The sequence below is a fragment of the Zalophus californianus genome, chromosome X (assembly GCF_009762305.2).
Source record: "Zalophus californianus isolate mZalCal1 chromosome X, mZalCal1.pri.v2, whole genome shotgun sequence".
In the NCBI taxonomy this organism is placed as follows: domain Eukaryota; kingdom Metazoa; phylum Chordata; class Mammalia; order Carnivora; family Otariidae; genus Zalophus; species Zalophus californianus.
In genome coordinates, this window is record NC_045612.1 from 85135627 (window position 1) to 85207715 (window position 72089).

Consider the following 72089-nt stretch of genomic DNA (forward strand, 5'->3'; position numbering starts at 1 on the left):
GTCCCAAAGCAGTTTGGAAATCCAGCTGGGAGAACAACAGCCAGAATTCTTTGATAAAGTTTCAAAGCCTAGAATAATCCTTGGTTTTTCAATTCCAGATCGGCACTAACACTCTGCTCAAGGCAATCTAGGTTTTTCCTATTATACTATCCAAATTCTGCTACCTCCAACTTCTCCCTTAGCCATATAGCCAAGTTTGTCATTTATATTTTCTTCTTTCCACGTAACCGCAGGCAACAATCTTGTTAAACTTTCTGCCACTACGTAGCAGGGATCCCCTTCCTCCAGTTTCCAATAACGTGTCCCTTGCTTCCTTCTGAACCCTCACCAGCATGTCCTTAAAGTTCAGATTTCTACTAACAGTCTGTCTGAGGCAATCAGGGCTTTCTCTCAGGCCACCTGGGCTTTCTTTAGCGTGCACATCAAAATTCCTCCAGCCCTCGCCCACTACCCAGTGCCAAAGCCAGGCCTACATCTTTAGCTGTTTGCAGTGGCGGCACCCCACATTCAGGTACCAAAATCTGTATTAGCTTCCTATTGGTGTGAATAAATGACCACACTCCTAACAGCCTAAAACAACCCCCATTTTATTAGCTCACAGTTGTGCAGGTCAGAAGTCTGTGCCCAGTGTGACTGGCTTCCCTGCTCCGGGTCTCACAGGGTGAGAGGGCAGTGGACTTGCTGCACCCCTTTCTGGAGGCTTTCGGGAATAGTCCCTTCCAAACACATCCGTGTTGTTGGCCGAATTCAGTTCCAGGCTGCTGGAGGACTGAGGCCCCTTTCTCTCGCTGGCTGTCAGCCAGGGACAGCACTCCTCTCCTAGAGGCTGCCTTCAGTTCCTCACCATGTGGCCCCTGAACATGCTCTCTCGTGCCTCAAATCTCTCTTTCGGAAGGGGGCCTAGGCCCTTGTGAGTGTTCCCCTGATTAGGTCTGGCCCACCCCCGAACAATCTCCCTAGCTTAAGGTCAGCTGATCTGTGGCCTTAATTACATCTGCAAAATCCTTTTTGCTATATAATTTCACATCATCATCAGAGTGCTATCTCCTCATGTCCACAGGTTCCATCCACACCCAATGGGTGGAGATTGTGCCAAGACAAGGGTCACTGGGCATCATCATGGAATTCTGGCTACCACACAATCCATGTACATAATCAAACAGAAGTGCAAACATGTTCTCCAAAACACATGAATAAAAACGTTCACGGCATCATTATCGGTGATAGTCAGGAACTGGAAACAATCCGAACATCTATCAACAGCTGAGTGAATACACACAGTGTGGTATACTCATAGTAGAGACTACCGTACAGACATGAAACAGGCAAATATATCCCTGCGTGCAACAACATGGGCAGATCTCAATATCAGAACATTGAGCAAAAGAAGGCAGGCATAAAAAGGCACATGATTGATAATTCTATTTGTAGAGAGTTTAAAAACAGCCCAAAAAAACCCTTACGGTGACATAGGTCAGAAGAGTGGTTAACTGTCAGGTGTAATCATTAGAGAAGGACACAGTTTAGGCTTCTGGGACACCAGTTATGTCGTATGTCTTGATCTCGGTGGTGGTTACATGCATGTGTTCACTTTGTGAAATGTCATCAAATTGCTGTCATTTATGACTAGTGCTCTCTCCTCTTTGTATGTTATACTCCAATAAAAAGAAAATCTACCAAAAATAGCGGGGAAAAACACATATAAAATGCAAAGTGGGGTGCCTGGGTGGCTCAGTCGTTAAGCGTCTGCCTTCGGCTCAGGTCATGATCCCGGGGTCCTGGGATCCAGTCCCACATCGGGTTCCCTGCTCCACGGGGAGGCTGCTTCTCCCTCTCCCACCCCCCCGCTTGTGTTCCTTCTCTCTCTCTCTCTTTCTCTCTCTCTCTGGCAAGTAAATAAATAAAATCCTTTTTTAAAAAAATGCAAAAAGAACTGACAGAAACACACTTCAGAATCTAAATCCCTTACTCTAAGTCTGAAATCTCAAAAGCTATGAAAACCAGCGTTATTTTTCCTGTCTCATATGTAAAACGTGACCCGAACTGACAGGAGGCTGTTTTTAAGTCTTTATTTATCCTTCTCAGCATGGATATTTGTGTTTCTCTATGGAAATATTGTCTTATTAGATTCAGCAGTGCTATTCCAGACCCTGCTTATGGCTCTTATGGAAAGTATGGTATATGAATCTGCAACATCTGGTCCCAAGGGTTTCAGATAAGGGATGGTGGATGGGTAGTAGTAAAGGGTTTTAATGCAATTTTTTCAGCTGAAGGCAAGAACTAAGAAGGACCACAGACTGTTTGTCAGAGATGGACTGAATTTCTTGAGTTTCTTCCCCAGCATTTCAAATGATATGTTTTTCTCCTCCTTGGCCCTATTGATAAAATGGATTATTAAAATACTAAAATATTTCTCAATATTACAATATCCTCTCAAGAAAAACTACCAGGATGTGGTAGATTTTCTATACATCGTTAAACACTACATACTCCAAATTGATGGATAAAACATTAAATCTACGCTCCTAAGTGAGATAGATCCATATTTCTGTGCGTGAGGGCACATGTGGGAGTGTGCACGTGGGCTTGTGCATTGTGCGTATATGTGGACCTGTGGGCTTGCGTCCACGTACCGTCTTTTCCGGGTCTGGGAATCAGGGTTTAGGCTATCTTTATTAAATAAACTTGGAAGATTTCTATCTTGGTTTCTAACTTCTAAATCAATTTAATAAGGCTTAGGAATCTGTGATTTCTGAAAAGAACTGGATGATGGTATTCATCTCTCCTTGTACTTGTCTCAGTAAGTTTGGTTCCCAAACCTAGTTGAAAAAAATAACACCATTTTCTGATAAAGCTGCGACTCTTCAAAAATGTACATTCCAGGATAGGCAGAGAACTATTCCACACAGGACATCGGTGCTGATATCAGATAGACTTGGGACACTGTCCAAGACCTTACTTGTGCATGACATTTCAGCAAGTTACTTAATCTCTTTTAGCCTTAGTTTCTTCACTCGTGAAATGAGATTCTAGTCCCCTCTCTTTCATTGCTTCCCCAAGACTTAGGACAGGGCAATTTTCACATTATTACCCTAGCCAATTAGTGTGCAAACCTGCCACGATCGTAAGTAGTACATGCATATTAGTGACAGCTGACATCCACAAACAAATAGTTAACAAACAGTGACGGCTGACATCCACAACCGAGAGAGACTGTTTCAGGAGTTGTATGTATTTGGGGTGTTTATTCAAGCTCCTTGAAATCATGCTTAGAATTGCTTTGTATTCTTCTACATAAAATCTCTGCAGACTATTTCTACATAAAATGCATCACCTATTTCCTAATTTTCTCAAAACACACACACACACACACACACACACACACACACACACACACGTGTGTGTGTGTGGGGGGGAGATTTTAAAGGTTAAATGATACTAGCATTGAATGAAAGTAGGAAACACTTGATTCTAAATCCAACCCCTCCACAACCCCCTCCACACACACACTCTTCCCACCACAAACACCACACACTTCCTACTGGCTCACTCAGACAAATACTTTCAACTTGCATCTGCTTCTCTTGGTACTTACCGTGATATTTGCAAATCATCGGTTTATAATGACTGTGCTGGGTTTCAAAAATGGTCACAAATGAGACTTCTGGTTTCAGCTCCAACATATAAAACAAGGTGGAAATCAGCAATCCCTCCTTAAAACAAGAAAACAGTGCAAACGCTGAAGCAACCTATTTTTTTTTTTTTTTGACTCATCAGAGTGCTGGGGTGGCAGGGCAAACCACCACATAAAATCTCGAGAGAGTGTTGAATTCAGGCCGTCGAAACTGAGATCTGCTTTCCTGCATCAGAATCCTCTGTAATCATAAACTGGTAAGAGCACTCAAATGGTAAATAAGTTGAATTGCTTGAAGCTGAGTCTGGACTGACAGGAGAGTGAGAATCTGCTTCCCCTACCACATCTCCACCCTGCCCCCCCTTCCATCCCCTGAGGTCTTAGGGGGCAGCCACATGTTCATGGTCTTTCACTCCAGGAAATGGATTTTCATGGTGAAGTTCTGAGAAAGGTGCCTTAGTTCTTCTGGCTGGGAGAGAGGAAGAGTAATCATTGTCAAAATAACCCCCAGAGCCTTCCCCATGACAGAGGCCTACTCTCCAGGGAAAACAATTGGCTAGAGCTTTACCCTAGGTGGAGGAAGGGTATTCCTCCCACACAGGCCCCCTCTAGACTTCCTGTCCCACCTGAGGGAATGGGGGTAGGCAATAGGGGTCAAGCCTTCCAGGAACTAATTTGAGAATACTGCAGCCAGGGAAAGGAGAGAGGGCATGGGAGAAGGCAACGCCACTAGAGATACACCTGTGAAGGCTGTAGCCCAGAGACCCGGCCCCCACTAAAAGACAAGAGATTTAACCATGAAGCTACAGAATTACCTCCCTCTCCCCACACCTTACCACATCAATGGGGTTCCAGAGAAATAACTGTGGATTATAGCTGAAAGCACTGCAAAACCGCAGATTCCCTGTGAACAGGAGTGATTTGGGAAGCTCAAATTCAAGAGAGGGGACCAAAATAAGGACACTCGAAGAACTGGAAGCTTCTGGCACTTATAGCTACAGCAAACATAACACACAGCCCAGATTCCAAGCCAGATTAATATAAATATTCACACTAAATGCCTAGTTACCTCAGGTCCTATTACCCAAACATGTCTGGCTTTCAACAAAAAAATTACAAAGCGGGACGAAAATTAAGAGAATGAAGAGACAAAGCAAGCATCAGAGCCAGCCTCTGATATGACACCCATTTTGGAATTGTCAAATAGGGGATTTAACATAACTATGATTAATTTGTTAAGGGCTCTAATGGAAGAATAGGCAACATGCAAAAGCTGATGGGTAATGTAAGCAGAGAGATGGAAATTCTGAGCGAGAATTAAAAGGAAATACTAGAAAACTAAAACACAGTAACAGAAAGGAGGGTTTGTCAGTAGACTCAGCACATGGAGGAAAGAATTGGTGAGCTTGAAGATAAGTCATAGGTCAATAAAACTTTCCAAACAGAAATGCTAAGAAATAGTAACAGAAAAAGAAAAAAAAAAAAAAAACCATAACTGGACTTCCTGTCATGTGAAATTGGAAAACGTTTCACGTATTAATCCAAATTCCAAAAAAGGAAAGAAGTAGAGATAACAGAGAAGAAGGAAAATTGGAAGCCATAAGGGCCAAGAACTGCCAAAATAAGTGACAGACACCAAATCATAGATTCAGGAATCTCAGTGAATACCAAGCAGCATATACACTAAGTACACACACACACACACACACACACACACACACACACACACACACCCCTAGAGTTGTTATATTCGAACTGTATAAAATTAAAAACAACGAGAAAATGTTGAAAGAACAAACTAGAAGAGAAAATCATCTTACCTATTGAGGAATGTGAATAAAAATTACAACTGACTTCTCATCACGACCCATGCAAAGAAGGAGTAGAGTGAAATGAAATATTTAAGGTGCTGACTGAAAAGGAAAACCATCTACCTAGAAATCTATTTCCAGTAAAATATGAACAAAAAGTAAAAATTCTCTCAAAGAAAAGTTGAGCAAATTCATCTCCAGGAAATCTGCCTCGCAGGAAATGTTAAGAGACGTCCTTCAGGCAGAAGGAAAATAATATGGGTTGGAAACATGGGTCTACCTAACGAAAGGAAGAGACTCGTGAAGTAAAATGGAGGTAAAAAAAAAAAAAAATCTTTCATGTTTCTTATTCCTGTGTCATCTGAAAGATGACTCTTCTCTAAAACAGGATAGCACAATGTACTGAGTCATCACAGCACACAGATAGATGAAAGGGAAGACAGAAGTATCCCAAGCAACGGGAGGGAGGAATTAGGAATACTCTGTGATGAGGCACCTGCAGCACTACACGTGAACCCATACAGTGTTTTTTGAAGGTGGACTCAGCTTAGTAAAAGTGTATATTGTAAACTCTAGGGCAACCACTGGAAACAGTTTGAGAAGCAGTATAAGCAATAAGCCAAAAGAGGGGAAAACAGGTGCAAATATCAATCCAATTATATCAATAATGACTTTAAATGAGAATGGCCTAGGTACACCCGCTAAAGAGAGATTTTCTGAGTGGACACAAGGAAGACCCAAGTGTACCAAGTATAAGTTGCCTACAAGAACCTCACGCTCAACACAAAGGCGCAGATAGCTTAAAAGTAAAGGGACAGGGAAAAGTTTACCATGCTAACACCGAGCCTAAGCAAGGTGCAGGAGCTCCATTAATTTCAGATAAAGCAGACATCGGAACAAGGAAAATTGCCAAGTATAAAGAGGGGCATCACATAATGATTAAGGAGTCGATTCTCCAAGAGGACATTAACAATCCTAATTGTATAAGCCCCTACTAACAATGTTAAACGGTGTCAAAATATATGAGGCAAAACCTGATAAAAGGTCAAGGAGAGATACATAAATCCCTGATGGTAGTGAGAGATTTCAACACCCCTCTGTCACTAATTGGTAAATCAAGCGGGCAGACAAGCAGATACCGAAAAGATACAGATAACCTGAACAGCAGTATCCATCAACTCAATCTACTTGACTTGTATAGAACACTCCACCACTCAACAAGAGCGGAATCCATAGCCTCTCAAGCTCACGGGGAACACTGACAAAGATAGACAATATGTGGGGACAGAAAACACACCTTTACACATATAAAGGAATAGGACTCATACAAAGTAGGTTCTCACACCACGGTGGAATCAAGCTAGAAATCAACAACAGAAAAGTAGATGGAGGGGCGCCTGGGTGGCTCAGTCGGTTAAGCATCTGCCTTCGGCTCAGGTCATGATCCCAGGGTCCTGGATCGAGTCCCGCATCGGGCTCCCTGCTCAGTCGGAAGCCTGCTTCTCCCTCTCCCTCTGCCTGCCGCTCTGCCTACTTGTGCTCTCTCTCTCTAGCTCTCTGTCAGATAAACAAATAAAATCTTTAAAAAAAGAAAAAAAGAAAAGTAGATGGATAAGCTGCCTATGTTTGGAAATGAAACAAAACATTTCTAATCGACACATGGACGAAAGAAGGAGGCTCCAGAAACACTTAAGGACATTTTGAACTAAATTAAAATGAAATAAAACTTATTAAAATTATTGTGAAACAGCAATACTTCAGAGGGAGATGAAATTTAGAGCATACATTCACATACTGGAGAAGAAGAACGATCTAAAATCAATAACCTTAAGAAAGTAGGAAAAGAGACCTATTTAAGCCTAAAGTAAACAGAAGGAAATCCATCATAAAAATCAGAGCAGAAAACCATGAAATCGAAAGCAGGAAAAATGTAGCAAAGATCAGTGACACCAAAAGCTGGTTCTTTGCAAAGGCCAATAAAAGAGGCAAACCTCTTTCTGGCCAAGAAAAAAAAGAGAAGACACAACTTACCAATATCTGAGTGGAAAGAATGGACATCACTACTGATCCCGTGGGCACTAAAGGGATAATAAAGAAATGCCGTCGGCAATCCTATGCCTGCAAATTTGATCCATTAGAGGAGATGGCCAGATTCCTTGAAAGACATTAACCACCAAATCTCACGCAGAAAAATAGATAACCTGAACAGTTATATATTTATGCCCTGGGCCCAGACTCTTTCCTTGGTGAATTCCAAACAAACATTTAAAGAAAGAAAAAAATGATTCCAATTTGCCACCATCTCTTCCAGAAAACAGAAGCCGGGGAACACTTCCTAACTCATTCTCTGAGGTCTGCATTTCCCCTAATAGCAAGACAGACAAAGACATTGCAAGAAAGGAAAACTACACACCATGATCTCTCATGAACACTGTCATAAAATTCCTCAACAACATATCAGCAAATTGAATCCAACAATGCATAAAAAGAACTGTATATCATGACCAAACGGGATATCTTTCAGGCACACAAGACCAGTTCAACATTTGAAAATCAACGGATATAGTTCACCTCATCAACAGGCTAAAGAACAAAAATCATACGGTCATATCTAGCGATGCAGACAGCAATTGATAATTCAACAGGCTTCATGTTAAAAACTCTCAGTAAACCAGGAATAGAGGGGAACATTCCCAAACTGATGAAAAAGATCTATGAAAAACCTACAGGTAACGTCATGCTGAAGGAAGACAGTCAGACGCTCCCCACCCCCCAGACATGTCCGCTGTCATCACTCCTATTCAACATGTAATGGAATCCCAGCTTGTTACATAAGAAAGGAAAGAGGAATTAAAAGGTGTACAGATTGGAAATGTTGAAATACAACAATTTTTATTTGCAGAGGACACGGTTATTTATGTAGAGAACACCAAAGCATCTACAAAACACTGCTGCATTAATAAGGGAGTTTAGTACAGCCTCCACAATAGAAGGTACAATATACACATGGCAATTGCTTACCTATCTATATATGAACACTGAACAATCAGAATTTGATATATTTTTTAAAATTACCTTTTTTAAAAAAGTGATTAACTCGCATCAGGTCTTCAACCATGTCCATTTCTGAGTCTTCTCTCACAGTTACTGTTTGTTTGTTTGTTTGTTTGTGTTTCTAGTTCCAGTGTAGTCAAAAAACAGTGTTATATTAGTTTCAGGTGTACAAGATAGTGATTCAACAATTCCATATATTACTCAGTGCTCATCAAAATAAGTGTACTCTTAATCCCTTTCACCTATTTCACCTGACCTCCCTTCTTCTGGTAACCATCTGCTTATTCTCTATAGTTAAGAGTCTGTTTCTTGGTTTGTCTCTTTTGTTTTCCGTTCACTTTTGTTTCTTAGATTCCACATATGAGTGAAATCATATGGTATTTGTCTCTCTCTGTCTTATTTTGCTTAGCCTTATACTCTCTAGATCCATCCATGTCGTCGCAAATGGCAAGATTTCATTCTTTTATATGGCTGAATAATATTCGTGTGTGTGTGTGCGTGTGTGTGTGTACCACATCTTTATCCATTCGTCTATTGAACATTTGGGCTCAATAATATTGCATTGTGTGTGTATACATATTTGTGTGTGTGTGTGTGCACGCGCGCGTGTGTGTGTATACAGGGATTCTACTTCTGGTGTTCTATATAAAACACACATACACATGCACAGACACACAGACACACACACACACACACACACACACACACACATCTTTATCCATTCATCTATCAGTGAACATTTGGGCTGCTTCCATAATTTAGCTATGGTAAATACTGCTGCAATAAACATAGGGGTACATATATCCCTTCGACCTAGTGTTTTTGTATTCTTTGGGTAAATACCCAGTAGTGCAATTACCGGATCATATGATAGTTCTATTTTTAATTTTTTTGAGGACCCTCCATACTGTCCTTCCTCAGTGGCTGCCCCAGTTTGCATGCCCACCAACAGTGCACGAGGGTTCTTTTTCCTCTACATCCTCACCAACACTTGTTGTTTATGTTTTGGGCTTTAGCCATTCTGACAGGTGATAGCTCATTTTGGTTTTGATTTGCATTTCCCTGATGATGAGTGATGTTGTGCATCTTTTCATGTGTCAGTTGGTCATCTGTATGTCTTCTTTGAAGAAATGTGGGTTCATGTCTACTGCACAGTTTTTAATTGGATAAAGGGTTAGTATCCAACTAACATCCCCCCACCCCCAAAACTACCTTTTACAATAGCAACCCTATATATGAAGTACTTAGTATAAATATAACAAATATATACAGGATCTGTTTGTGGAAAACCACAAACAATGATGTAGAAATCAAAGAAAATCTAGCTAAAAAGAGAGATATTTCATATACTGGACTGGAAAAACTCGCACTTGTTAAAATTTCAATTCTTCCAGACTTATCTATAGAAACAACCGAATACCCATCAAAATTGCAGCAAGCTCTGTGACGATACTGACATACTGATCTAAAACTTATATTGGAAACCAAAGGCTCTAGAATAGATAATTCTGAAAAACTCTGAAAAGAATTCACAACTCTGAAAAAGGAGAACAAAGGTCCAGGGCTCATTTATCTGATTTCAAGACTTATTATAAAGCTGTAATAATTAAGACAGTGTGGTATTGGCAAAGAACAGACACAGAGTTCAGTGCATCAGAACAGCAAACCTGTAACAGACCTGCACAAATACGACTCAGTTGAACGTGACAAAGATACAAGCACCATTTGATGGAGAAAGAATAGTCTTTTCAATAAATGGTGCTGGAAAAAATTGGAGTCCTAGGACAAGAAAGTTTAACCGAGCCCCAGACCTGACACTTTTACACAAATTAACTCAAAATGGACCAAGGGTCTATATTTAAAGTTCAAAATATAAAGCATCTGGGAGGAAACGTAGGAGAAAATCAACATGACTTTGTGTTTGCTGCTGAGCTTTTATACAGAACACCAGAAGTAGCATCCATGAAAAAGAAAAAAAGAAAGCTGAGTTGGACTTTATTAAAAAATAAAAAACTTGCACTCTGCAAGAGAGGCTGTTAAGAAATGAAAGGCAAATAGAGACTGGAAGAAAAATATTTGCTACAACTCATATCTGATATAGGGAATTGTATCCAACATCTCCAAAGTCTAGCGAAACAAAAGCAAAAAATGAACTTTTGGACTTCATCAAGATAAAAACCTTCTGCACAGCAAAGGAAACAGTCAACAAAACAAAGAGGCAACCCCCAGAATGGGAGAAGATATTTGCAAATGACACTACAGACAAGGGCTGATTTCCAAGATCTATAAAGAACTTCTCAAACTCGACACCCAAAAAACAAATAATCCAGTCAAAAAAATGGGGCAGAAGACACGAACAGACACTTCTCCAAAGAAGACATACAAATGGGCTACCAGACACATGAAAAAATGTTCATCGTCATTAGCCATCAGAGAAAATTCAAATCGAAACCCCACTAAGATACCACCTTCCACCAGTTAGAATGGCAAAAATTGACAAGGCAAGAAACAACAAATGTTAGAGAGGCCTGTGGAGAAAGGGGATCCCTCTTACACTGTTGGTGGGAATGCAAGTTGGTACAGCCACTTTGGAAAACATGTGGAGGTGTCTCAAAAATTTAAAAATAGAGCTACCCTATGACCCAGCAATTGCACTCCTGGGTATTGACCCCAAAGACACAGATGTAGTGAAAAGAAGGACCATATGCACCCAATGTTCAGAGCAGCAATGTCCACAATAGCCAAACTGTGGAAAGAGCTGAGATGCCCTTCAACAGATGAACGGATAAAGAAGATGTGGTCCATATAGACAATGGAATTTACTCAGCCATCAGAAAGGATGAATACCCAACTTGTGCATCAACATGGATGGGACTGGAGGAGATTATGCTAAGTGAAATAAGTCAAGCAGAGAAAGTCAATTATCACATGGTTTCACTTCTTTGTGGAACATAAGGAATAGCATGGAGGACATTAGGAGAAGGAAGGGGAAAATGAAGGCGGGGAAATCGGAAGGGGAGAGATGAACCATGAGAGACTATGGACTCTGAGAAACAAACTGAGGGTTCTAGAGGGGAGGGGGGTGGGGGTTGGGTTAGCCCAGGTGATGGGTAATAAGGAGGGCACGTACCGCATGGGGCACTGGGTGTTATGCACAAACAATGAATCGTGGATCGCTACATCAAAAACTAATGATGGATTGTATGGTGACTAACATAACAGAATAAAATAAAATAAAATCTTTTAAAAAAGAACTGATATAACTCAACTAATAAACAAATAACTCAATGACAAATGGGCAAAAGATCTGAACAGACACCTCACCAATAAAATATCCAAATGGCAAGTGAGCATATGAAAAGATGATCAGATCATTTGGGATGTGGGGAATGCAAATTACGTATAATGAGAGAACACTACACATTACTCAGACGGCTAATACCCGGAAAACTGACAAAACCAACTGCTGGTGAGCATGCAGAACAAGAGGAGCAGGTCGTTCATTTACGGTTGGAGCTCTAAATCGCACAGCAACTTAAGAAGACAGTTTGATAGGTTCTTACCAAAGTCAAAGAGAGTCTTACAGTAACAGGAGCCAATAATCAAACCCTTAAGTATTTGCCCAACTGATTTAAAAACTTATCTCCTGTCAAATAAAAATCAGCCTCCAGAACTAATCCAGAATTAATAAGGAGAACACTCTTCAAGGGATGGTGGTAAGGAAAAGAGATGGGGAGAGGCACTCTTATAACAGAGAGAATACTCTGACCATAAGATCAGCAAGCATCCCAAGAGTTAGCCGAAAGGCTCTTTCCTTTATAGAGAGGACACAGAGAACCCAGGGTGGAGGAATGGAATGAAAGGGTGGTGTGAACAGGCAGCGAATCAAGGAATGCTTCACCCTGAAGCCAGCCTACTCTCAGAAGGGCTGTGCGCTGGCTCCGACTGCTGGGGGGTCAAAGTTCAGGAACCCAGGGAAAGGACAGAACCTTAAGCAGAGTCTGATTAACAAGTATTTTGCTCCAGGTGTTCAGTAAACACAAGTAGCTCAGCTGATCATTTATGAGCTGAGGAATGGGAGTTCGGAGGGACCGTGTCTGGTTTTGTCACAGCAAACAAGGGGGCGCCTGTGAATCTCACCTGAGTCATATGCAAAGGAAGACTCCTTGCAGTAAGCACTTTCCTAGAACACAGACTGGGGAGATCTCTTAACCTTCATTGTTTTCCAGGATCACAGGGTGGCAGCAAAGCCCAACATTGTCAGTCCGCACACAATCCTACACACCAATGTCTATAGCACCTTTATTCATAATTGCGAAACAGGGAGCAACCAAGATGTGCATCAACAGATGGATGAATAAATGATCTTGTGCTGGGGTAGTCCGGTGAAGGGTATTAAGGAGGGTACGTGTTGTAATGAGCACTGGGTGTTATACACAAATAATGAATCATTGAACACTACATCAAAAAAATATGATCTTGGTGCATCCACACGATGGAATACTATTTGGCAAAAGGAAATGAATGATCTTTCAAGCCACTGACAGACATGGATGAATCCTAAATTCCTATTGATAACTGAAAGTAGCCAGTCTCAAATGGCTACGTGTGTGTGTGTGTGTGTGTGTGTGTGTGTGTGTGTGTGTATTCTCTGTGTGATCCAATTACAAGGAATTGTGAACAGGCAAAACTAGAGATAGTGAAGTGTCAGTGCTTGGCAAGAGTTGTGGGAGGGGAACTTGAACAGGTAAAGGGAGCTTTGAAAGTACTATAGAGGTGTGTTATGGACTGAACCTGTGTGACCCCAGCCTTCAGAAGTCATATGTGAATTCTAACCTCCAATGTGATGGTATTTGGACGTGGCCATTAACTAGGTTTGGATGTGAGTATGGCCATGATGATGAGAGTAGTACTGTCTTTGTAAGAAAAGGAAATGCCCAAAGCTCTCTCTCACTCTGTCAAGTGAGGACACAACTAGAAGGAGGCCATCTTCAAGCCAGAAAGACTGTACTCATGCAGAACACTCTGGTGTTCTGGTATCCTGATCTTTGCCTTCTAAGCCTCCAGAACTGTGAGAAATAATTATCTGTTGTTTGAGCCACCGAGTATATGGTATTTTGTTATAGGAACCTGAGCAGACAAAGACTGTGTGATGTTTGATTGGTGTTTACATAACACTATGCAGTTGGTCACAATCCATAGAGACTTAGAGCACACAGGAGTGAAATTTAATGTATCCAAAATTTAGAACATCATTAAAGAATTCAGGAATATCAGAAACGGAATGCAGAAAGTGACAAAAAGTTCTGACCGTATTTCAAATGCATGGAAAAAAAAAAAAAACTTCACTGAAGGTTGTGAGGGAAACAGTGTTAACCTAAGCAACTTTGGAAATGAAAGAACGTGCTAAAGATGAAATGACTACCTACATCCTTGGAGAAAATATTTTCAAACCACACATCTTAAAAGGATAGTACTGGGATTTACAAAAACTCTAAACTTGACAACAACAATAGCATCGAAAGAATAAAATACTTACCAATAAACTGAACCCACGAGGTGAAAGTTTTATACGCTGAAAACTACAAAAAACTGGGGGGCGCCTGCCTGGGTGCTCAGTCGGATAAGCGTCTGCCTTCGGCTCAGGTCATGGACCCGGGGGTCCCTGGGTCCTGTGTCGAGCCACCCGTCAGGCTCCTTGCTCAGCGGGCAGTTTGCTTCTCCCTCTGCCTCTCTCCCCGCCGCCCACGCCCCCCAACCAGCCCGTGCTCTCTCTCGCTCTCGTCGCTCGCCTCGCTCACTCTCTCTCAAATAAATAAAAATTAAAATCTTAAAAAAAGAAAACTACAAGAAAATGCTGAAAGGAATTTTAAAAGGACATCAATTAATGGAAAGACACACAATGTTCATTTATTGGAAGACTTGATGCTGTTAAGATGTCAATAGTACCCAAAGCATTCTATAGATTTAATGCAGTACCTGTCAGAATACCAATGACATTTTTTTGCAGATATAGAAAAATCCATCTTACAGTTCATATGGACTCTCAAGGGACCCCCAACAGTTTGGAAAGAATGAACAAAGGTGGAGGGATTCACACTTCCTAATATCCAAACTTACTGCAAAGGTACAGTAATCAAAAGAGGGTGGCTCTGGCATAAAGACAGACACACAGACCAATGAATAGAATAGTCAGAAGTAAACCTTTGTGCGTGGGGTCAGTTGATTTTGAGCAAGGGTGCCAAGGTCATTCGATGGGAAAAGGACAGTCTCCTCAACAAATGGTGTTGGAAAACCTGGAAGTCCACATGCAAAGAATAAAAGGTAGGCCATGAAGGTAGGGCCACGTGGTGTATACGTACAGTGATTACTTTTCAGCCTTAAAAATGAAAGCAACTTCTGCAACATGTGACAATATGCATGAACCCTGAGGATAGTATGCTAAGTGAAATAAGCCAGACCAAAAAAAAAGACAAGTACTGCGTGATCCCGCTTCTAAGAGGTAGCTAAGATAGTTAAATTCATAAAATCAAATTGGAATGGTAATTAACAGGGAAGGACTCAGGGTGAGGGGAAACTAGGCAGTTATTAATTATTAGGCAGTTATTAATCCACGGGGCGTAAAGTTTCAGTTAAGTAAAGTGAATAAACTGTAGAGATCTTCCATACAACATTGCACCTAAAGTCACCAATAACGTACAGTTAAAATTTGTTAAGAGGCTAGATCTCATGGTAAGTGTCCTTATGACAAGCAAAGCTTTTGTCTAAAACTTGCACTTCATCAAACAGTCTTACTTGCATTGGCAATAAATGCTGGATAAGCATTTATTCAGCACTACTGTGTTCCAGGCACTGTGGATTTCAAATCTGGTCCCCTCAAGGAGCTCAGACAGATGGAAGAGATAGCTGAGTAAACAGATTATTCCAAGAGAACATTGAGAGCATTAGGATGGCAATACAACACTTTGAGTACTAGGAAAGCACAGAGATGGAACATTTAACCCAGCCAGCTCATCAGGAGGCTTACAGAAGTCTTCTTGAGCAGATGGCTTCTGACCTGTATGGAAAGATAAACAGAAACTAGTACAGTGAAAATCATTTCAAGTATAGGGAAGAACATTTTTTTAAAGTGCCCAGTAAATGAGAGAAAGTATGACGCTTTCAGACAACTGGGATATTCCGTAGGATTCATGGATCATAGGGCGCAATGACTGGGAAGGGTAGGGGTTGAAGACAGATAAGGCTGAAATCGTAGGAAGGGAGTATATCCTAGAGGACTTTATATTCATGCTAAGAAGTCTGGCCATCTGACAGCAAGGGGAGTCATGGACTATTATAGAGCAAAGGAGTGCTTTTGTCCAGTTCTGTGATGATAAAAAATGATTTAATATTCATTTCTTCCATTTTTTAGATGTTCCCGTAATGTGAATTTTGTGGTTGTGGAATGAGAGAATTTGGGATATTCATATTTTGTTCTACTTGAACATCTACTATGTTGCCATGCGTTATAGAAGCAATTTTTCAGTACAGGACCTTATCTAATCTTCCCGATGTTGACAAGGTGTTGTTATTCCTGTTTGACAGATCAGGAAACTGATGTTCAGAGAGGTCAGCAGACGTATCCACAGTTTTAGAGGTGGAAAGTGAAAGGTACGCGATGGAGGCCATCATTCCAGGTAATGTGCTCAGTCTTTCCTTCAACCTTTGCCTCTGCTATCTCTAGTTCGCCACAACTCTTGTATTCACAAGAGGGGGCAATTTGGTGGGAAGCCATGGGAAATAAGGTTGAGGGATACTTTGGTATAAGATAATAGCACTGACACCAATTCAGAAAACAGTGGCTACAAAGAAATAAAAGGTATTCAAATTGGCAAAGAAGAAGTCGAACTCTCTCTTTTCACAGATGACATGATACTTTATGTGGAAAACCCAAAAGACTCTACCCCCAAATTACTAGAACTCATACAGCAATTCAGTAATGGGGCAGGATACAAAATCAATGCACAGAAATCAGTGGCTTTCTTATACACTAACAACGCAACTGTAGAAAGAGAAATTAGAGAAACGATTCCATTTACAATAGCACCAAAAACCATAAGATACATCAGAATAAACCTAACCAAAGAGGTAAGGATCTATACTCTAGGAACTACAGAACAGTCATGAAAGAAATTGAAGAAGACACACAAAGATGGAAAAATATTCCATGCTCATGGATCGGAAGAATAAACATTGTTAAAATGTCTATGCCACCCAGAGTAATCTATACCTTCAATGCCATCCCGATCAAAATTCCAATGACATTTTTCAAAGTGCTGGAACAAACAATCCTAAAATTTGTAGGGAATCATAAAAGACCCCGAATTGCCAAGGAAATACTGAAAAAGAAAAACAAAGCTGGGGTGCTTCACGTTGCCCGATTTCAAGCTATATTACAAAGCAGTGATCACCAAGACAGCAGGGTACTGGCACAAAAACAGACAGATAGACCAATGGAACAGAATAGAGAGCCCAGATATGGACCCTCAACTCTATGGTCAAATAATCTTCGGCAAAGCAGGAAAAAACATGCAATGGAAAAAGACAGTCTCTTCAATAAATGGTGCTGGGAAAATTGGACAGCCACATGCAGAAGAATGAAACTGGACCACTCTCCAACCCCATACACAAAGATAAACTCAAAATGGATGAAAGACCTCAATGTGAGACAGGAATCCATCAAAATCCTAGAGAAGAACATACGCAGTAACCTCTTTGATATCGGCCACAGCAACTTCTTTCAAGATACATCTCCAAAAGCTAGTGAATCAAAAGCAAAAATGAACTTTTGGGACTTCAAGATAAAAGCTTCTGCACAGCAAAGGAAACAGTCCAACAAAACAAAGAGGCAACCCACAGGATGGGAGAGAGATAATTTGCAAATGACACTACAGATAAAGGGCTGGTATCCAAGATCTAAAAGAACTTCTCCATCTCAAACACCCAAAAAACAAATAATCAAGTCAAAAAATGGGCAGAAGATATGAAAAGACACTTCTCCGAAGAGAAGACATACAAAATGGCTACCAGACACATGAGAAAAATATTTATCATCATTAGCCATCAGGAAATTCAAATCAAACCACACTGAGATACCACCTTACACCAGTTTGAATGGCAAAAATAGGACAGGGCAAGAAACAACACATGTTGGAGAGGTTGTGGAGAAAGGCGAACCCTCTTACACTGGTTGTGGAATGCAAGTTGGTAGAGCCACTTTGGAAAACAGTGTGGAGGTGCCTCAAAAAAATAAAAAATAGAGCTACCTATGACCCAGCAATTGCACTCCTGGGGTATTGACCCAAGGACAAAGATGTAGTGCAAAGAAGGGCCATATGCACCCCAATGTTCATAGCAGCAATGTCCGCAATAGCCAAAATCTGGAAAGAGCCGAGATGCCCTTCAACAGACGAATGGTTAAAGAAGATGTGGCCCATATAGACAATGGGATATTACTCAGCCATCAGAAAGGATGAATGTCCCAGTTTTACATCAACATGGATGGGGACTGGAGGAGATTATGCTAAGTGAAATAACTCCAGCAGAGAAAGTCAATTATCACATGGTTTCACTTATTTGTGGAACATAAGGAATAGCGTGTAGGACCTTAGGAGAAGGAAGGGAAAAATGAAGGGGGGGGCAATCGGAGGGAGAGATGAACCGTGAGAGACTATGGACTCTGAGAAACAAACAGGGTTTTGTCGGGGGAGGGGGGACTGGTTAGCCCGGTGACGGGTATTAAGGAGGGCACGTACCGCATGGAGCACTGGGTGTTATATGAAAACAATGGGATCGTGGATCACCACATAAAAAACTAATGATGTATTGTATGGTGACTAACATAACCTAATAAAATTAAAAAAAAAAAAGAAAGAAAGAAAATAGTGGCTACTAATCCTGGGCTGCAGGGGTGGTTTCAATATCCGCAAATCAGTCAACTTGATACCCCACATTAATAAAAGAAAGGATAAGAACCACATGACAGATGCAGGAAAAGCATTGACAAAGTACAGCATCCTTCTTGATAAAAACCCTCAACAAAGTACGGATAGAAAGAACATACCTCGGGACGCCTGGGTGGCTCAGTCAGTTAAGCGTCTGCCTTCGGCTCAGGTCGTGATCCCAGGGTCCTGGGATCGAGTTCCCGCATCGGGCTCCCTGCTCAGCAGAGAGCAGGTTTCTCCCTCTGCCTGCCGCTTTCCCTGCTTGTGCTGGCTCTCTCTCTGACAAATAAATAAAACTTAAAAAAAAGGAAGAAGAAAGAACATACCTCAATATTGTAAAGACCGTATACAAAAAGACCCACAGCTAATACCATCCTCAATGGGGACAAACTGAGACCATTTCCCCTAAGGTCAGGAACATGACAGGATGTCACCTCTCACCACTGTTGTCCAACATAGTACTGAAAGTCCTAGCCTCAGCAATCAGACAACAAAAAGAAATGAAAGGCATCCAAATTGGCAAGGAAGAAGTCAAACTGTAAGTCTTCGCAGACCACATGAAACTCTAATGTAGGCACGTGATGTGATGAGCACTGGGTGTCATATGCTACTGATGAATTCTTGAACACTACATCTGAAACTAATGATGTACTATGTGTTGGCTAGTTGAATTTAAGTTAAGAGTCTCCTCAAGAAAAAAAAAAAGAAGAAGAAGAAAGAAAAAAGCCTCCACCAACACATGCTAGAACTGATACAGGAATTCAGCAAAGTCACAGGATATGAAATCAATACACAGAAGTCAGTTGCATTTCTATACACCAACAATGAAGCACAAAGAGAAATCAAGGAATCGATCCCATTTACAATTGCACCAAAAACCATAAGATACCTAGGTTTAAACCTAACCAACGAGGTAAAAAATCTGTACTCTGAGAACTATAGAACACTTATGAAAGAAATTGAAAAAGACACAAAGAAATGGAAAAACATGCCATGCTCATGGATCATAAGAACAGATATTGTTAAAAAGTAAAAGTCTATACTACCCAAAGCAATCTACACATTCAATGCAATCCCTAATAGAATAACACCAACAGTTTTCAGAGCCAGAACAATCAATTCTAAAAATTGTATGGAGGGTGCCTGGGTGGCTCAGTTGGTTAAGCGACTGCCTTCGGCTCAGGTCATGATCCTGGGGTCCCTGGATCGAGTCCCGCATCGGCTCCCTGCTCAGCAGGGAGTCTGCTTCTCTCCCTCTGACCTTCCTCCCCCTCATGCTCTCTCTCTTACCATTCTCTCTCTCTCAATAAATAAATAAAAATCTTTAAAGAAAGATAAATAAATAAATAAAAATTGTATGGAGCCAGAAAAGACCCCGAATAGCCAAAGGAATGTTGAAAAAGAAAGCCAAAGCTGGAGGCATCACAAGTCCAGATTTCAAGCTGTATTACAAAGCTGTAATCATCAAGACAGTATGGTACTGGCATGGAAACAGACACACAGATCAACGGAACAGAACAGAGAACCCAGAAAATGGACCCTCAACTCTATGGTCAACTAATCTGCCACAAAGCAGGAAGGAATATCCAATGGAAAAATAAGACAGTCTCTTCAACAAATGGTGTTGGGGAAAACTGGACAGCGACATGCTGAAGAAAAGAAACTGTACCACTTTCTTACACCCATACACAATAATAAACTCAAAATGGATGAAAGACCTCAGTGTGAGACAGGAAGCCATCAAAACCCTTGAGGAGAACACAGGCAGCAACCTCTTTGACCGTGGCCACAGTAACTTCTTGCTAGACATGTCTCTGGAGGCAGGGGAAACAAAAACAAAAATGAACTCTTGGGGTTTCATCAGGATTAAAAGCTTCTGCACAGCGAAGGAAATAATCAACAAAACTAAAAGGTGGCCTACTGAATGGGAGAAGATATTAGCCAATGACATACTGGATAAAGGGCTGCTATCCAAGATCTATAAAGATCTTATCAAACTCAATACACAAAAAGTAAAAAAAAAAAATCCATTTAAGAAATGGGCAGAAGATATGAACAGACATTTCTCCAAAGAAGAGAAAAAAAAAAAAAAAGGCTAACAGACACATGAAAAAAATGCTCAAAATCACTCGTCATACAAATCAAAACCTCAATGAGATACCACCTCACACCTGTCAGAATGTCTAAAAGTAACAACTCAGGAAACGACAGATGTCGGCGAGGATGTGGAGAAAGGGAAACCCTCTTGTACTGTTGGTGGGAATGCAAACTGGTTCAGTCACTCTGGAAAACAGTATGGAGGTTCCTCAAAAAGATAAAAATAGAACTACCCTATGACCCAGTAATTTCACTACTAGGTATTTATCCAAAGGTACAAAAATAGTGATTTGTAGGGGCACAGGCACCCCAATGTGGATAGTGCTGCTATAAACAATAGCCAAAATATGGAAAGAGCCCAGGGATGTCCATCAACTGAAGAATGGATGAAGAAGATGTGATGCGCCCCAGGTACTTTTTGGTTAAAAAGAAGATTCTATTATGTCCATTGGGGTTTGTCAACTGAAATGATAAAAATAAAATTAAAAAGTATCAACTGTTTTCTATATTGAGAATAAATCAATTGCCAGTCTGAAATCCTGGAGAAAGGATTACCAAATTCAAACAAATGCCCATTTGCCATCATATTAAAGGACAGGATGAGCAAACTGAAAAACAGGATTCTGCCCCTGCCACCACACTGGGCGTGTGCGTGCACACAGACACAGACACACACAGACACAGACACACAGACACACAGACACACACACACACACACACACACACTCTCACACTGGAATATTATTCAGCCATCAAAAAGGATGAAATCTTGCCATTTGCAACAACGTGGATGGAACTAGAGGGTATATGCTAAGCAAAATACATCAGTCAGAGAAAGACAAATACCAAATTACTTGACTCATATGTGGAACTTAAGAAACAAAACAGATGAACACAGGGGAAGGGAAGGGAAAATAAGATAAAAACAGAGAGGGAGGCAAAGCATAAGAGACTCAACTACAGGGAACAAACTGAGGGTTGCCGGAAGGGAGGTAGGTGGGGGGGGGCGGAATAAATGGGTGATGGGCCCTTGTTGTAATGAGCACTGGGTGTTATATGCAGGTGATGGATCACTAAATTCTACCCCTGAAAGTAATACTACACTCTGTGTTAACTAACTTGACTCTAAATAAAATCTTGAAAGAAAAAAATACAGAAAATAGTGGCTCCAAATCCCAGTTCTGTTGCTTAGTCACTGTGTCATCTTAGGGCAGTTACTTCACCCTCTCTGAACCTCAGTTGTCCCCTTTTTAAAGTGCAAACCAAATTTACACAAACTTACTTCTGGGAAGCAAATACAATAATTTATGTAAAGAATCTACCACAGTGCCTGGCATGCAATAAGCCCTCAATAAATGATAGCACTTATTATTACAATACCGACTGTAACTATGGGGAAATGGCCCTCTGTGAGCCTCAATTATCTCATTTCTAAAAATCCAATATGATTCATGTGTGTCTTATTAGCACAGTGCTGGGGGCACAGCAGGCATTCAATAAAATAAATGGCTACCAGTGTAGTATGGTATAATTACCATAGCCCTTGGTGACAGTCAAAGTTGGGTTCAAACGCTGGCTTCAAGTGCCTGAGAAAGTTATTTAACCTCTTGGAGCCTCAGTATTCTTATTGTCAAACGGAGATAATAGTCCTCAATTTGCCCAAGAGGCGGAGTTGTGAGAGCTGCAGATAATCTATGTCAATGGCCTGGCACATAGGAGATACTCTATACAGGAAGGTGGAATCCAGATTGCAGAGCCCTGAATCCCAGTCTTCACAAGCTTGCTATAAAGCCTACTTGTAGGATACGTTCTCTTTTCTTGAGTGAGAATGAGATATAAGAAAGTCACCAGTTTAAGTGAGAGCTAGAATCAGTTTCACAGCTGTAAAGAATTTATTCTAAAGAGAAAGACCTGTAGTAGAGAATGATGATGGGTATGATTTATGACATGCCTACTGTGTGCCAAGTACTCCCTAAGTAGTAATTCTAATCATCCCTCCGATTCTGCAAGGCAGTCATTACCATCACCATTTTTACAGTTAAGAACTGTAAAGCTCAGAGAGATTAAGTATCTTGCCAAGGTCACGGAGCTAGAAAGCAGCAGGTATGTCTGACTGCATAAGCCCAGGCTCTCTCAACTGTACAAGAGGTCTATAAGGTAAGCACTCCCACAATAAAGATAAAGAAAACAGGCTGTGCTGGTTCTAATGGAACTGGAATGGCAAGCACAAATCAGAGAAGCTAGATAATTAGTAATAATTTACGGCACCTGTAGTATGTGCCACACATTATACCAGAAATTTTTCATATACAGAATCTTCGCTAACCTTCCCAAGGTTGATAGGTGTTGTTATTCCTGTTTGACAGATAAGGAAACTGATGCTCAGAGAGTCAGCAGATATACCCATGGTTTCAGTGGTGGTAAGTGAAAGATATGTGATGGAGGCCACGCTGCCTCCAAATTAAGGGATAATCAGAATGGCATTGGAATTGTTAACAAATCTATAAATCAGCATATTAGAATTTTACAGTCTATTGTGGGCCTGGCTCAGCTTCGGGTTATCTGAAACCTAATAAACCTGTAAATCAGACTCAAGTTTTATCTCCATTTGTCTACACTTGAACACTAAGTAATGATTATAGTCTTTTCTTCTTTATGATCAGTGTTAGTTTAAGTACTGTATTTTTCTAATTCCGCCCACAGCAACACGTTTCTAGAGACCAAAAACTGCTTAACCCACAGAACCTGGGTTCTGACTGGAACCTATTCCCTGTCCCAGTCACAGAATTTTTTCCATTGTGGCTTTTCTGATGTCAAACAAGATGAGATTTCCAACTGAAGGTCTTTTCACACTCACTGCATTCATAGGAGTTCTCTTCACTGTGAATTCGACGAAGGTGAACAAGGTGAGATAGCCGCACAAAGGCTTCATCACATGTGGTTGCGTTCATAGGACTTTTCCCCATTATGGATATTCTAATGGTCATTAAGAGCAGATCTCCACCTTAGTTTTCTTTTTCCACTTGGGCTACACAAATAGGGTTTTTCACCACTATAAATTCTGTTTTGTTCGATAAGGTATGAACTCTGGCCAAAAGCTTTTCCATATTCATTACACTCATATGGTATTTCTCTACTATGACTTTCCTGATGCTGAATAAGATGTGAGCTCCAAATAAATGCTATTCCACATATATTACACTTATAAGGCTTTCCTCACTATGAATTTCCCATTAAGAGATGACCTCTGACTGAAGGCTTTCTCATATTCATTACACTATAAGGTCTCTCCCCATATGAGAGCTCTGATGTCGAATAAGATGTGAACTACTGCTGAAAGTTTACCACGTTCATTGCATTCAGAGGGTTTCTCTGTATGCAGACCTTTCATGTGTTCTTATACACTCTGCATTGGCTCAAAACTAGGATTGTATGAGTCATAAAAATGGGGCTTTATCACAAATAAGGATTTTCCTCTGATGACACCGAGTTTGCCCTCACATCAGAGCTCCTGCCACATTCAAACAATTCATAGTTCATTTCCCTTGTGGGGCTCAGTCCATCGGCCATTATTCTGAACTGTAATCTCTGGAAGGAATGGGTGGCCAGTCTTTCCCACGCTGAGTTTCCCTGGGATATCTCTGAACCGACTCACTTCTTCAAAGGCAGGGTCCTGAAGAAGGGCCCATGGAATTCCGGCCAACAAAATCCACTTGGGTTTAGCCTCTTCAGGTACTTTTTGTTATTTTTCTTTTAAGATTTTTATTTATTTATCTGAGAGAGAGTGAGAGCAAGAGGGATCACAGAGGGAGAGGGAGAAGCAGACTCACCGCCGAGGGAGGGAGCCTGATGCGGGGCTCGATCCCAGGACCCTGAGATCATGACCTGAGCTGAAGGCAGACGCTTAACCTACTGAGCCACCCAGGCGCCCCAGGTACTTTTTGGTTAAAAAGAAGATTCTATTATGTCCATTGGGGTTTGTCAACTGAAATGATAAAAATAAAATTAAAAAGTATCAACTGTTTTCTATATTGAGAATAAATCAATTGCCAGTCTGAAATCCTGGAGAAAGGATTACCAAATTCAAACAAATGCCCATTTGCCATCATATTAAAGGACAGGATGAGCAAACTGAAAAACAGGATTCCGCCCCTGCCACCACACTGGGCGTGTGTGCGTGTGCGGGCACACAGACACACACACACAGACACACACACACACACACACACACACACACACACACACACGATATGCTGTTTTAAAATTCCCCATTTACTATCATATATTTCACAGTGAGCCAAGAAGGAGGATTCCGTTTCATAAATCAGGAATCAGAGACTAAAAACAGAACGTCACACTCACATGGCTAGTAATAACAAATCTTGGAATAGATATCAAAGTTTGAGAACTGTTACTTTTTTGCACAACACGCACACCAATTTGTATTTCAATTTGTATAGAATTTCCTACTATAGCTATAATACTTGGGAAACTATGTAAAAGATTTGAAACCTGCGAGAATTTTAAAAAGAGGGAGAGAAGACAATAAAGCAAGACTATTTGTGTTTCTGCAGTGCAGCAAGAATAAAGAAGCAAAACTGAATCCTACTCAGCCTTGGGAGTGCATTCCGGTCTGCTAGAGAGAAGGGAGTTAATACCATAGGTGAAAGAAATGATGGAGCCTGGGCAGTGTCCTGTACGGTCTAGACAACAGAATTTTCCTAGGTAAGCTTAACAGCCTTACAGTCTTGGTTTAGAAAGAAGATTTAGACAAACATCTCAGATCTTGCTTAGTATGTTTCCTCTTAGACATCTCAAACTACGTATTGAAGTTCACCCAAAAGCTTTTATCCATCTAGTACATCTAAGTTACTCTGAGTCTCCAGAGTTAGACTGCCCTAGGAGGAAGGAGGAACTAATACACGGAGTTACAAGTATGTATCAGTCAGGGTCACAGCAGGAAACAGATAACACTCAAATTGGGTAACTTCAGGAGAGTTTAATAAAGGAGCTAATGAGGTGCGGGCAGGGGTATAAGAAAAACAAAAAGGATAATCAGCCTCCCCAGGCTAGTAACTGCAGGGTGATTTTGCAACTCCAGGCCCGAAGGAGTGAGGGGAAAGAACTTTAACATATATCCCAAGCTCAAGAGACCTAAGTATAGAGGGACACCATCCAGAAGCTGACACCTTCATCTGAGGGATGTAGCCAGCCAATGATGAGCCTACAGAGAGGGAGCTCAGTGGCATAAATGTCACAACATCACTCTCCTACCCTTTGACCTGACAGGGCTTCCCACTGGACAGGCTCATCCAGAAGCCAGAGGGCAAAGTCAACTCCTGGGGCAAAGAGCAGGGTGCAGAAGATTACGAAATGGAACTGGAGACACAAAGGAAAGACATACAGCAGAGGATGTTTAGATAGTTGGATAAACTTACCTAGTTTCCCCCAGGTAAGAACTGGACCATATCATCGAGTGATTTAACCTTTTTCACCATCTCCGAAATCAATCCACTTGTGGGAACCTTTGACAATATTTAAAACAAGATGCTCCGAGTAGAGCTTAAATACCAGAAGTTAAGGAGGAAGGAAGCAGGAACTGGGAAAACATTCCATTTACTAGAGTGAAACAACACAAAATATTCAGAAATAAACTTGACAAGTAAAGCAGAATTATATGAAGAAAACCATAAAATCTCTTGGAAAGGCAGAAAACAAAATCTGAGCAATTAGAAAGACCAACTACGTTCTTGGATGAGAAGATTTCATTGATATCATAAAACTAGAATATAATTAATTCAATATTAACTAGAATGCACAGGATTTCTTATTTTGGAATTGCATAAAATAATCTAAAGTTTATTTGGAAAAATAAATGACCAAGAGTAGGCAAGGTTATTATGAAAAGGAATAGTGAGGGGAACCTGCCTTAGTGGATACCAATATGCTATAATGCCAATATAATTACGTATGTGTATATATAATTTAATTTAAAATGAAGGTGGTAATTAAATTTACATATAATTGACTGTTAATAACATTGAACTGCTATCTTATAGCACGTACACTACAGTACATCACAGAATCCAGATGAATTAGAGTTAACTATAGGAAAAACAATATGAATGTTGCAAGAAAAGCTAGGAAGCTAGATGTACCATAGAGGAGTCAGAGAAAATCACCTACACTGGAAACTCTGAAGGTTCAAAAAAATTAAAGACTAACATATACAAATTAAAATTTTTTGAATGACAAAACATATCATTGATACACAAACAAACTACAAATCAGGAAATATATTTTAATAAAGATGATGAGGCTTTAATATCCAAACTATATAGAAAGCAGTCTGACAAACTGACTAGAAGAAAGACAACCTAACTTAAAGAAAATGGGAAAAGGATAAGAATCAGGAATTCCCAGAGTAGCCAATCTAAATTGCCAATAAATTAATAAATACGGGCAGAGGGAGCTAAAATTCTATGAGAGTGAGATAAATGCAAATTAGAGAAATAGTGAGATTTTTAGTTTGCATACATGAGATTGTTAAACATTAAGCGTTATAATTCTATTTATTGGTAAGGATGCAGGGAAAATGTTATTCATATACATTGGGGGGAAAATCTCAAGTCTTAAGACTTTTGGAACTTAAGAGCCCAAACTCGTAAAAACGTGTATTAAAACTACACACACACACACACACACACACACACACACACACACACACACACACACCCCTTGTACTCAGTAACCCAACTCCTGGATATCTATTCCATAGAAATATAAGCACAAGTATATAAAGTCATATGTCTGAGGATGTTTATAGTAATACTGGAAACAAAATGAAAGGCTCATCAAAACAAGAAGGGTAAATAAACTATAATATACCCACACCACAAATATTATACAACCATTTAAAACAATGAATTAGAACAATACAGGTTGACTCGGAGACATTTACACAAGGTTATCGTTACATATAACATACAAGATACAGAAAAGCATGATGAATATGCTACTATTTTGGTAGCAGCGACAAAAAAAACGTGTATTTGTTTACATACGCATACATGTGTATTTCTATTGTAATGGATTATAAGAATGCAGAAAAATATAGAAGGATACACATTAGATTGTTAAAATGAGTTAATGAGGGGCTTCTTTTGAGAAACGAAGGAGGTGGAAATTCAAGCCCAAAGTAAGGAAAGTAGTAGACTGCCCTAAAAAAGGGGAGCATGTATATATAACCACATTTATGTTGTCGTGTGTGGATATGTGGCTATATTACAAATAATAAAAAAATTAAAGCAGACACATGACATGGTGCAGCCACTCTGGAAAACAGTACGGAGGTTCCTCAAAAAGTTGAAAATAGAGCTGCCATACGACCCAGCAATTGCACTACTGGGTATTTACCCCAAAGATACAAATGTAGGGATCCGAAGGGGTATGTGCACCCCGATGTTTCCAGCAGCAATGTCCACAATAGCCAAACTATGGAAAGAGCCAAGATGGCCATCGACAGATGAATGGATAAAAGAAGATGTGGTGTATCTATATACAATGGAATATTACGCAGCCATCAAAAGGAATGAGATCTTGCCAATTGCAACGATGTGGATGGAACTGGAGGGTATTATGCTGAGCGAAATAAGTCAATCAGAGAAAGACATGTATCATGTGATCTCACTGATATGAGGAATTCTTAATCTCAGGAAACAGAGTGTTGCTGGAGTGGTGGGGGGTGGGAGGGATGGGGTGGCTGGGTGATAGACATTGGGGAGGGTATGTGCTACGGTGAGCGCTGTGGATTGTGTGAGACTGTTGAATCGCAGACCTGTACCTCTGAAACAAATAATACATTATATGTTAAAAAAAAATAGCAGGAAGGGAAAAATGAAGGCGGGAAATCGGAGGGGGGAGACGAACCATGAGAGACTATGGACTCTGAGAAACAAACTGAGGGTTCTAGAGGGGGGTGGGGGGGTTGGGTTAGCCTGATGATGGGTATTAAAGGGGGCACGTACTGAATGGAGCACTGGGTGTTATATGCAAACAATGCATCATGGAACACTACATTGAAAACTAATGATGTAATGTATGGTGATTTACATGACACAATAAAATAAAATTTTTAAAAAAGCAGAAATCTGACAGCATGATTTCAAAATAAAATATTCAGCAATCTTGAAAAATGAAAGGAATGATTCTGCACATTAAAAATTCAATAGATGGGGTGCCTATAGGTGGCTCAGTGGGTTAAGCATCTGACTCTCGGTTCCGGCTCAGGTTCATGATTTCATGGGTCCTGACACCGAGCCCCACATCGGGCACTGTGCTCAGCAGGGAGTCGGCTTAAAATTCTCTCTCTCCTTCTCCCTCTGCCCCTTACCACTCCCACCCCCGGCTCTCGCGTGCACACATGCTCTCTCTCTCTCTCTCTCTCTCTCTCTCTCTCAGATAAATAAATCTTAATTTAAAAAAACTCAATAGATGGAACAGAGGGAACACTTCCTAACTCCTTCTATGAGGCCAGCATTACCCTAAGATCAAATTAGATAAAGACACTACAAGAATGGAAAATTACAGACCGATATATCTCGTGACATAGATGCAAAAGTATCTGACAGATTTTTACCAAATCCAATGATGTATGAAAAGAATTATGTACCACAGCCAAGTGGGATTTATTCCAGGTATATAAATCTGATTCAACATGCAAAAATCAATTAAGGTAATCCATCCCATCAGTATATGATCATACGGTCATATCGTTCAATGCATAAAAAACATTTGACAAAAATGCAAAAGCCATTCAAGATAAAAGCTCTCAGCAAAGTAGGAATATTGGGGAAATTCCTCAGCTTAATAAAGAGCATCTATAAAAATGTACATATAGGGGCGCCTGGGTGGCTCAGTCGGTTAAGCGGCTGCCTTCGGCTCAGGTCATGATCCCAGGGTCCTGGGAGGGAGCCTCACGTCGGGCTCCTTCCTGAGCAGGGAGCCTGCTTCTCCCTCTCCCTCTGCCTGCCGCTCCCCCTGCTTGTGCTCTCTCTCTCTACCTCTGTCAAATAAAAACAAATAAAATCTTTAAAAAAAAAGTACATATAACATCACACTTCTTAGTGATTAACTAGATGCTTTTCTACTAACGTCAGGAACAAGGACAGGATGTCCCTTCTCACCAATCCTCCTCAACAGCAACGTCCTAGCTAATGTAAGAAGACAACACAAGACAAGAAAAGGTATACAGATTGGGGCACCTCTGGTGTCCTTTCTCCTATGAGGACCTTGGGCCCTGGATCCACATGTGAAGGGTGCAATCTCTAAACTGGAGTGGGGTAGAGGCAGGCCGGCACCCCCTTCTCACCTTTGGGGTCACTGGCCTCAGGATCAGACGTGGCCCAGAGCTTGAGAGACATAGAGGGACACGGGCAAGGTGCTGAAGTTGCTGCTCGGGGCCGGCGCCATGGCCTACGGCATCCATGAGTCTGTTTCACCATAGAAGGTGGGCACAGAGCCAATTTCTCTAATCGGATGAGGGCCTTCACCTTAGGATCCCCTGATTTCCAGTACCCCATCACCTAGGACATTCCGGCCAGACCCTAAAAAATTTCCTCTCCCACAGGCACCAAAGACCTGCAGATGGTAAGCATCTGTGAGTGCTGTCTCAACCCAATGCCATGCAGCGTCCCAGCATGTACCAGTGCCCAGGGCTAGACTAGGAGGAGTGAGGACTGCCATCAACTGTCAAGGAGGTGCTCAAGGGAGGTGTGGCCAAGTTCAACACCTTGCAGCTGATTACCCAGCGGGCCCAGATATCCTTGTTGATCTCATGGGAGCTGACAGTGAGGGCCAAGGAATTCAGCCTTATCCTGGATGATGCAGTCATGACAGAGCTGAGCTCTAGCCAAGGGAGTACACAGCTGCTATGGGAGGCAAACAAGTAGCTCAGCAGGAGGCCCAGGGAGCCCAGTTTCAGGTGGAAGAAGCAAAGCAGGAACAGCAGCAGAAGACTGTGTAGGCTGAAGGTGAGGCCAAGGCCACCAGGATGCTTGGAGAAGCCCTGAGCAAGAACCCTGGCTACATCAAACTGGGCAAGATCCAGGCAGCCCGAACATCTCCAAGACGACTGCCACATCACAGAATTGTGTCTGTCTCACTGCTGAAAATCTTGTGCTCAATGTACAGGATGAAATTTTCACTTTGAAAACTGACAGCCTTAGCAAGGGTAAGAAATGGGCCTAGTGATGAAGAACTCCCCTCCCCCAGAGAAAAAGTGAATCTGCTTCTCCCTTGGCTTTTGAGGAGCCAGTGTGGGGTCCAACAGACCCCCATCCTGCCCCTGGTATCATGTCATAGTCCCCTCTGTGTCTGTTCTCCCAGCCCTTCCTGGATGAACACAGACTGGCCAATTTTCAAGGGAATGGCTTTCCTCTTCTCGGTGTTGGCCAGGGGTGTTGGGACAGTACGATTTCTGAGTGATTTTGTATAGTATTGGTTCCTCCTTCCAGGTTGGGGGTGATAACCACCATCCCAGGAATTCTCAATAAAAAGAAATAATAAAAGGTATACAGATTGGGAAGGAAGAAATAAAACTGTCATTGTTTGCAGATGACATGATTCTCTTATGTAGAAAATTCCAAAGGGTTCTGCCCCAAGAAGGCAATGTAGGAAGAGCCTGAACTTAACCTCCTGCATGGACATAGCAAATCCATACCTACTTATACAGCAATTCCTCCCAAAGAAGAACAGAGAGCTGACTGAACAACTTCTGCACAACAAAAGATAGAGAGACCACATAGAGAACATTGAGTTGGAGACACAGTAAGGGAATCCCACCCCCGATGCTGCAAACTACAGTGGGGAGAGACAGTACCAAGGGACCGTGAGCAGATTCATCTGCCCTGGGGCACAGGAAAAAAGCTGTGGCTTAAAAGAACAACTAGAATATAAAGGATCCTGCCTCAGAACTCCACCAAATGGCAGGGGAGCTACTAGAACTCTCTCTGGGTCGCAGGGCCTGGCAAGTGCCATGGTTTACATTGCCCCACCACCTTGATAGCCTGGATGGGAGCAGGGGCCAGGCACCATAGCTGGCCTACCACCTCAGTGAGCCCCAGGCCCTAGCCCAAGCCCAAGCCCACACAAGCCCAAGAAGTCCCATCAAGGCAGCCCCAGCACACTGCACAGTGGAACACCCCTGCTCAACACTCACTACAACTCCGGCTGACATAGGGGCAAAGCAACCCAGAACTCGCCAGGCCCACACCACTTCAGCCCCAGATGACTTGCTAGGGCACTCCTGGCACAGAGCACTGTGGGACCTCCTGGCTCATGTCTGCTTTGGCTCTAGTGACACCACCAGGACACACCAGCTCATGCCCCACCTCAGTTCCCGCCATGCAGTGAGGGCATCCACTGTGCTGAGCACCGGCAGACCACCACCTGCTCCCACTTCAGCTGCAACTGTCCTGCCCCAGGGCCACCTAGCCCATGCCCATTTCAGCTCGAGCAATCCCACCAGGACAGCCCCAGCACAGACTGCCCCCGGATCCCAGCCCACACCAGCCACAGCTCCAGCTATCCAGCCAAAGTCACCAGGCACACACAGTCTACACAGGGGATGACCGTACACAAGGCCATTCTTGCAAGGTTAGGAGAAGTGGCTGTTCTACCTAATTCATAGAAACAAACACAGAAAGTCAAGCCAAATGAGGAGACAAAGGAACAGGATCCAAAAGAAAGAACAAAACAAAACCTCAGAAAAAGAACTAAATGAAACAGAGATAACCAATCTACCTGGTAACGAGTTCAAAGTCATGGCCATAAAGATGTTCACCAGGCTGCAGAGAAGAGTGGATGAACTTAGTGAGACCTTCAACAAAGAGACAGAAAATATATCGGGGCGCCTGGGTGGCTCAGTCGGTTAAGTGTCTACCTTCGGCTCAGGTCATGATCCCAGCGTCCTGGGCTGGGGCCCCGCACCAGGCTCCCTGCTCGGCGGGGAGACTGCTTCTTGCTCTCCCCCTCCCGCTGCTGCTCCCTCTGCTTGTGCTCTCTCACTCTCTCTCTGTCAAATAAATAAATAAAATCTTTTAAAAAAAGAGATAGAAAATTAAAAAAAGAACCAATCAGGGTTGAAAAAGACAATAACCAAAATGAAAAATGCACTAGAGAGAATCAACAGTAGATCAGAGGATGCAGAAGAACAGATCAGCAGTCTGGAAGTGGAATGGAAAGCACCCAAGCTGAACAGCAAAGGAAAAAAAAGAACTTAAAAAAATGAGGATAGGTAAGGGATCTTTCAGACAACATCAAATGAACAAATATTTGCATTTTAGGAATCCCAGAAGGAGAAGAGAGATAGAAAGGGATAAAAAACCAATTTGAAGAAAGAACAGGTGAAAAATTCCCTACCCTGGGGAAGGAAACAGACATCCAGCTTCAAGAGGCACGGAGAGTTCCAAACAAGATGACCCCAAGGAGGTCCACACCAAAAAACATAATAATTAAAATGCCAAGGATTAAAGATGAAGAGACAATTTTCAAAACAGCAAGAGAGGGGTGCCTGGGTGGCTCAGTCAGTTAAGTATCCAACTCTTGATTTCAGCTCAGGTCATGATCTCAGGGTTGTGAGACTTGAGCCCCGTGTTGGGCTCCGGGCTGGGCATGGAGCCTGCTTAAGATTCTCTCTCTCCCTCTCCTCCTTCTCCTCCCCCCTCTCTCCCCTCTTCTCTAAAACAAAACCAAAACCAAACAAACAAAAAACACCCAAACCAAAAACCAAAAAAGAGCAAGAGAGAAAAAACTAGTAATGGACAAGGGAAATTCCATAAGGCTCCCAGTTGATTTTTTAGCAGAAATTCTGCAGGCCAAAGAAAAGTGGCATAATATATTCAGAGTGCTGAATCAAAAAACCTACAACCAACAATACTCTAGCCGGCAAGGTTATCATTCAGAAATCAAGTAACTATAAAGAGTCTCCTAGGCAATTAAAAGTTAAAGGAGTTCATCACCACTAAATTGGCCTTAGAAGAAATATGGAAGGGGGTCTTGAAGGAGAAAAGAAAGGGCCATACTTAGAAGTAAGAAAATTATGAAATGAATAAATTACATGAGTAAAAGTAAACATACAGTAAAGGTAGTAGAACACTCACTTAGAAAGTTACCTAGGGCACCTGGGTGGCTCAGTCAGTTAAGCGTCTGCCTTGGGTTTGCGTCATGATCCCAGGGTCGTGGGATCGAGCCCCGTGTCGGGCACTCTGCTCAGTGGGGAACCTGCCTCTCCCTTTCCCTCTGCCTGCCATTCCGCCTACTTGTGTTCTCTCTCTCTCTCTGTCAAATAAATAAATAAAATCTTTACAAAAATAAAAAGGACAGTGTCCAAACTCATGTGACCATCAATGTAATATAGACTGCTATATACTTAGGATGTTCTATATGAACCTCAGGATAAACAAACACCAAAAACCTATAATAGGTACACCAAATATAAAGAGAAAGAAAGCCAAGCAGAACACTGAAAAAAGTCATCAGTCAAATGCAAGTGAGCAAGAGAAAAAGAAAGGAACAGGGAAGAGCTATGAAAACCAGAAAACAATTAATAAAACGGCAGTAAATACATACCTATCAAGAATTACTTTAAATACAAATGGTCTAATTGCTCCAATCAAAAGACAGAGGATGGAGGAATGGATAAAAAAAAGCAAGACCCGCTATACGCTGCCTACAAGAGACTCACTTCAGACCTAAAGACACATACAGACTGAAAGTGAAGGGATAGAAAAGATATTCTATACAAATGGAAGTGAAAAAAAAAAAAGCCAAGGTAGCAACACTTACATCAGACAAAACAGACTATGACACAACGACTATAACAAGACACAAAGTAGGGCATTACATAATGATAAAGGGAACAATCCAACAAGACGATGTAACAATTCTAAGTGTCTACACTCCCAACACTGGAGCACCTAAATACATAAAGAGCATACTAAGCATTAACAGATATAAAAACATTAACAGATATGAAGGGAGAAATTGGCAGGAATTCAACAATAATAGGGGATTTTAACACCCTACTTACATCAATGGATAGATCAACCAGGCATAAAATCCATAAGGAAACAGTGTCTTTGAACGACCCAACAGGCCAGGTGGACTCAAAAGATATCTACAGAACACGCCATCCACAAACGACAGAATACACATTCAAGAGCCCATGCATCATTTTCCAGAACAGGTCACACGTTAGGCCACAAAATATGTCTCAAATAAATCTAAGAAGATTGAAATTCTATCATGCATCTTTTCCAACCACAACAGTATGAAACTAGAGATCAATTTTAAGAAAGTATTGGGAAAAACACAAACATGTGGAAGCTAAACAACATGTTACTAAACAACCAATGGGTCAACAAAGACATCAAAGAGGAAATGAAAGAAATACATGGGTACAAATGAAAATGAAAACACAATCACTAGGACACGGCGACCGCATTTCCAAGAGGGAAATTTAGAGTGATGCAGGCCGGCCTCAAGACACAAGAAAAGTCTCAAATAAACAATCAAACTTTACACCTAAAGGAACTAGAAAAAGAAGAACAAACAAACCCAAAGTGAAGAGAAGAAAGGAAATAATAAGATCAGAGGAGCAATCGAGACTAAAAACAAAGAAACAAACAAACAAACAAACGCAGTAAAAAGATCAAAGAAACCAAGAGCTGGTTCTTTGAAGAGATAACCAAAACTGATAGGCCTTTAGCCAAACTCATCAAGAAAAAAAGAGAACACCCATGTAAGTAAACAGACACATAGATCAATGGAACAGAACAGAGAGACCCAGAAATGGACCCACAACTCTATGGTCAACTAATCGGCCACAAAGCAGGAAAGAATATCCAATAGAATACAGTCTCTTCAACAAATGGTGTTGGGAAACCGGGACAGCGACATGCTGGAGAAAGAAACTGGACCACTTTCTTACACCACACACAAAAATAAATTCAATATGGATGACAGACCTAAATGTAAGACAGGAAACCATCAAAATCCTAGAGGAGAACACAGGAAGCAACCTCCTCGACCTCAGCCGCAGTAACTTCCTACTAGACACGTCTCTGGAGGCAAGGGAAACAAAAGCAAAAATGAACTAATGGGACCCCTTCAGGACAAAAAGCTTCTGCACAGCAAAGGAAATAATCAACAAAACCAAAAGGCAACTGGCGGAATGGGAGAAGATATTTTCAAATGCCATATCAGATAAAGGGCTAGTATCCAGAATCTATAAAGATCAACACCCAAAAAACAAATAATCCGCTTAAGAAATGGGCAGAAGACATGAACAGACATTTCTCCAAAGAACACATGCAAATGGCTAACAGACACGTGAAAAAGTACTGAACATCACTCATCATCAGGAAAATACAACTCAAAAGCACAAGGAGATTCCACCTCACACCTGTCAGAATGGCTAAAATAAACAACTCAGGAAACGACAGATGTTGGCGAGGATGTGGAGAAAAGGGAACCCTCTTGCACTGTTGGTGAGAATGCAAACTGGTATAACCACTCTGGAAAACAGTATGGAGTTTCCTCAAAAAGTTAAAAATAGAACTACCCTATAACCCAGCAAATTGCACTACAAGGTATTTATCCAAGGGATACAAAAGTGCTGATTTGAAGGGGCTCGTGCACCCCAATGTTTATAGCAGCACTATCAACAATAGCCAAATTATGGGAAAAGCCCAAGTGTTTATCGCATGATGAATGGATAAAGAAGATATAGATAGATAGATGATATAGATATAGATATGTACATACACACACACACATACACACACACACACACACACACACTCGAATATTACTCAGACATCAAAAAGAATGAAATCTTGCCATTTGCAATGTCGTGGATGGAATTACAAGGTAGTATGCTAAGCAAAATAAGTCCATCAGAGAAAGACAAATATCATATGATTTGACTCATATGTGGAATTTAAGAAACAAAATAGATGAACATACGCAAAGGGAAGGCAAAGTAAAAAGAGATAGAAGCAGAGATGGAGGCAAACCATAAGACACTCTATAGTTAAGAGAACAAAGTAAGGGTTGCGGGAGGGGAGGTAGGTGGGGGGATGGGCTAAATGGGTGATGGGTATTAAGGAGGGCACTTGCTGGAATGAGCACTGGGTGTATATGTAAGTGATGAGTCACTTAATTCTACTCCCAAAACTACACTATATGTTAACTAACCCGAATTTAACTAAAATTTTTAAAAATGAAAGGGGAGAAGTAACAACTGATGTAGCACGGAAATACAAGGGATTTTAACAGACTACTGTGAAAATTTACATGCCAACAAATTGGACAGCCTAAAACAAATGGATAAATTCCTAGAAACATATCATCTTCCAAAACTGAATGAAGAAGAAATAGAAAATCTGTACAGATGAATTACTAGTAGAGAAATTGAATTGGTAATCAAAAGACTCTCAAAAACAAAAACAAAAAAACAATTAAAAACCTCTCAACAACCAAAAGTCCAGGACCAAATGGATTCACAGGTAAATTCTGCCAAAGAGATAAAGAAGAGTTGATACCTATTCTTCTCATACTCTTCCAAAAAATAGAAGAGGAAGGACAGCTTTCAAATACATCCTATAAGGCCAATACCACCCTCATACTAAACTGGACAAAGACACTCCAGGAAAACAAAAACGAAAACAAACAACAGGCCAATACCCTTGAAGAACATAGATGCAAATTCCTCAAGCATATATTAACAAACTGCTCTCAACAATACATTAAAAGGATAATTTACCATAAACAAGGGGGATTTATTCCAGGGATGCAAGGGGGGGGGGCTCGATATGCACAAATCAATCAATATGATACACCCACATTAACAAAATGAAGGCTAGAAATCATACGATCATCTCAATAGACGCAGAAAAAGCATTTGGCAAAATTCAAAATCTGTTTCTGATAAAAACCCTCAACAAAGCAGGTTTAGAGGGAACATACCTCACCACGATAAAGGCTGTATGTGACAAACCCACAGCTAACATCATACTCAATGGCGAAAAACTGAGAGCTTCTCCTCTAAGATCAGGAACAAGACAAGGATGTCCACTCTCACCACTTTTACACAACATAATACTGGAAGTCCTGGCCACAGCAATCAGACAACAAAAAGAAATAGAAGGCATCCAAAGTGGTAATGAAGAAGAAAACTGACACTATTTGCAGATGACACGATGCTAAGCAAACTCTAAAGACGTCACCAAAAAACTGTTAGAAGTAATAGATGAATTCAGTAAAGTCGCAGGATACAAAATTCATACACTGAAGTCTGTTGCATTTCTACACACTAATAATGAAGTAGCAGGAAGAGAAATTAAGCAAACAATCCCATTTACAACCGAACCAAAAAATAAAATACCTAGGCATAAACTCAACCAAGGGTGTAAAAGATCAGTAGCCTGAAAACTAAAAAACACCGATGAAAGAAATTGAAGACAACACAAACAATTGGAAATGTATACCATGCTTATGGACTGGAAGAATTAATATTGTTAAAATGTCCATACTACCCAGGCGATCTAGAGATTCAGTGCAATGCCTATCAGAATACCAACAGCATTTTTCACAGAACGACAACAAATAATCCTAAGACTTGTATGGAACCACAAAGGACCCCAAATAGCAAAGGCCATCTTGATAAAGAAGAACAAAGCTGGAGGTATCACAACCCTAGATTGCAAGACGTGCTACAAAGCTGTAGTAATCAAAACAGCATGGTACTGGCACAAAAAGAGACACACAGATCAAGAGAACAGAACACAGAACCCAGAAATAAACCCACACTTATATGGTCCATTAATCTCTGACAAAGGAGGCAAGGATATACAACGGGGGAAAAGATAGTTTCTTTAATAAATGGTGTCGGGAGAACAAGACAGCTATTTGCAGAAGAATGAAACTGGACCACTTACACTGTCCACAAAAATAAAGTCAGAATGGATTGAAGACCTAAACGTGAGACCTGAAACCATAAAACTCCTAGAAGAAAACACAGGCAGTAATCTCTTTGACATCAGCCTTACCAACATTTTTCTAAGTATGTCCCCTCGGGCAGGGGAAACAAAAGCAAAAATAAACTATTGGCATTCTATCAAAATTAAGAGCTTTTGCACAACAAAGAAAACCATCAATAAAAGGAAAAGGCAACCTACCAAATGGGAGAAGATATTTGCAAAGGGTATATGCCATAACAGGTTAATATCCAAATATATAAAGGATTTCTACAACTCAACAGCAAAAAAACACAAATAATCCAATTAAAAAATGGGCAGAGGACCTGAATAAACATTTTTCCAAAGAAGACATACAGATGGCCAACAGACACATGAAAAGATGCTCAATATCACTAATCATCAGGAAAACGCAAATCAAAACCACAAAACTGTCAGAATGGCTAGAACCAAAAGACAAGAGCTAACAAGTGCTGGCGAGGATGTGGAGAAAAAGGAACCCCCATGCACTGCTGGTGGGAATGTAAATTGGTGCAGCCACTGTGAAAAACAGTATGAAGGTTCCACAAAAACTTAAAAATAGAGCCAGAGGGGAGGGCAGGTGTGGAAATGGGCAAAATTTTGTAAAGGGGTATGGCAGACACAGACGTCCATTTATGGAATGAGTAAGTCATGGGAATAAGAGGCACAGCATAAGGAATGTAGTCAATGATATTGTAATATCCTTGTACGGTAATAGATGATAGGTATGCTTGTTGTGAGCACAGCATAATGCATAAACTTGTTGAATCACTAGGTTGTACACCTGCAACTAATACAACATCGTATGGCAACTATACCAGAAAGAAGGAAGGAAGGAAGGAAGGAAGGAAGGAAGGAAGGAAGGAAGGAAGGAAGGAAGGAAGGAAAGAAGGAAGGAAGGAATGAAGGAAAGAAGGAAGGCAGGAAGGAAGGAAAGCAGTAAGGGAGGAAGGGAGGAAGGGAGGAAGTGAGGAAGGGAGAAAGGGAGGGAAGGAGGAAGGGAGGGAGGGAGGGAGGCCATATGATCCAATAATTCTACTCCTGGGTATTTATCCAACGAAAACGAAAATACCAAATTGAAAAGATATAAGCACCCCTATATGTAGTGCAGTGTTACTTATCATAGCTAAGCTATGGAAGCAACCTAAGTGTCCACAGAGTGATAAATGGATAAAGAAGATGTGGTGTAGATAGGTAGATAGATGAAAATACATACAGGATGGAATGTTACTCAGCCATAAAAAGGATCAGATCTTGCCATCTGTGACCACATGGATGAACCTAGAGGGTATTATGCTAAGTGAAATAAGTCAGACAGAGAAAGACAAATATGATATTATTTCACTTACGTGTGGAATCTAAAAAACAAAACAGATGAACAAAGAAACAAAAAAGCAGAAACATACCCATAAATACAGAGAAAACACTGATGGTTGCTGTGTGGTGAGACAGGGAGGATGCACAAAATGGGTACAGGGGAGTGGAAGGTACAGGCATCCAGTTATGGAGTGAATAAGTCACAGGGATGAAAGGTACAGCATAGGGGATATAGTCACTGGTATTGTAATAGTGTTATCACTTGTGGTAAGCATAGAATAACATATAGAGTTGTCAGATCACTATGTTCTACACCTGAATCTAATGCAACACTGTATGTTGACCCTTCTTCAATAAAGAAGGAAAATTCCAAAGAATGGACAAAAAAATAAATAAACTCCTGGAACTGATCAGCAACTACAGCAAGGTTGTAGAATATAAGGGTAATACACAAAAGTCAATTTTTTTCTTATAAACCAGCAATTAACAATTGGAATTGGAATTAAAAACACAATGCCATTTACATTAGCAGTCCACCCCCCAAAGACATACTTATCTAATAAAATATGTACAGGATATATAGGGAAAAGTACAAAGGTCTGACAGAGAAAAATAAATAAATAAATCTTTATTGAGGGATCTTCCGTGTTCATGGATTGGAAGACTCAATATTGTTAAGATATCATTTCTTCCCAACTTGATCTATAGATTTAATGCAATCCCAATTAAAATTGTAGCAAATTATTTTATGGATATTGAAAATCTGATTCTAAAGTTTATAGGGAGGGGCACCTGGGTGGCTCGGTCGGTTAGCCGTCCGACTCCGGATTTCGCCTCAGGTCATGATCTCAGGGTCATGAGAGCGAGCCCCACATTGGACTCCATGCTCAGTGGGGAGTCGGCTTGAGATTCTTGCTCTCCCTCTCCTTACGCTCCTCCCCCAACTCGCTCGCGCTCTCTCTCTGTCTCAAATAAATAAATAAATCTTTAAAAAAAATAAACTTTGTAAGGAAAGGCAAAAGATCCAGAATAAGCAACATAATAGTAAAAAAGAACCAAGTCGAGGACTGATACTATATGACTTCAGGATTTCCTATAAAGCCACACTAATCAAGACTGTGGTTTTAGCAAAAGAAGAGATAAACAGATCAATGGAACAGAAGAGAGCCTAGAAACAGACCCACCCATTTAAAGTCAAATGACTGTCGAACAATACTTATGCGAGAGTGGGCATCCTTGATGTGTCCCTGATCTTAAGGGAAAGGCTCTCAGCTTTTCCCCATTGAGGACGATATTCGCTGTGGGTTTTTCATAGATGGATTTTATGAACATGAGGAATGTTCCCTCTATCCCTATACCCTGAAGAGTTTTAATCAGGAAAGGATGCTGTATTTTGTCCAATGCTTTTTCTGCATCAATTGAGAGGATCATAGGGCTCTTCTCTCTCCTCTTATTAATGTGTTCTATCACACTGATGGATTTGCGAATGTTGAACCACCCTTGCATCCCGGGGATAAATCCCACTTGGTCGGGGTGGATGATCCTTTTAATGTATTGTTGGATCCTATTACCTAGGATTCTGTTGAGGAGTTTGGAATCCACATTCATCAGAGATATCGGTCTGAAATTCTCCTTTTTGCTGGGGTCCTTGCCTGCTTTGGGGATTAAGGTAATGCTGCCCTCATAGAATGAGTCTGGAAGCTTCCCTTCTGTTTCTAGTTTTTGAAACAGCTTCAGGAGAATAGGTGTTATTTCTTCTTTGAATGTTCGGTAGAATTCCCCAGGGACTCCATCAGGCCCTGGACTCTAGTTTTTTGGGGAAGTTTTTGATCACTGCTTCAATCTCGTTACTGGTTATTGGCCTATTCAGGTTGTCAATTTCTTCCTGTTTCAGTCTTGGCAGTTTATAGGTTCCCAGGAAGGCATCCATTTCATCCAGGTTGCTCAGTTTATTGGCATACGGTTGTTGATAATAGTTTCTAATAATTGACTCTATTTCCTTGGTGTTAGTCGTGATCTCTCCCCTTTCATTCATAATTTTATTAATTTGGGTCCTTTCTCTTTTCTTTTGGTCACGTCTGGCCAGTGGGTTATCGAACGTATTAATTCTTTCAAAGAACCGGATTCTAGTTTTCGTTGCTCTGATCTACTGTGTCTCTCGCCACCTTTGTTCAACATAGTACTAGAAGTCCTAGCAACAGCAATCAGACAACAAAAAGAAATAAAAGGTATGCAAATTGGCAAAGAAGAAGTCAAACCCTCTCTCTTCGCAAATGACATGATACTTTATGTGGAAAATCCCAAAAGACTCCACCCCCAAATTGCTAGAACTCATACAGCAATTCAGTAATGAGGCAGGATACAAAATCAATGCACAGAAATCAGTTGCTTTCTTATACACTAACAACGCAACTGTAGAAAGAGAAATTAGAGAAACGATTCCATTTACAATAGCACCAAAAACCATAAGATACACCTCGGCATAAACCTAACCAAAGTGGTAAAGGATCTCTACTCTAGGAACTACAGAACACTCATGAAAGTAATTGAAGAAGACACCAAGGGATGGAAAAACATTCCACGCTCATGGATCAGAAGAATAAACATTGTTAAAATGTCTATGCTACCCAGAGCAATCTATACCTTCGATGGCATCCCGATCAAAACTCCTATGACATTATTCAAAGTACTGGAACAAACAATCCTAAAATTTGTATGGACTCAGAAAAGACCCCGAATCGCCAAGGAAGTGTTGAAAAAGAAAAACAAAGTTGGGGGCATCACGCTGCCCAATTTCAAGCTATATTACAAAGCAGTGATCACCAACACAGCATGGTACTGACACAATAAACAGACATGTAGACCGATGGAACAGAACAGAGAGCCCAGATATGGAAACTCAACTCTACGGTCAAATAATCTTCGGCAAAGCAGGAAAAAACATGCAATGGAAAAAAGACAGTCTCTTCAATAAATGGTGCTGGGAAAATCGGACAGCCACATGCACAAGAATGAAACCCGACCATTCTCAAACACCATACACAAAGATAAACTCAAAATGGATGAAAGACCTCAATGTGAGACAGAAATCCATCAAAATCCTAGAGGAGAACATAGGCAGTATCCTCTTTGACATCGGCCACAGCAACTTCTCTCAAGATACATCTCCAAAGGTTAGTGAAACCAAAGCAAAAATGAACTTTTGGGACTTCATCAAGATCAAAAGCTTCTGCACAGCAGGGGAAACAGTCAACAAAACAGAGAGGCAGGGGCGCGTGGGTAGCTTAGTCGTTAAGCGTCTGCCTTCGGCTCAGGTCATGATCCCAGGGTCCTGGGATAGAGCCCCGCCTCGGGCTCCCTGCTCTACGGGAAGCCTGCTTCTCCCTCTCCCACTCCCCCTGCTTGTGTTCCCTCTCTCGCTGTGTCACTCTCTGTCAAATAAATAAAAAATAAAATCTTAAAAAGAAAAACCCCACACAAAACAAAGAGGGACCCCACAGAATGGGAGAAGATATTTGCAAATGACAGTACAGATAAAGGGCTGGTATCCAAGATCAATAAAGAACTTCTCAAACTCAACACCCAAAAAGCAAATAATCAAGTCAAGAAATGGGCAGAAGACATGAACAGACACTTCTCCAAAGAAGACATACAAATGGCTACCAGACACATGAAAAAATGTTCATCATCATTAGCCATCAGGAAAATTCAAATCAAAACCACATTGAGATACCACCTTACACCAGTTAGAATGGCAAAAATGGACAGGGCAAGAAACAACAAATGCTGGAGAGGCTGTGGAGAAAGGGGGACCCTCTTACACTGTTGGTGGGAATGCACGTTGGTACAGCCACTTTGGAAAACAGTGTGGAGGTGCCTCAAAAAATTAAATATAGAGCTACCCTATGGCCCAGCAATCGCACTCCTGGGTATTTGCACCCCAAAACACAGATGTAGTGCAAAGAAGGGCCATATGCACCCCAACGTTCATAGCAGCAATGTCCGCAATAGCCAAACTGGGGAAAGAGCCCCGGTGTCCTTCAACAGATGAATGGATAAAGAAGATGTGGTCCACATATACAGTGGAATATTACTCAGCCATCAGAAAGATGAATACCCAACGTTTGCATCAACATGGATTCGGACTGGAGGAGATTATGCTAAGTGAAATAAGTCAAGCAGAGAAAGTCGATTATCATCTGGTTTCACTTATTTGGGGAACATAAGGTATAGCATGGAGGACCTTAGGAGAACGAAGGGAAAAATGAAGGTGGGGGGGGCGGAATCAGAGGGAGAGATGAACCATGAGGGACTATGGAGTCTGAGAAATAAACAGGGATTTGGAGGGGAGGGGGAGGGGGGATTGGTTAGCCCGGTGATGGCTATTAAGGAAGGCACGTACTGCATGGAGCACTGGGTGTTATATGAAAACAATGAATCCTGGATCACTACATCAAAAACTAATGATGTATTGTATGGTGACTAACATAATATAATAAAATAAAATTTAAAAAAATAAAGTCAAATGACAATTCAGTGGAAAAAGAACAGTCTTTCAACAAATGGCACTGTAGGAACTGGATGTCCATAGGCAAAAAAAAAAAAAAGAAGAAGAAGAAGAAAGAAAAGGAAAAAAAAAAGGATCTAGACACAGACCTTGTATCTTTCATAAAAATTAACCCAGTATGGATCATAGACCTATATGTAAAACCAAAACTGGAAAACTTATAAAAGATAGCACAGGAGAAAATCTAGAAATCCCTGGGTTTGGTGATGACACTTGAGTATGACACAATGAAATAAAAATTTGAGAAGTTGGACTTTAGTAAAATTAAAAAGTTCTGTTTTGTGAAGGACCCTGTTAAGACAACATAAAGACAAGCCACAGAATGGTAAAACATCCTTACAAAACATATGTGACAAAGGACCTTATTTCCAAATACACAAAGGCCTTTCAAAACTAAACATTAAGAAAAAAAGAATGGAATTTAAAAATGGGGAAAAGAGCTGAAAATATACGTCACCAAAGATACAGAAAAGGCAAACAAGCATATGAATAGGCACCATCATCTATGTCGTAAGGGGACTGAAATTTAAAACAATGACATACCCCTATACATCTACTAGAGTGACTAAAATAAAAAAACAAAACAAAACACAAAAACAAACCTGATGTACAAAATGCTGATAGGGGTGCGGAGCAACAGGAACCCTCATTCATTGCGGAAAGACGTGCAAAATGGCACAGCCACTTTGGAAGTCATTTTGGCATTTCCTTACAAATTTAAACACAGTTTTATCATACGATACAGAAATCACATTCCTAGGTATATGCCAAACTGATTGAAAACTTGTGTCAATAAAATCTTGCCATTTGCAGCGATGTGGATGGAGCTAGAGTGTATTATGCTCAGCAAAATAAGGCAGTCACAGAAAGACAAATACCATGTGATTTCACTCACATGTGGAATTTAAGAAACAAAACAGAGGAACATATGGGATGGGGGAAACAGGAGGTGGACGGGTGGGGACAAGCCATAAGAGACTCCTAAGGATTGAGAAAAGAACTGCGGGTTGGTGAACGGAGGTGGGAGGGGGATGGGTGAAATACGTGATGGGGATTAAGGAGGGCACTTGTTGTGATGAGCACTGGGTGTTGTATGTAAGTGATGAATCACTGAATTCCACTCCTGAAACCATATTACAGTGTATGTTCACTAACTAGAATTTAAATAAAAATTTAAAAAGAAAAAAGAAAAAGAATTCAACCTTTGGAGTCAAACCTGGGTTCCAGGGGCAAGAGGAAATTTGTGAAGGTGATGGATGATTTTATGGCACTGACTGTAATAATGGTTTCAGAGGTGTATAGTTACCTCCAAACACATCAAGTTGTATGCATTAAGTAGCACAGCTTTCTGTATGTCAGTCATAACCTCAACAAATCAGTTAAAAAAAAAAAAGAAAACTTATGTCAACACAAAAACCTACACACAAATGTGCAGCTTTCTGTCAAAACTGGTCAGCGATTAAGATGCCCTTCTCTAGATGAGTGGATAAACGAAGTGTGCTATTCCATGCAATGGAATATTATTCAGGGATAAAAAGTCATGAGCTATCAAGACATGAAAAGACACGAAGGAAGCATTAATGCATTTTGGTAAGGAAAGGAAGCCAGTCTGAAAAGGCTACAACTGCCTGATTCCACCTATATGCTATTCTGGAAAAGGCAAAACTAGCAGTGGCTAGCAGTGGTCCAATGTAGCGGGAGTTGGAAGCGGAGGGTGAATAAGTGAAGCACAGAGGAATTTTAGGATGATGAAACTATTCTGTTTGATACTGCAATGGTGGCTACATGACTTTTTGCATTTTCAAAACCCACTGAATGTACAACACAAAGACTGAATGTCAATGTAAACTACGGACTTCGTTAATAATTATGTGTTAGTACTGGTTTATTAATTATAACAAATGTATCACACTAACGCAAGATCTTAATAACAGGGGGAACTGTGATGGGGGCTATGAGAATCCTCTATGCTATCTGCTCAATATTTCTGTAAATTTAAAACTATTCTAAAAAACAAAGTCTCTTAATTAAAAGAACACTGAGCTGTTTGTCATATTGACATAATACTCACTTCCATCCCAGAGTGTGCTGGCATGTCCCACCTCACAAGGAAGTAAGCCCAAACACAAAAAGGCCTAGAAAAAGAAAGGGAATGTAAGATGAATGGAGATTTTCGGTAATACGTTCCCAGAAATCCCTTCAGTTTGGCAGCATCTTTGAAGCGTCAGCCTCCCCATTCCTACTTAGCCTGATCTAGGACTTGGCCCGGAATGCTTCTCCCAGTCATAGATCTAGTCAACACTGTAGATATCCCCCCCTGGCTCCGCCACCTCATGCCCCCATGCCTCACTGCTTGGTCACAGGGCCACAGCTTATGCAGTTGCTGTCATGTGTCATGCTCTTCCTCTCCCACCTTCATCTGCGGAAATCCGACTCATTGCTAAGACCCAGTCGATATACCATATTCCCTGAAGCTTTAAACCATTTCTTGACACAGCACCTGCCACCTTCCTCTGCCTTTCCTTGACATTCCAAACCTGGGCGATAGCATTTGACACATCAGTTGCTCTTCTCCACATAATCTTTGTTCATCTCTTTCTCCTCCCATTAAGTCATCCAGCCTCCCTTTTTTTTTCTCTCTCTCTCTCTCTCTGCAGAAAAAGAAACCTCAATAGATGGAATGGATAGCAGTCAGGAAGTAGCTGAGGCTCATGATGTTGAACCGAAGGGTCTCACAACGTACAGCTGAGGAAGAAAATAAAATGAGAAACATAAAGGCAAGAAATTTTAAGGTGGTTCAGAAGAACAGGAGAGAAAAAATGAAGATGAGACATTTATGATATAAGCAATATTTCCAAAACTGAAGAAATACTTCAGCTTTTGTAAAACCACCACCACCACCACCACCACCACAACAAAACCAAAAGGAGTCCCCCAGATAAGCACCAGGGTTAATAAAAAGGGATCCACACCAAACACTACCCTGGAAAATGTCCTGTTTCATAATTTGCTCACTCACTCGGTCAAGTGCTTTGGTCTTCTTCATCCTGAATTTCCCTTAAATCTGGAACCCATGGCATTTCCCCTCTTCCTTGCAGGCAGATCAGCTGAGGGTTAGAAATGGGAAATCCTGTAAGAAGAAAGAAAATATATAGTTGGTTAGGCTGGGAACAAAGTACTGCCAGATTAGTCCCACCCAGTGGGTAAGCAGAAACAAGATAGGAAGAAGAGAAAATATTCAACGAGAAAGACCAAAGGAAAGGCAGACACCATGTGAGAATGTTTAGGTTCCTACTATGTCTCCAGGCAAGAAGCTTGTCAGAATAATACTGGAAATACAACGTAGTAAACAGATATAATCGAGTGTTACAAGTGCTATAATCTAAGCCAGAGACAACACACAGACTGGCAAAAATGAGAAAAAAGTCCAGTGGTTCTCAAATGCAAGCCCTTGGACAAGCTGCGTTAGGACTCATGTGGAGCTTCTAAAAACACTTTTCTGGGCCCATCAGCAGAAATCCTATTTCATAGGTCAAGAGTGGGGGCTGGGAATCTTTATCGGCATTCACAAGTTCACCAGGGCCACGCAAAACAAAGACATCTTTCCATTTATTTGTGTCTTCTTCAAGTTTTTCATCAATGTTTCATATTTTTCAGCATACAGCTCTTTCACCTCCTTGGTTACATTTATTCCGAAGGATATAATTGTATATAATTTGGTGATATTGTAAATGGGACTGTTTTCTTAAATTCTTGCTCTCATACTTCATTGTTAGTGTATAGAAACATAACTGATTTTTGCATATTGATTTCTGTATCCTACAAACTTTGCTGAATTTATTAGTTCTAACAGAGTTTTGTCTCTTCAGATGCCTAATGCAGGCTAACTGGAAGACTTGACCTTAAGGGTACAGCCGGGAAAGTTAGGATGTTAGATACACAGTCCGGCCCTTAACAGGGAAAAACTGAGAGCTGGGTGTTTGTGCCTACTCACTCTACTGAGCCAGAGGGACCAGTCACTGGGAGTGCCTTTCTGCCCATGTATAATCATTACTTATATAATTTTATGACTTTAAAAAAAAAGATTTTTTAAAAAAAGATTATGTGACATGATAGCCAACAGGTATTAACTAACACTACAGGTATTAACTAACACTACAATGGCAATCATATGGCTAGATATAAATGTATAAAATCCACATGTTGTCCACCGTAAACTTACATCATGTTATATGTCAAATATATTTCAATAAACTTAAATAAATGTACTTTTTAAAAGCTGAGAGAAGGAGCGTGAGTCTATGTTTATAGAGTTTGTTTTATTTTCCATTTCTGGTTCTCTTTGCTCGCTCCTCTGGATTCAGGTTAACATCTGGTGTTATTATCTTACTCCCATATAGCTTTGCTCTCACCCGCCTCCTTCGTGTTTTTATTGTCAATTACATATCTGTATGCTATTAGCCTACAAATAAAATTTTATATAGATTCTTTCATGCAATTCTTTTTAAAAGTCTTTACAGAGCAGGAAGATATATTTAATTTATACTATCATTTATTATTGCCTACGCCATTACCTTTACCGACACTTCTCGTCACGCAAATTCAAGTTACTCTCTAGCGTCACTTGCTTTCCACCTGAAGGACTTCCTTTAGCATTTTTTGTAAGGTGGCTCGGCTAGCAACAAATTCTCTCAATTTTTATTTATCTGGAATATACTTAAGCTTCATTCGCAAAAAGTAGCCCTCGCTCTCTCTCTCTTTATAAATATATATATTTGTGTATATATAAAATATATATGTATGTTTCTTGGTTCAAGATTGGTTTTTCCTTTCAGCACTTTGAATATATTAGCACAACGCCTTCTGCCCTCCACTATTTCTGATGAGGAATATTCTGCTAATCGGCTAATCTTATTGCAGGTCCTGTGTAGGACCTGCAATTTTTGTCTTGCTGCTTTCAAGAGTTTGTGTTTGGTTTTCAAAAACGTTACTCTGATGTGGTACATAATCTGGGTATGAATCCCTTATTGAATACATTTACCTTCTTAGATGCCCATGTTAGTTTTCACCAAATTTAGGCAATTTTCAGCCACGCGTTCTTTGAATATTTTTTATGCTCCTTTATTGGTCTACTCTCTTCTAGTATACCCCATTGCATGTATGTTCATATGTTTGATGGACATGTAATGTTGAATGCGCATTTCCCTAAGGCTCTATTAATTTTTCTTTATACTTGTTTTTCTCTGATTTTAGGATTGCCTGATCTCTACCAATCTCTCTTCAAGTTCACTTTCTTACTTCTGCCAAAACAAATTTACTCTTGAGGCCCTCTGGCGACTTTTTCATTTCAGTCATTATCCTTTTCAAATCCAGAAGTTCCCCCATTTGGTTTCATTTTATCATTTATCTTTCTGGATAGTCTCTATTTGGCGACATTGTCATCACGCCTTCCTTTATTCCTTTCAGCATAGTTTCCCTTAGTTATTGGGCCAAATTTGTTATACGTGCTTTGAGGTCCCTTTCTGCTAGATCCATTTCTGGGTCCTCCCACAAGCAGTTTTTGTTGCCTGATTTGTCTTTTACCCAGTGCATAGGTCACACTTCCCTATTTCTTTCTGGGTCTTACAATTTTTGTTGAAAACTGGGGGATTTGGGCACTATATTGTAGCAGCTCTGGTGTTGCTACAATATAGTAGTTGCTCTGGACCTGCTGTTTTGCCCATTTATTTGTGTAGTGATGTGGCTGGACCAGATTAGTGAAGTCTATTTCCCTGCAACGTGCAGCTTCCGATGTCACCACTGAAAGGGCACGACCTTGGGCAGGCACACAGTCTCCCTGACTCCCCTTCTCCCTCATGGGTAACTGTGGTTTGGGCCAGGAGGCTTTTCAGTCTCTTTTCCTGATAGTTTCATTAAGCTTCTGGATAGACTGCCTCGACTGGTCTCAATTCCAGCTCTTAGCCTCCATTAATTTCCAGCTGATTGCTTTCCTTTTATTGACAATGCCCTCCCTGGGCAATGAACGGATCCACAGTCAGTTCCTCTTAACTTTGGGACCCTTTGCAGGGGTAATCTTTCAGGTCACTCTTTGATGCCTGCTCCAACTCTAGGAAGACTCTTCTTAGGTATCTCTTTCCCTCCTTCGCTCTGTCAAAATTCCAAATGCCCTACCGTTTGGCTTGTTACATTCAGAGCTACCAGCCCCCTCTTAAAAAGCTCACTACCAAGATCTCCATTCTTATCAACAGTACCCTTAGGCCTGCACTTTCCCATGCTTTTCCAAATAAACTCAGTTCCCTTCAGGACAGTCTCCCTTAGAGAGAGCTACGGAGGTCTCTGGAGTTACAGCCTGCCTTTCCCCTTGGGCAGCCCTGCCTGCTGCTCCAGAACTAGTAGTGGGGACGGTGGCTCTCTTCCCTCAGAGTGATACCCCTGCTGTACAAACAACACTCTGGGCCAGTCTAGTAGCTCTCGATCTTGTCAGCTTTACTTTCCTGGTGTGGCAATTGTCTTATAAGCGAGCTGGGGCAAGGGTGATTAGGGCCCCGTAGTCTCAGCCTGTCACACCTGGAGTCTATCTTTGTCCTATGAATCGGGCCAGGTGGGGTAAGGGGGCAGCAGATCTCTCACCCGCGCTTGCCTGGAATAGAATTTCTGAAACGTAGCGCTGAGAATGAGGAGAAGAAATTCTGGCAGCCGGCCTCTCCCTCAGAGAAGCGGTAGCTCTGGAGTTGGGGGGCGGGGCACGGGAGGGGGTGGGCAGGAGAAGGAGCTCCACCTTCTGAGCTGTAGCTACCCAGAGTAGAGCTTCCATCATACTGAGCCAGGGGGAGGAGGTGAAGAGACAATGTGTGGCTCAAATGCCACAGTCTCTCATGGTTCTTACCGAGATTTAGTACATTTGCATGAACTAATGTTTCTCCACTTGCTATATACTCTTTGAACAGTTGCTAGAGACTTTAAATGATTGTTTTATAATGTTCGCAAGTTTGATATTTTTTCCCCTCTGGCAAATCATCTGTGGAGTTCCTCACATCATTCAGGAATTGCTTCTCTTTTCCATTACTTTTTAAATATTATTTTTATTATTACATTATATTATATTATTATCATATATATTATTATGTTATTCTTATAAACATGCATTGTTTTAAAAGAATTCAAATAGAGTGCTTTTATATAAAAGGAAGCAAAGGTCGTCCCCCAGCCCTACTTATCAGGGGTAGCAATCTGCTAGTATGTTTTCATAGGTATATGTGTATCGTATTACATTCAATACAAGCTGTCAGAAGTAGAATCATAAAAGGAATTTGGAAAATTACCTCTCTCACGCTACCACTGAATACATTTCTCCCATTTCCCGAAGCCAACAAATACTTCCAACTGTCAGATTAAAAAAAAAAAAAATCAATCAATCGACATGCATCTGCACATAAAATTTAGTCAGCTGAGAGATGAATTCGATCCACTCTCCCAGTGGAACCTTTAACAGAGGTCTCAGAAAGTGACAGGTCAGGCAGAAACAAAATTCAAATGCAGGAAATTTGAATAAGAAAATTAATATGCTTCTTATTCAAATAGAGAAGAAAATACAAACTAAATATGTATCAGATCATAAAAGAAATCTTAATGGATGTCAAAAAGCAGGCATTCCATACATTACAGTACAATAAAAAACCAACAACAAAAGATAGATTTAATTGCAAGAAGAAGGGCTATCTACCTGAACAGATGCAAATGCCTTTCCAAGAAAATTCTCAGGTCAGGAGAAATCCAAAGCAGCAGTTACACACTAAAAATACACCACAGGCTTCCAGTTATGGAATGCATAAGTCACGGGAATAAAAGATACAGCATTGGGAATCTCGTCAATGATATCGCAATAGCGTTGTATGGTGACAGGTGGGAGCTACACGTGTGGCGAGCACAACATGAGGTTTAAACTTGTTGAGTCGCTATGTTGTACACCTGAAACTAATGTAATATCTGTGTCTCGATTATACTCAAATTTTTTTAAATATAAAAGTACATAAACCATAGTAAAACACAACCAACAAATCCTGTGCAAGTTAATACCAAGACGACTCAGAGTAAACTTTGCAGCCTGAAACACATTCACTCCAAAGAAAGACTGAATATACGTGAAAACATTCCAATTAGGAAGCTCGACGGATACCAACAAAATAACTACAGAGGGCATTAAGACACATAAAGCAGAAATTAATAAAAATAAAATAGCAATCTATTCAACCAGTATCTGGTTCCTTGAAAAGACAACCAAATAGAAACACGTCTGGCAAACGTGATGAAAAATAAGAGCAGAGATATAACTGAACCACTATCAGGAATTAGAAGGGAGATTTTGCAGTTCCTTAAAAAATTTTAAGAACGTTTGTACAAATTGATACCAGTAAATTCTAGTAACATAATTATTGCAATTGGCCTAAGGAAAAGAAACCCGAATACAGCAGTAATCAATAGACTGAAATTAGTAAAGAAAACAAAGACTCCTAAAAAGAAACTATACTAGATATTACCAGCTAACTATAGTACAGCTGATTATTATACAGATAATTACCACATTATATAAATTGTCTCATTGCACTAAAAAATGTGAAGGCCACCTAAATTATTTTCCTAGTTTAGCATAACCCTGATGCCAAAACCTGACAAGAGTAAGTCTCAATTTAGAAAATGGATGGCACAGTCATTAAAACAGGGGGATACTGATGCAGAAATAGACCAATAGGTCAATGTAACCGAATCTTCCATGCGTATATGAGAATTTAATTCATAATAAGGCTGCCATTTCAAGTCCATGGAGACAGGCTGCAATTGAGACATCTGTGGCTATCCATTGGGAAAAATATAAACGTTCTTTATATTTCTATCAGTTGGTTAAGCGTCCAACTCTAGATTTCAGCTCAGGTCATGATATCAGGGTTGTGAGATCAAGCCCCATGTCGGGTTCCACGCTGGGTGTGGAGCCTGCTTAAGATTCTCTCTCCCTGCCCCACCCCACCCCACCCCACCCTCCCTCTCTAAAAGAAAAAACAAATCTATCTATCTATCTATCTATCTATCTATCTATCTTGTAACAAAACATTCACGCACAGACAAAAACATCCCAATTGATTAAATGTGCTTACCATGAAAAAGAAAACCTTAAGGGCGTTAGAAGGAAAATTCAGGTTGTTTTTATAATACTGGGTAGGAAAGGCCTTCTTCAAACAATACAAAATGTGGAACATGTAAAACTATTCAGGCTGGACTATCTGTATGATAAAAGAAACCATGATCAAAGGTAATAGGAAACAGAGTTCCACCTAGAAGATGACAGCTTAAGAAACTTCACAGACACACTCGCCAGAGAAACAAGCGAAAGGTAAGAACTATCTTAAAAACAACTATTAAATGTCTCTGCAAATTGTCCTAAGAACATACGGCAAATAAGGAAACACTTCCTCAAAAAACCAAAATCTACTAACCTAGGTAAAAACAGTGAGAGCCTGGCATTTGAACCATGATCTGCTCCCCCCCTCCTACCTCTCCAGCTCAGTTTGATGTTAGACCCCTCCAGATAGGTATCGCCAGGAAGGCGGGGCTCCCTCTCCCCCTCAGCTCCCAACTATTAGTTACCCATAGCTCACCAGTAAGGGCAGGCCACCAGTATTTGCCATCCTCCCATTCCAAACTGAAGAGGTTAAATTCTTAATGAGTGAGGCCGAGAGGTCAGGGGCTTTCTTTCTCCAATCAGTCCCCACTCAGACGACTGAGAGGTTACACCAGCCACAGCAGGCTGAGAATACTGCAGTCCTGGTTGCCCTTGCCCCAGTCTGACCACAGGACAGAGGTTCCAAATATAAGCAGTAAGCCTAGAAGGACCCCCCCCCCCACCCGCTACTGCCTCACCCAGAGGCCAGAAGAGTGGCTCAAAAATCTTTCCCAAGGAGGAGAAGCAGCCCAGAAGAAAGAGAGCTCCTAAGCTCTCCCCCCAAGCTCTCTGTTTATTTGAAACAGAGTGTGGGAAAATTGAAGCCTAAGAGAGTTCTTGAAAATAACGGCTCCTCCAAATGAAGAACAAGGAACAAAACCATAGGCCAACTATTTCACCAGAGACAACCAGGGATAGAGGCAGCTAAGAAGAGGCCTCTCGGGGGCGCCTGGGTGGCTCAGTTGGTTAAGCGACTGCCTTCGGCTCAGGTTATGACATGACCCTGGAATCCCAGGATCAAGTCCCATATCGGGCTCCCTGCTCAGCAGGGAGTCTGCTTCTCCCTCTGACCCTCTTCCCTCTCGTGCTCTCTATCTCTCATTCTCTCTCTCCCTCTCAAATAAATAAAATCTTAAAAGAAAACAACTCAGAGGCAGCTAAAGGATATTCCCACCTGAAGTGAATCAGATCAGAGTGTGGCACAATTTATGCCACCAGGGCATTGTTGAAAACAATTAAAAAATAAATTGGCAATTAGTGGAGCCTAACAGGTGAGTGTCACAACAAATGAGGTAGACAGCTTGGCAGAGAGATCAGAGGAGGAGACAAAGAGAGCCCTGCGAAAACTCCCGTCATTGCGAGTGACTGTGTGTACACCCAAGTCTGCACTGACTGGGGAGTAACAACGAAGGCTTCATACTTTGGGGTAAACAGACTTAACTAAAATAGCCACATCACTAGACAATTAAATAAGCAAATAACAACAAAGTCAAACCCCTGGGAAGTGGGGGGGGGGGTTGGAAACTCGACCTGAATCCAGAGTGCTACAATATACTACCTAACTGCCCAATTAAAAAAAAAAATGGGGCTACTCAGAGAAGCAGGAACGTGTGACTCATTTACAGAAACTAAGACAAGCAATAGAAACTGCCTGCGAAAGGGCAGGTATGCTGGATTTAATAGAAAAAAGTCTTCAAATCTGCCAATATTAATATGTTCTGAGAATTAAAGGAAATCATGCTTCAAGAAGTAAAAGAAGCTACCATGACATTTCTCATGAAACAGAGACCAGCCATTAAAGAGATACAAGTTATAAAAAGAACCCAGTGGATAATTTGGAGTTAAAAATGACATTGACCAAACGAAAGGTTTACTACAGGGGCTCAATTATAGATGGGAGTTGGCAGAAGAAAACACAAAATGGAAAACAGAGATTACACAATGCTAAGAACAGAGAGGAAAAAAGAATGAAGTAAAAGGAACAGAGTGCCCAAAAATGTGAGATACCTTTAAAGGCAGCAACCTACAAGTAATAAGATTACCAAAAGAGGCCAAAAAAAGGAGTAGAAAAAAATGAATCACAGACCTAGTACCTCTGAAACAAATAATACATTATACATTAAAAAAAAAAAGAAGATAGTAGGAAGGGAATAATGAAGGGGAGGGAATCGGAAGGGGAGATGAACCATGAGAGACTATGGACTCTGAGAAAAAACTGAGGGTTCTAGAGGGGAGGGGGTGGGGGGATGGGTTAGCCCAGTGATGGGTATTAAAGAGGGCACGTACTGCATGGAGCACTGGGTGTTATAGGCAAACAATGAATCATGGAACACTATATCAAAAACTAATGGTGTAATGTATGGTGATTAACATAACATAATAAAATAAAAAATAAAAATAAGTGATAACTAAAAAATAAGCTAAGAGGGTATTTGTGAGGATCAAGTCATGCATACGGAAGTGCTTCGACATCCGTAAAGCTCTGTGCAAATGTAATTATCCTACAGGCAGAGTGGGGTTCCAGTTCATCAGGCCAAAAAACAAAAAAAAAGAAATAATGACGAAAATTTTCTAAAAATGTTAATCTACACAGGCAGGAAGGTCAGAGAATTCCACGTACTATACATATGAAGAGATCCATGCCCTGACACATCATAGTAACAATGCTGAGGGCCAAAGTCAAAGAGAAAACCTTGAGAGCAGCAAGGGAAATGATCACTTACACGGTAAACCCATTAAGATTAACAGCAGATGTCTTATTAGGAAAAAAAATTAAAATGGAGTCCAGAAACAGGGGGGTGATATATTCAAAGTGCTGAACGGGAGAGAAAAAAAAAAAGTCAACTAAAAGTCTTCTATCCTGCAAAACTACCTGTCAAAAACAACAGCAAAATAACAACTCCCAGATAAACAAAAGCTGAGAGAATTCAACTGCTGGAGACCTATTTGTAAGGAATAGGAAAAGAATTTCTTCAGGCCAAAAGGAAGCAAACCTAGATGTAAATTTAAATACCCATTTTAAAAAACAAAAAACACTGTTAAAGGTAATTATGTACTTTTTAAACAAAGTATAAATGCACATGTTTCCCTCTCTGTTTTAAAAAGCGGTTTTAGGGGCGCCGGGGTGGCTCAGCGGGTTAAGTGTCTGTGTTCAGCCCAGGTCATGATCCTGGACTCCTGGGATCCAGCCCTGTGTAGGGCTCCCTGCTCAGCAGGGAGACTGCTTCTCCCTCTCGCCAATCATGCGTGCTCTCTCTCTCTCTCTCTCTCTCTCGCAAATAAATAAATAAAATCCTTAAAAAATATTTTAATTAAAAAAATATAAAAAAGCGGTTTTATAAGTCAATATGTATATAATCGGCTGGCTGGGCATCTAATATCAGAAATGTGATACATTTGACAATAACAGCACAAAGGAGGTCAGTGGGAGCAGAGCTGTATTTCTAAAGAAATGACATGAGATGGTAGTTCAAACCCACAGGAAGAAATGAACAGAACTACACAGGGTTTAATAACTGTAAATATGTACTTGCTCTCTGTTCTCAACTTCTTTTAGTAGACATACATTCATACATTGCCTATATAAATTACTATAACAATAAATGGTTGGGTTTGTAACAAGCATGTATTAAATATGTGCAACAATAATATCACGAAAAGGTGAAGGAGGGAATAGAGCTTCATAAAAGTAACATTTCAATATATCCCAGGAATTAATATAAACCTGGAGTAGATTCTGATAAGTTAAAACGCTATGGTATGGCCTAAAGAGAGCACTGATAAATAACTTTAAAAATAAGGAAATAACACTAGAAAATATTTGCTTAAGGAAAAACCAAGCAGGAATAAAGAAACAGGAATTAAGCAGCAATATTAAAGCAGGAATAAAGAAACAAAAAGGTCTTGAGACATACAGGAAACCAAAGGCAAAATGCAGACGTTCGTCCACATCAATAATAACATCAGATGTGAGTGGACTAAACAATCCAAGCAAGCCTCAGAGATTGTCAGATTGGATTAAAAAAAAGAGAGATCCAGCCATATGCTATCTACAAGAGACACAGTTTAGATTTGATGGTACAAACAGGTTAAAAGAAAAAGGATGGAAAAAACCTATATCATGCAAGCAGCAATCCTAAAAAGCTATGGTGGCTATGCTAATACCAGGAAAAAAGACTTTTTTCTTTTAATAGATTTTATCTATTTATTTGACAGAGAAAGAGAGAGAGAGAGAGCACAAGCAGGGGGAGCACAGGCAGAGGGAGAGGGAGAAGCAGGCTCCCCGCTGAGCAGACAAGCCCAATGTGGGGCTCGATCCCAGAGCCCTGGGATCATGAGCCGAGCCGAAGGCAGAAGCTTAAGGGACTCAGCCACCCAGGCGCCCCAGGAAAAAGGACTTTTAAACAAAAAAATAATACCACAAATAAAGGAAAATGTTTTATAATGAAGAAAGGTCAGTCATAGGGAAGTTACAGCAATTATAAACTTCTATGCAGCTAAAAACAGAACCTGAGAGGGGCGCCTGGGTGGCTCAGTTAGTTAAGCTCCAGACGCTTGATTTCAGCTCAGGTCATGATCCCAGGATCCTGGGATCCAGCCCCGCATCAGGCTCCCTGCTCAGCGGGGAGTCTGCTTCTCCCTTGCCCTCTGCCCCTCCTCCCTGCCTGTGCTCTCCCTCTCTCTCTCTCCCTCTCTCTCTCTCTCTCTCTCTGCTCTCTCTCAAATACATACCATCTTTAATTTAAAATATAAAGGAGCACCACTCAATGGGGAGTCTGCTTCTCCCCTGTTCCCTCTCTCTCTGCCCCTCCCCCTGCTGGCTGGCTCCTGCTCTCTCTCTCTGAAATAAATAAATAAATCTTTTTACAAACTTAAAAAAACCAGAGTGTGCAAGACTGTTGAATCACGGATCCGTACCTCTGAAACAAATAATACATTATATGTTTAAAAAAAAGGAAGAAGAAGAAGAAGATAGCAGGAGGGGAAGAATGAAGGGGGGGAAATCGGAGGGGGAGACGAACCGTGAGAGACGATGGACTCTGAAAAACAAACTGAGGGTTCTGGAGGGGAGGGGTTAGCCTGGTGATGGGTATTAAAGAGGGCACGTTCTGCATGGAGCACTGGGTGTTATACGCAAACAATGAATCATGGAACACTACATGATGTAGTGTATGGTGATTAACATAACATAATAAAAAAAGATGTTACCAAGTAAAAAAAATAAAATAAAAAAAACAGAGCCCCAGAACGTGTAAAGCAAAGGCCGACAGCTAAGGCCAGCCAGGCAAGCAGAAGCAGCATCTGGAGGTGGTGAAAACGCTGTTCGAACGTTGGAGGCCAAATGTGGCAGAAGACAGGGAGAGCCCATACAGTTTGACCACACGGTGGAGATCTGAAAGGACAGGAATGAGAAGAGGAGCCCAACTCCTGTACGTATATTGAAGTGGCAAACATGGTCAAAAGCTTGAGGGACACACGTTATGACCGCTTGTGTAAGTTAGCCTGACCTTCATACGTCACCATTTGGGGCTTTTGCAAAGGAAGTCTTTTTGCGACTGATGACAAATGGGCCTGAGCAGCATCCCCTTCATCTTTTTTCCCCCCTAAACCCACTATCCGTTGATTTGATTGTGATTAGTGAGCCTTGGACATTTTGTCCTAAAGAATCCTTTCCTCCCTTCCCTTCCTGACCCTACTTGCACTGCTGTGGGGTTCTTTTTTTAAGGAAAGCAAAAGCAAATATAAACTCCTGTCCCTGGCCCTCCAAACACATATTCTGCGAGATAACTGTGCATGCAACAAAGTGTTAATCCTGGGGTCTTATTTTATATAGTAGTCACATATTTGTTGCTTTAATTGGTGTCAGATGACATAATTAATAAAAAAAGGCAAGATATTTTCAGAATTGGAAAATATAAATGGAAACTTATCTCCAGTCAAATAAAGTACAAATCCAGAATTAGTAAGGAGAACACTCTTCAAGGGATGGTGGTAAGGAAAAGGGGTGGGGAGAGGCACTCTTATAACAGAGAGAATACTCTGACCGTAAGATCAGCAAGCATCCCAAGAGTTAGGCCGAAAGGCTCTTTCCTTTATAGAGAGGACACAGAGAACCCAGGGTAGAGGAATGGAATGAAAGGGTGGTGTGAACAGGCAGCGAATCAAGGAATGCTTCACCCTGAAGCCAGCCTACTCTCAGAAGGGCTGTGCGCTGGCTCCGACTGCTGGGGGGTCAAAGTTCAGGAACCCAGGGAAAGGACAGAACCTTAAGCAGAGTCTGATTAACAAGTATTTTGCTCCAGGTGTTCAGTAAACGCAAGTAGTTCACCCGATCATTTATGAGCTGAGGAATGGGAGTTTGGAGGGACCGTGTCTGGTTTTGTCACAGCAAACAAGGGGGCGCCTGTGAATCTCACCTGAGTCATATGGCGAAGGAAGACTCCTCGCGGTAAGCACTTTCCTAGAACACAGACGGGGGAGATCTCTTAATCTTCATTGTTTTCCAGGATCACGGGGCGGCAGCAAAGTCCAACATCGTCAGTCCGCACACAGTCCTACACACCAATGTCTATAGCACCTTTATTCATAATTGCAAAACAGGGAGCAACCAAGATGTGCATCAACAGATGAATGAATAAATGACCTTGGTGCATCCATACCATGGAATACTATTTGACAAAAGAAAGGAATGATCTTTCAAGCCACGGAGAGATATGGATGAATCCTAAATTCCTATTGCTAATTTTAAGAAGCCAGTCCGGAATGGCTATATATATATCCAAATCTATATAGATATAGATATAGATATACACACACACATATATATACACACACATACACACGTGTGTGTGTGTGTGTATTCTCTGTGTGATCCAATTACTAAAAAAAAATTGCGGAAAAGGCAAAAGTAGAGAGAGTGAAGTGGTAAATAGGTAAATACCTTGAATAGGTAAAGGACAGGTGCTATTTTAGCGCCGTGCGATAATGTAATGGTGCTTACTTGACACTATGCGTTTGTCATTATCCACAGTAATTTACTGCACGAAAACGGAGACTTCATGTATGCACAATCGACACATATTATTAAGGATGTCAGGGGATATCAGGACGAAATGCAGAATGTAATTAGGGAATCTCACCACAATCACGTATAGAAAAACTACACTAAGACAGGTAGGGAAACGGGGCTGACCTAAGTACCTTTGGAAATGAAGGAAGTCTAGAAGGCTAAAAAGAAAAAATTTACACATGCAATGCACTCTAGTGGAGAAATTTGTTGCTTATGGATGTACAGCGTAAGAAAACTGATACCATTATGCATGTGTACCGGAACCGGACAATTCATTGAATGGATGGTGGATAATGGGGGCCAGATTTCTCCCTACTAGAGTGGGAGTTTGCAGATAATGAGGGACAGAGGCGAAAATGATCCACGCAATAACAAATTAGAGTTGGAGGCATCAGCATGTATTCATATTAGGGTTAATATCGAGATGGATGCTTACGTATAGACATTTGTATAGAAATGTGCACATACATATGAGTTAATATGCACACATATATTTCTTTGTTTTGTCAGCTGAGAGGGCCTAGCAGCCACTTCATCCAAACAGCAACGTGGACACCTGGTACACAGATACTGGTTTCTAATACCTTCTCCTAACAAAAGGAAACAGTGTTCCTTGGAGAATTGGCTGCTTCTAGGATTAGAAGTGGACATAGGAAAGATGAGGCTGGAATACATGCAACATGGAAATGTGCAAGATGAGCCTGAAAGCAGGAATTGTTAAAAGAGCAAATCCCATACAATGGGAGTAAACCAAAGGGACCTGGGCGCCAACTGACAGTGCTCCCAAAGGCCAAAACTGGAACAATTTAAGAAAAAAAGAAGAAGAAAGAGAAAATATTGGCTTCTCATCCAAATATTATTCAGAAATCCAGGAGAACATGATGAGATAGATGATAGATAGATAGACAGATAGACAGACAGATAGGAGCATAAACAGATGTTCCATGCTGACGAATTCCAAACAATTTATACATATACTCTCCCCTCATGGAAAGTATGCATACCTCTCCATCAGTTAAGAGTGATCTGTTCCTAATGACTTCCAGAGCTCAGAGTGTGGAAAGGGGTAAAAAGAATAATTTTACGCTTGGAGAAACCCAAGAAACACGACTACAACCAGGAGATTACGGTCTGCTTCACCGATCATAACTTAACGTTCATATTATGTACTCTTGATTTGACTTGATAAAAATGGCATTCTGTGGTTTTCTGCCGTAACTCACAACACCAGTTTAATCATGAGGGAAACATCAGACAAACCCCAACTGAAGGATAGTCTACGCCAATATCTTACCTGTAATCCTCTCAATTGTCAAGGTCATCCAAACCAAGGGAAGTCTGAGAAACTGTCACAGCCAAGAAAGGCCTAAAGTGACATGACAACAAAATGTCATATGATAGGGCTGGATGAGCTCTCATCACAGAGAAAGAACATGAGACAAAACTTAAGAATAAAACAGAGACTTCAGCTTTTCTGCCTCTCAGGTACCACCAGCAAGGGGGCCCCAGGGGCACCAGATAAACCAAGCAGACACAAGTAGCACCACAAAGGTGCTGAGAATTATATTTTCATAGGAACTAGAGCCTCAGAGTGGAGGTCAGAAGCTGCTACACCCAAACAGCCTGGCTCCCTTCTAAAATAAAATATTTACATAGGCTCCAGAGACTCCTATGGTAAAGGCCAAAGGATCAAAGATACAATAGAAAGTAACCCATTATAGCGATAAAGGAAATTTTCAACTTTTAATGCTTGTGGGCCCTGCTCCTGGGCCCCCAGGAGAGGTATACTTTAACTTTTACGAGGTCGGAATGACTTCAAAGCACGGGCTCTATTTCTGCCCCCAGCACACACCGTACATCGGCTTCATTCACAAATAACCTAAAAGAAACATTTCAAACCACAGATAAAAGATCTTCTTTGTGGAGACTGTATATCCCAGGCAGCTGTCCTCAACTTGGTCTCCAAAACAACAACAACAACAACAACAACAACAACAAAATTCTCTTCCTCTATCGCTTTTCAAAGAAATTCTACAAGGTTTGTTCATTTTTTGTTGACAGTTCTTGGTATAGTCCGCAGGATAGCAGAGCAGCTTCCCTGAGAACACCGGGGGATCCTCAGAAACTCAGCCCTCCATACCAGCGTGGGCGCTTTGGGCCCGTCTGACTTCTCAGCACCTCACAGGTGCATCTGGTGAGTTCTCCTGCTATCGGGACCTCCTCCGTTTGAGTTGACAGTCCTGACTCGTATTCAAGACGTTAAAGGTCACCAGTGGGAATAACCGAGAGGGGGCAGTTGATGGGACGGTTGTTTTAATTTGGCATTATACTAGTTGAAGTTATTAATATAAGGCTTGAATAAATTTCCTGGCTAGAATTATGAGAGGCTGAATCGCTAAGCTCCAAAGAGAAGGGACCCTCGCTCCTTCTGGCCAAACGGCTCTCAGGTGACTGAAAGGCTAGCGGAAGTGTCTGACCACTATTCCTCAAGCCCTGTAGCGGTCCCAGAGGAATTTCCCATCTCATGAGGTAATTAACAACTGGCTCCTCCCGGGACGCACACATAAGCACTGATCATCCCTGCGAGTGCTCCGAGCCCCCTCGGTGCTCTGAGACCCCACTGGGAGAAACCAAGACACATAAGAGACTGTATCACGGCCATTTGGCAGGGACACTCACAAGCAGCACCCTCTCGATCCACCAAAATTTACATCCTAGGATCTTATTCAAGCCTTACTCTAAAAATAAAACTGAAACCGAATCAGTTTTCAGGTTTTCAGGTCCCCCATGCGCTTCAAAGGATGGAACAACCCCTGGAACACCAACAACCACCCACAGGAAACCCTGCGAGGCTGTGTGCAGAGTACATCGGAGCCTAGACTTGCAAGTGCCTACTGAGATGGGAAAATTTCAGGATAGCCTGAGTCTCAGATGGCCCAAATGGGTTCTTCTGACATGTCCGAATTCGTTTCTCGGGCACACAATTAGAGAAATCCAGCTACAAGACTAAGTAGCCAGAAACTAGCAAGCCATTTGGTTCAGTCAGTGAAGGCCCTGGCTTTTGGCGAGGAACCTACGATCACAGAGCTACTCGGGCTTCCTCTAGTTTGTTTGTTGCTGCAGCTTTTGGTATCTTTGCCCAAAACCGGCCGTGTTCTAACTGGAAATGGACAACCACCAATTAATGGATCCATGAATTATAATGCTGTCTTACAATTAGATTTGTGTCAGTAGAGGGGGGATATTTGGAAATTGGGTCTTCAACGTCCTCTCCACAAATATTAATGAAACATAGACTCAATTTTGTTTGCATCCTGACCGTGTATGTGTGTCCATCCGTGTCATAAACATGAGATATTCTCTCTACCTCCAGATGGCATTGCTAAAATTAATTTGTAAAAGAGCTCTATTTAATCGGTTTAAAGGCAAGTGCTTGTAAAAACTGGGCGTTCTAAGACTCAAGAGGATAAAAGCTAGTCCAAGTGTTTTTCAAGTTCCCACGATCTGAGATAACCTTCCCTACATTCAGACTTCTATGTTACTCCACACTAAAGATGCATCACAGGAAGGGACTGCTTGAGGTCCCCAAGAGATGAAGACGAACAAAATTTAAGGCACTGGGTCCACTTCCCAGTGGTCAGAACAATGAGGAAGAGGAGGAGGCAGGCAGGCAGACACTAGAAGTCCTAAAACCATCCCCGCTCCCCAAGCACAAGCACCAGAACTGAGGCCCAACCCACTGCCTGCTCCCCTGCCTCTTCCAGGTGGCACAGAAAGCCAACCAGACAGGAGACGGAGATTTGAAAAATTGTGAGTCCATAATTCTAAATCTGCCTCCAGCCTTGCCAGGGGGGCACCCCTGCCACCTTTGCCTCTGCCTCCCCCTGTTCCTGCACCACCACCTGAGCTGCTCACACAGCCAGCTCATGTATCACTTTTGGTGCTTTTGGGCCCCCTCCTTATGAGGTCAAACTGAAGCACCTCCCATGTCAACATGAAGGAGCCCAAGGGCGCCCCTGGACTTCAACCACTCTCTTCAGACCTCCCCACGGGAGCCCCAAATAAAATGGACCAGTTGGGAACAGGTTGATTTTTTTAGTGGATACAGGTACAACATAGTCGATATTAAAGCTAATTTAAGGTTGTTGATTTGATTAAAATCAACTTCTCTTTAGTGTTATCAACTTCAAATATAATACAGATAACCAACTTTTGTTCTACCCGAATTTATTAGTTAAATTCATGTTATCTCTGTTGCAACTTGTCAGCAGAGGGGACTTAAATAATGGTTGCGGGGCACCTGGGCACAGTTGGTTAAGCACCCAACTCTTGATTTTGGGTCACATCATGATTTCAGGGTGAGACTGAACCCTGTGTCTGGCTCCACACTGGGCATAGAACCTTCTTAAGATTCTCTCTCCCTCTCCCTCTGCCTCCCCTACCTCCCTCTCTAAAAATAAATAAATAAATAAATTTTAAAAATAATGATTTTGTCTGTCCCATGAAATTTGTACGGGTAATTGTTAAGAACAAATAAGTTAAATAAGTAAAAAGGTTTATACATGTACATTTAAATAGCTTCCAAAAATCACTGGTAACCTAAAACTTCAAGTTAAATCATTGGCTATCGAAGTCCTTTTCAAATAAAAAAAAATACTGAAGTTTTTATTTAAATTCCAGTTAACGTGCAATTAGTATTAGTCTCAGGTATACAATATAGTGATTCAACACTTCCATATAACACCCAGTGCTCATCACAAGTGTACTCCTTAATCCCCATCATGTATTTAACCTTCTCCCCCGCCCCAACCTCCCCTCTGGTAACCATCAGTTTGTTCTCTATAGTTAGGAGTCTGTTTCTTGGTTTGTCTCTCTCTCTCTTTTTTAACTTTGCTCATTTGTTTTGTTTCTCAAAATTCCACATATGAGTGAAATCATATGGTATTTGTCTTTCTCTGACTGACTGATTCTGCTTTTGTCTTCTTATTGCAGAGAAATTAAAGATACTTGGGTCTGTTGGCAAACATGCTTTGTGCCTTACTGGAGGATTGTTCTATGAAAATAAAGAGATTTTGAGATATTATGAAATACATTCATAAATTTTCCAATCTAAAGAATTCTAGTGTACTAATTCACAATTTGTTACTAGTTATTTTTCACCAGAGACTAAGAATCCTAAGAATAAAAATCCTGATTAATATGATTGAAATGTCTGGAAAATGATAAAGAAAGCAACTTGGTATGTAAGAAGGAAGGAGACATGTAAGAAAGGGATAAGGAATGAGAATATATTTTGTTGACAGGAAGGAAAATAATTTTGTCCTACAATGAGACTGGTTATTTAGAGCGGGAAAATTTAGGACAAAATCTAAAAGAAAACTATAGAAGTTTTGTGAAGGGGAATCCAAAAGAAAAGAGAAAGGACCCAAATTAATAAAATTATGAATGAAAGGGGAGAGATCATGACTAACACCAAGGAAATAGAAACAATTACTAGAAATTCTTATCAACAACTATATGCCAATAAACTGAGCAACTTGGATGAAATGGATGCCTTCTGGGAAAACTATAAACTGCTAAGACTGAAACAGGAAGAAATTGACAGCCTGGATAGGCCAATAACCAGTAACGAGATTGAAGCAGTGATCAAAAACCTCCCAAAAAACAAGAGTCCAGGGCTGATGGATTCCCTGGGGAATTCTACCAAACATTCAAAGAAGAAATAATACCTATTCTCCTGAAGCTGTTTGAAAAAATAGAAAGGGAAGCTTCCAGACTCATTCTATGAGGCCAGCATTACCTTAATCCCCAAACCAGGCAAAGACCCCATCAAAAAGGAGAATTTCAGACTGATATCCCTGATGAATATGGATTCCAAAATCCTCAACAAAATCCTAGCTAATTGGATACAACAATACATTAAAAGGATCATCCACCATGACCAAATGGGATTTATCCCCGGGATGCAAGGGTGGTTCAACATTTGCAAATCCATCAATGTGATAGAACACATTAATAAGAGGAGAGAGAAGAACCATATGGTCCTCTCAATTGATGCAGAAAAAACATTGGACAAAATACAGCATCCTTTCCTGATTAAAACTCTTCAGAGTATAGGGATAGAGGGAACATTCCTCAAGTTCATAAAATCCATCTATGGAAAACCCACAGTGAATATCATCCTCAATGGGGAAAAGCTGAGAGCCTTTCCCTTAAGATCAGGAACACGACAAGGATGTCCACTCTCACCACTATTGTTCAACATAGTACTAGTAGTCCTAGCAAAAGCAGTCAGACAACAAAAAGAAATAAAAGGTATGCAATTTGGCAAAGAAGTCAAACTCTCTCTCTTTGCAGAGGACATGATACTTTATGTGGAAAATCCAAAAGATTCCACCCCCAAATTGCTAGAACTCATACAGCAATTCAGTAATAGGGCAGGATACAAAATCAATGCACAGAAACCAGTTGCTTTCTTATACACTAACAATGCAAGTGTAGAAAGAGAAATTAGAGAAACGATTCCATTTACAATAGCACCAAAAACCATAAGATACCTCGGAATAAACCTAACCAAAGAGGTAAAGGATCTATACTCTCAGATCTACAGAACACTCATGAAAGAAATTGAAGAAGACACAAAAAGATGGAAAATATTACATGCTCATGGATTGGAAGAATAAACACTGTTAAAATGTCTATGCTACCCAGAGCAGTCTATACCTTCAATGCCATCCTGATCAAAATTCCAGTGACATTTTTCAAAGTGCTGGAACAAACAATCCTAAAATTTTTATGGAATCAGAAAAGACCCTGAATCACCAAGGAAATGTTGAAAAAGAAAACAAAGCTGGGAGCATCATGTTGCCTGATTTCAAGCTATATTACAAAGCCATGATCACCAAGACAGCATGGTACTGGCACAAAAACAGACATATAGACCAATGGAACAGAATAGGGGGCCCAGATATGGACCCTCAACTCTATGGTCAAATAATCTTCGACAACGCAGGGAAAAAATATGCAATGGAAAAAAGACAGTCTCTTCAATGGATGGTGCTGGGAAAATTGGACAGCTATATATCCTAAAACAAAAACCTCCTAATGTCAGGGACTGAATTTTACCTCCTTCTGATCTTAAGTTTCCACCCCAAAGAAACATTGGAATATACATTATGTTTGCTCAATGCACAAACTCCATCTTTCCTCATAAATAATCATAAATTTCTCTACCCTTTTAACAAGATATATGTAAAAGATTCTTTGGATTTACTTCTTCTGTCTGAGTTTATTCAACATCCCATTGGTTCCTTCAAATTGTACTTATTGGAATTCTTTTACTGTCAATATATCTTTTTATAAATGTTTATATCAAATGTAAATGTATATATATTCACATCTAACAAAAGGGACTTGATGGACCCAGGGCAAACAGCCTAGTCACCTTGGCACCAAGGTACATAAAATAAGGTTGATCACCAATGATTTCAGAGGAAAGATTATTGATCTAATGTGGGAAATGACAAAGGAAATTTTTAACTTTTTTTTTTTGGAAAATTTCAACTTTTAATGTTTGTGGGCACTGCTCCTGGGCTCCCTGAGAAACTCTACTTTTACCAAGGTCAGAATGACTTCACCAAACTTCAAAGCATGGGCTCTATTTCTGCCCCCAGAACACACTGTATATCTGTTTCATTATCAAAGAACCTAAAAGAAACCTAAAAGAACTAAAGATAGGAGTAAAACCCTCCCTACATTCCATTCCCATAGCTCTGAAGCCTACAACCTTGCACACACCAAAAGGATAAGATAAAGTTTGTAATTTTCTGAATGTCCTTCATCATGATTTGTAACACTTGATGTAATAAAAAACCATATAACTCCATATTAAACATTCCTTATCAGGATCACTGCCTTCTTTGTGAAGATTATGTATCCTGGGTCACAGTCCTCACTTGGGCTCAAATAAAACTCTCTCTCTCTCTTTTTTTTTTAAATATTCTAAGAGGTTTGTTCATTTTACATCAACAGGGTGTATGGCTGCTACTGTGCTTAATAGCCAGTCACCACACTGCACCAAGCCATGTGGCCCCAACCACTAGCATGTGCTGGTCCCAACTGCAACCAGTCATGGTAGTAACTCATGCCCCCAGCTGCCCTAGCACACAGCTCCCAGCCAGTACAATGCTTCAGGGTATCTGGCATAGGACTAATGGCCCAATGCAAATTTAGCTAACACCACTGCCCTGCTCCCAAGTTCCCTGGAAGGCATGCCCCCTCAGAGCTGGCCTGTCTGGGTCCCACTAGCACTACAGAGAGTAAGCCCAGCCGACAACAGGCAGAGAGTCAGTTCACATGACTGCACTGAAAGGAAAAGTGACTCAGACACAAGACATAAACAACATACTCTCCTGATGCATCAGGTTCTGTTGAACAGGGGACACTGCACTGCTGGGCAGTCCAGGACCTCCTCTTCATAAAGTCATTACTTTCAAGAACAGAAGACATAGCTGACTTTCTCAGCACACAGAAACAGAAACAGAGGGACAAACAACATGAGGAGACAGAGAAATATATGCCAAATGAAACAATAGGACTAGGCCACAAACAGAGATTTAAGTGAAACAGATATAATTAATATGCCTGATGAGAATTTAAAGCAATGATTATAAAGATACTCACTGGCCTTGAGAAAAGAGTGGAAGACATGAATAAGACCCTTAAGATAGAAAAAGAGAATAACATAGCAGAGATGAAGGGCACAACAGACAAAATGCAAAACACATTTGATGGAATGAACAACAGGCTGGAAGAAGCAGAGGAACATTTTAGTGATCTAGAAGACAGAGGAATGGAAAGTAACTAACCTGAACAAAAGAGAGAGAAGAATTATGATAAATGAGAATAGACTCAGGGAACTCAGTGACTCCAGCAAATATAATAACATTTGCATTATAGAAGTTCAGGAAGAAGAGAGAAAGGAGGCAGAAAATTTATTTGAAGAAATAATAGCTGAAAACTTCCCTAATCTGGAGAAGGAAACAGATGTCCAGATCCTGGAGGAACAAGGAACCGCTATCAAAATCAACAAAATCAGGTAAACACCAAGAAATATTGTAATTGAATTTGAAAAATACAGTAAAAAGAAAAAAATACTAAATGCAGCAAGACAAAAGAATTTAGTAATTTAACAAGGGAAAACCCATAAGACTAGCAGATTTTTCAAAGGAAATTTGGCAAGCCAGAAGGGGTGGCATAATGTATTCAAAGTACTGAATGGGAAAAATCTGCAGCCAAGAATACTCTGTCCAGCAAGGCTATCATTCAGAATAGCAGGAGAGATAGTTTCCCAGACAAAAACTAAGAGTTAGTGACCACTAAACCAGCTCTGCAAGAAATGTTAAAGGGGACTCTCTTTTTTTAAAGATTTTATTTTTTAAAGTAATCTCTACACCCACTGTAGGGTTCGATCTCATGACCCTGAGATCAAGAGTTGCATGCTTTACTGACTGAACCAGCTAGGCACCCCTAAAGGGGACTCTTTGAGTGGAAAGGAGAGGCCAAAAGTGAAGGTATAAAGGTAGAAAACACAAAAGGAGTAAGAATGAATATTTCTGTAAAAACTCAGTGAAACAACTCAAAAAATAAAAAGGATATGAAATATAATAACATATACCTAAAACAAGCAGAGGAGAGGAGAGGAGGAAAGAATGGGTTCAAACTTCAATGACCACCAACTTAATTGACTGCTATATGCAGAAGAGGTTATATATAAACATAATGGATCAAAAAATAATAAACAGGCAAAGAATAGAGAGAAAGAAATCCAAATATATCACTAGTAAAATCAGCAAAACAGGAAAGAGAGAAACACAGGAAAGGATCAGAGAAAATCTTTAGAAACCACCACAAAACAACTAATAAAATGACAATTAGTACATATCTATCAATAATTACTTTGAATGTAAATGGACTAAATACTCCAATCAAAAGACATAGGGTGACAATGGATTAAAAAAAAAAAAAAACAAGACCCATCTATATGCTGCCTTTAAAAGATTCATTTTAGATCTAAAGACACTTACAGATTGAAAGTAAGGGGATGGAGAAACATCTATTATGCAAATTGATGTCAAAAGAAAGCCAGAGTAACAATACTTAGATCAGAAAAAAATAGACTTTAAAACAAAGACTGTAATAAGACACAAAGAAGGACAATATATAATAATAAAGGGGACAAACAGGAAGATATAACTATTTTAAATATTTATGCCACCAACATCAGAGCACCCAAATACATAAGACAGTTAACAACAAACATAAAGGAGCAAATTGATAATACTACAATAATAGTAGGGGACTTTAACACCCCACTTACGAGAATGGACAGATATCTAAACAGAAAATAAAAAAGGAAACAATGGCTTTGAATGACATACTGGACTAGATGGATTTCACAGATATTCAGAACATCCCATCTGAAAGCAAAAGAATACACATTCTTTTTTGAGTTCACATGGGACATTCTCCAGAATAGATCACATATCAGCCCACAAAACCACCCTCAACAAATTCAAGAACATCAAAGTCTTACATCTTTTCTGACCATGCTATGAACTATATAAGTCAACCACAAGAAAAAATCTGGAAAGACCACAAATACATGGAGGCTATATAAGATGCTAATAATCAATGAATGTGTCAACCAGGAAATCAAAGAAGAAATAAAAACACATGGAAAGAAATTAAAAGGAAAACAAAACAATCCAAAACCTTTGGGATGCAACAAAAGTAGTTCTAAGAGAGAAGTTTATAGCAATACAGGCCTACTTCAAGAAGTAAAAAAAAAAAAAAACTCAAATAAATAACTTAACCTTCCATCTAAAGGAGCTAGAGAAAAGAACCAACAAATCCTAAAACCAGCAGAAGGAAGGAAATAATAAAGATTGGAGCAGAAAAAAATGATATAGAAACTAAAAAACAATAGAACAGATCAATGAAACCAGGATCTGGTTCTTTAAAAAAAATCATAAAATTGATAAAGCTCTACCTAGACTTATCAAAAAAAAAGAATGACTCATATAAATAAAGTCATTAATGAGGGAGGAGAAATCACAGCCAACACCACAGAAATACAAACAATCATAAGAGAATATTATGAAAAAAGTATATGCCAACAAATTGGACAATGTGGAAGAAATTGATAAACTACCAAAACTGAAACAAGAAGAAATAGAAAATTTGAACAGACATATATCCAGCAGGGAAATTGAATCAGTAATAA

The 72089-nt window shown here is 40.6% G+C and overlaps 2 long non-coding RNA genes and 1 pseudogene across 3 annotated transcripts; 1 reads left to right on the forward strand and 2 right to left on the reverse strand.

Moving 5' to 3' along the window:
• Positions 1-2064: 2064 nt before the first annotated feature.
• LOC118356545 lies at positions 2065-18658 on the reverse strand. Its single transcript, XR_004819840.1, has 3 exons — positions 18602-18658; positions 3596-3713; positions 2065-2375 (listed from the first exon to the last, which is right to left on the reverse strand). It is a non-coding gene; the product is annotated as an uncharacterized LOC118356545 (long non-coding RNA).
• A 10637-nt stretch (positions 18659-29295) lies between these two features.
• Positions 29296-30827, forward strand: LOC118356503 (annotated as a pseudogene).
• Positions 30828-45120: 14293 nt separating this feature from the next.
• Positions 45121-51866, reverse strand: LOC118356544. 2 transcript variants are annotated; one of them, XR_004819839.1, is made up of 5 exons: positions 51845-51866; positions 47542-47652; positions 47023-47267; positions 46594-46657; positions 45121-45230 (listed from the first exon to the last, which is right to left on the reverse strand). It is a non-coding gene; the product is annotated as an uncharacterized LOC118356544 (long non-coding RNA). The 2 variants fall into 2 exon arrangements; XR_004819838.1 differs by lacking the exon at positions 45121-45230 and adding an exon at positions 45827-45888.
• Positions 51867-72089: the final 20223 nt, after the last annotated feature.